The 71518-nt window shown below is 48.8% G+C and overlaps 1 protein-coding gene, 6 non-coding genes and 1 pseudogene across 7 annotated transcripts; 5 read left to right on the top strand and 3 right to left on the bottom strand.

Annotated features, from left to right (window-relative positions):
- Positions 1-12115: 12115 nt before the first annotated feature.
- LOC140390298 (zinc-binding protein A33-like) lies at positions 12116-24956 on the bottom strand. The gene is made up of 6 exons (XM_072475341.1): positions 24439-24956; positions 22026-22121; positions 21686-21919; positions 20045-20067; positions 19819-19934; positions 12116-13329 (listed from the first exon to the last, which is right to left on the bottom strand). Exons 1-6 carry the CDS (start codon positions 24850-24852, stop codon positions 12779-12781), a joined length of 1434 nt encoding a protein of 477 aa, XP_072331442.1. The 5' UTR covers positions 24853-24956; the 3' UTR covers positions 12116-12778.
- Positions 24957-28470: 3514 nt separating this feature from the next.
- On the bottom strand, positions 28471-28542 carry trnaa-ugc (transfer RNA alanine (anticodon UGC)). Its single transcript has one exon. It is a non-coding gene; the product is annotated as a tRNA-Ala (tRNA).
- Positions 28543-33031: 4489 nt separating this feature from the next.
- On the top strand, positions 33032-33191 carry LOC140390905 (U1 spliceosomal RNA). The gene has a single exon (XR_011934949.1). It is a non-coding gene; the product is annotated as a U1 spliceosomal RNA (small nuclear RNA).
- Positions 33192-34822: 1631 nt separating this feature from the next.
- LOC140390883 (U1 spliceosomal RNA) lies at positions 34823-34989 on the top strand. The gene has a single exon (XR_011934934.1). It is a non-coding gene; the product is annotated as a U1 spliceosomal RNA (small nuclear RNA).
- A 1703-nt stretch (positions 34990-36692) lies between these two features.
- On the top strand, positions 36693-36856 carry LOC140390890 (U1 spliceosomal RNA). The gene has a single exon (XR_011934941.1). It is a non-coding gene; the product is annotated as a U1 spliceosomal RNA (small nuclear RNA).
- A 1731-nt stretch (positions 36857-38587) lies between these two features.
- LOC140390909 (U1 spliceosomal RNA) lies at positions 38588-38718 on the top strand (annotated as a pseudogene).
- A 3156-nt stretch (positions 38719-41874) lies between these two features.
- Positions 41875-41946, top strand: trnaa-ugc (transfer RNA alanine (anticodon UGC)). The gene has a single exon. It is a non-coding gene; the product is annotated as a tRNA-Ala (tRNA).
- A 20355-nt stretch (positions 41947-62301) lies between these two features.
- LOC140390894 (U1 spliceosomal RNA) lies at positions 62302-62464 on the bottom strand. The gene has a single exon (XR_011934943.1). It is a non-coding gene; the product is annotated as a U1 spliceosomal RNA (small nuclear RNA).
- Positions 62465-71518: the final 9054 nt, after the last annotated feature.

Genomic DNA, 71518 nt, shown 5'->3' with positions numbered 1-71518 from the left:
TCCTTTTATCATCAATTGCCCATTGGAATTGTCACCATATGTGACTCCCTCATTTTTTTTTTAAACCAAATATTTTTGGGGACAAGACATCCGAAAAAGAAAATACTGTCACAGTGCGAGCAGTCTCGCAGCCTGTGTGGTTGATGCATGACAATTTCTCCATCCAGCAGCCAATTGTTTCACCCAAGTGGTTGAGGATGTAAATAGCATGTGGGGATAGCGACCTAAGGGTCGCTGGAAAGCAAAAAAACTTGTGGCAAAGAGCATTCTTTAAACCACATCCTAAGAAACAGTAAAAGGCTTTCGAACCAAAAGCGCCGGTGGGGCAAGAATGGGTGGAATCCCGGGTAGCGCGGTGACCAGTGCCGTAGGTGCACTATCCAAGCTTAGCTGACCAGATGGAGGTCCTCAGGCAGGGCGGGGACCAGTGCCGTTATTCCACTGCCTGGATGACCGGACAAAAACGGGAAGAATTTGTGTTCATCGTGGATAAACTGCCTCTTATGTTTGCCGTCGAATCAGAAGATTAGTTATGACTGTGTCAAGTGGTGTCTGTCGACAAACTTGTTCCTTTAACTGCCATGTAGCATTAAAAGAGTAGCCGTGACTGCATCAAAATTTGGTGTGGGCCATGAATAAACTGCATCAAAGGGTCATACACAATACAAACATTCAACATGTAACATATCAAACTAAAATAACAAAACGGGCAGGCTCCAACAGAAAGAAGGACACTGTAAATCTCAATCAGTTCCTTTTTTCCATCATTTGGACACCTCATTGTTCTACTGCAAAAAGAATCGCAAAGGGGCTAGCCTGATGGGAGTCCGACTCGGAGTCATCATCTTCTCCAGGTTGCCAAACTCGTGACTGGAGTAGGTCAAGGCGGCCTGGACCGACGTGGGGTCCATCTCATCGTTATGGATGAGTCTGTAGGAATTGCCGCAGTGCCAATGCTTAGTGTCTCGGGTGGAGGCGGAAGGGGGCAATCCATCGTCATCGGGCGATGGGTCCGGTTCAGGGGCTTTTACATAAGTGGTCTCGAAGGGTTCGAACGTATCCTGTTCGGAGTCGCTGGGAGTGGGGCCTGGTGCAGAATTTAAATCATGTGGTGGTTCCATGAGGTCTAATGTATCAGTGCTGTCGCTGTCGGTGCTGATCGAATAAAGGGAGGGGCGGAGTCGTGTGGTTGGGGGTGGAGTCGAAGTGGTGTCCGTGAACGGGCTGGACTGGTTGGGGGAGGGTAGGAATAGGCCGTCCATGGACGGGGCGTGTTCGTCTGCTGCTGCGAGTGAGATGTGGTGTGAATGGTTGCTTTGTGTGCCATAAACCTTAAGCTGGTTTATGTGAAACCATCCTGACTTGTCATTAGGATAAGTGATTTTATAAACGGAGGGGCTGACTTTATCTGAAATTGAGTAGGGTCCTGCGAATTTCGGGGAAAGGAATGAACTGGGGTTGTGCAGAGAGAGCATGACTTGCTGTCCTACTGAAAATTCTGTTGGGTGTACCGTTTTATCCAAACATGCTTAACTCTGTTTGTTCCGTGTTCCAAGCCTAACAGCTGCGGCGAGCTGGGCTGCTTTAACGTTTTCCAGGATTGGTTGTACTGCTTTCTCATGGGTGAGGGCGGTGACTGTGAGGCTGGCCCTAATAAATCAAGCCCTAAAAGGTATTCTGTCCCCTTCATGGGTCATCTGGTCATGAGGGTGTGGGGGGTGTATCCTGTCGAAGTTGATACCGTGTTCCTAATGAACATGAGTGCAAATGGGAAAACTGTGGCCCATGTCGTATTATGCTGCTGACCCATTTTCCTAAGGGTTGCTTTGAGGGTTTGATTCATGCGTTCTACAATTCCGCTTGATTGGGGGTGATAGGCTATATGAAATTTTTGTCGTATGCCGAAAATTGTGAGGACATTTTTCATGACGCGTCCTGTGAAATGTGAGCCTTAGTCTGACTCGATCCTACGGGGAAGGCCCCATCGTGTGAAAATTTGCTGTGTTAGAATCTTGGCTGTCATTTTAGCCGTGTTAGTCCTAGATGGAAAAGCTTCCACCCATTTCGTGAAGGTGTTGATCACTACCAACACATAATTAAAACCATTTTTGCAGGGGGTAGGGGACCCATATAATCTATCTGTAAGTTAGTCCAGGGCGGGTGTGACTGAGTTGACCTTTCCTCGCATACCTGTCTGGATTGTTCTGGGCACAAGTCAAACAATTCTCAATTTAATACGTCACATTGGATTTTAAATCGGACCACCAGCAGAGAGGTCTGAGGTGGGCAAGGGTTGCAGCTATCCCTTGGTGTCCATGGTCGTCATGGAATTGGCAGATAATCTGGTCTCTATCTTGGGCAGGGACCACATAAATACCGTCTTTTAAAATTATGCCATCGTGTGCTGTTAAAGCGTTTCTGTACTTATCATAGGGTGCTGGGAAGTTACCTTTTAAAACTTCCCTGAGCTTTTCGTCTTCCTTCTGTGCCTGGGCTAAATCTTGAATATTGGTCTGTGAGACCTGGACCGCATGTACTGGGGCACACTCGGGGGGATTCGAAAAGTGACCATGTCTGGAACCTGCTTTTGCTAGGGCGTCTGCCTTAACGTTACCGGGGGGGAGGAACGATGGTGGCTGCGAACCTTAACGATACCGTATTTACGGCCTTTTGCTGTCTTGACGATATGCTGGAGTAATGGGGCTGAGGGTAGGGGTTTTCCGACGGCGGACGCAAAACCTCTAGATTCCCACAGGGGAAAGAGCTCAGTTAAGCTGTTAAGCTATTGCAGACATATAGGCTGTCGGAGTATATGTCAGCTGGGGTTGGGAACGAGTCGGGGGGGCTGTACAATGTAGGCTATTGCTCCTAATTCGGCTGCCTGTGAACCTAGATGTCCAGGCAATTTCAGTGAGATTTCTTCTAACGCGCGTCCCTGCGCGTCCTCTACATAGATGCCACAACCTGTGATTCTTTTACCATTCAAAATTGTGGAGGAGCCATCCACATAAATCCTAAGAGCTGCGTCTGTGTCTGTGGGCTGGGGTCTCTTGGGTGTAGTACCTGGTTTCGGGGGAGCTGATTTGGGGACAAAGGGGCCTGTATTGTATTTGGTGGTAATGATCTCACACTCATGTGGAGTGCCTGCATAGTGTAAATTGTCTGCTAGAAACTTGTGTGTCTTCGTCCTTTTAACTGTAATGTCCCATCCTTGTAGGAGTAGGGTCCATCGTGCTGCGTGAATTTGGCTGACTGTGCCGTCCGTTAGTCTACCGTCTAGTAGAAGTTGGGTTGGGGTGTGCTCTGTCAAAATGGTTACGGGGTTGAGTCCTGTTATGTACGCAAAGTACTGAACAGCCCAAAAAACTGCGAGCAAGTGCCTTTCGCAGGCAGAAAATCCTTGCTCTACCGGATCGAGAACTCGTGAGGCGTAGGCTACGGGGCCTAAACGATCGTATCTTTCCTGTAGGAGCACTGCCGAAAGGGTTCGGTCGGTAGATGCTACTTCTATTGCATATGGGACAAGTGCATCTGGTACCTGTAATGCGGGAGCTGTGCTCAGGGCACATTTCAATGCATCCACGGCATCCGTGTGCTGTGGAAGCCAATTTCAGGGGGCTTGCTTTTTTAGGAGCTCGGAAAGAGGGGCTACCTTAGTGGCAAAACCATCTATGTGGTTCCTGCAGTAGCCAACCAGTCCTAGAAATGACCGGAGGGCTGTAACATTATGGGGCAAGGGTAATTTAACAATGGAGTCAATGCATTTCTGCTCGATCTCGCGTTTGCCATGGGTGATTACTGTGCCTAAATAAATGACCTTTTCCTGCAGAATCTGGGCCTTTTGGGGGTTAACTTTACATCCAATTTCGTGAACGAGTCCTAATAATTCAGAGAGAAGCGAAATGTGCTCTCCCTTAGTGTCCGTCTGTAGGAGTAAGTCATCTACATACTGGACGAGGCAATCGGGGCGGGAGAATTTAGCTAATCCATTTGACAGCTGTCAAAGGGGAGTTGTGGAAGCCTTGCATCCACGTGTATTGCTGTCCCTGGAAGGTGAAAGCAAATTTGTATTTGCACGCTTTATCCAATGGAATGGACCAAAAGCCATTGTTGATGTCCAAAACCGTGAAATGTTTCGACTGGGGTCTCTGTTCTAGCATTGTCTCGGAACTCGTGGCCACGGTGGGGGCTGCTAATGGGGTCACTTTGTTTAGTTCCCCATAATCGATGGTCAATCGCCATGAGCCATTGGGTTTTCTGACGGGCCAGATTGGGGCATTGTTAGTTGAGGTTACTGAATGAAGTACGTCTTGGTCAAGTAAACTTTGGATGACTTTTGCAATTTCTCCCTCTGCTTGTTGGGGGAAACCGTACTGCTTCTGGGGTTGAAGATCGGGTCCTGTGATGTTAACAAAACCAGCGATCCTGCCACAATCATGCTTGTGCTGGGCAAAAGCTGCTTTGTGTTTCTGTAAAACGTCTCTAACTTCTTTGTCTTGACTAACGGTTCATGGATCAAACCAGAAGTCTCCGACTGCGCTAATCCTGTGTGCGTAGTCTCCAACTGTGGGTGTGGCAGGGCCTTTGCCATTCCCCACACACACCTATTGATGGGGTCGAACGAAAGATTGTGGGAGCTCATGAAATCTATCCCCAAAATGTGTTCGGCTGTCTGGGGTAGATCGACTAGAACAACGGGGTGTTTTGTCTTAATGTTGCCTATCTGAATAGCCACAGGGGCTGTAATGTGTCCCTGCTGTAAGTGTCCTGTGAAGCCGCTAAGGGTAATGGTGTCTGTGGTGGGCCATGTATCCCGTTGGAACATTGTGGAGGAATTTAACGTGGTGCGGGACCCTCCTGTGTCCTAAAGAAATTCTACGGGGTGTCCCCGAACTATGCCTGCTACTACCGGCCTTCCGGACTTGTCCCAAAGGGTGTCGCAGACCCAAGTTAGGGAGTCCGAACACCATCAATCGGTGCCGTTCATGTCTGCATTCTCGGGACGGGCGCTAACACTGTGGATGGGCTTGGCTCTGTTCTTATTAAGGGCATTTGTCTGCTGGTTTCGCTGCTGTTTCTGGGGGGCATTGCACTCTCGGACGTAATGTCCTAACTGTCCACAATTGTAGCATTCTTGGGATTTAGGCTGCTGTGGGCTGTTTCTTCCCTCGTTTACCCATGCGGGGTTTTGATGTGTCCTGACTGGATGCATGTTAGCATCTGCCTGCTCTTCCTCTACTTTTCCGTGTTCTGATCTTCCCTGAAGGGACTGTTCCCAAGCTCAGGATAATCTCTTTAATACCCATTTCTCATTATGCGTGTCGTCTAAGGGGTCATAATTGGCGCAAGTTCTCTGTACTGCTTCGGTCGCATGGGAGACTAGGATACGAGGGCATTTGGCCATATTTTCTGGTGTCAAATGGGCGCGGACTAACTCTCCAAATACTGCAGTAAAGTGGGTCCAAAGGCGGCCAGCAAACGCTGTTGGGTGCTCGGTCTTTTTCTGTCTGCATTTATTGAGTCCTTCTACAGGATCTCCCTTATTGTAGCCGATCGCATCTAGGATCGCTGCATGCATTTCTTGGAGGGTGCCTCCTCCAACATTTTGTGGGTTGGGAAGGGCTGCCACGACTGAGGGGTCGAGGCTCAAAACTGTGAGCATAACTTGCTCTTTTTCGTCCAGGCCGTACATGGTCGACTGTTGCTTACCTTTCGCAAAATAATGGTGCGATCCGATGTGGGTTGGAACAGTGTGATTTTGTCACACGCCCCCCTTAATTGGGTGACGGCTAATGGGGTGGTGTACAGAAAATCGGGGTCTCCGTTTGTTGTCGCCCTGCGCTGTGCGGTGACAGGGTTCATGGGATTGTGCACTACCTGTGCAGTCGGGGGTGGGGGTGCTTTCCTTTTCTGGGTTTTATCTTGAGTACATGCTCCAGGCACATAGCGATGGGCAGTTTCATTTAACTCCTGCCAATCGGGCCCATTTTCCTGATCTAGCTGAGGTCTAAATGTATCTTGGAAACCATTTTGTACTGAGAGCAGGGATTGCAGGTCTGCATTTTGCTTTCGGCATTTCTGTGGTCCACCAAACTCTGCCTTTGTTCCGTGATGGAACTGTGGAGTGCTCATAGGGCTGCCTTTAAATCCTGACATTGTTTCTTTAATTGCTCGACTTGAAGTTCTGTCTCTTCTCTTACCAACACCACACGTTGCGTGTCTTGGTAGGCCTTGTCGTACTGGGACTGAAAGCTACTTAGGTGAGCGAGACAGGATTGGTGTGCCCGTTTGACATCAGCCATCTCCTTGTCCTTCGCTGCTAACTGCTCTCTGAGTTGCTTATTAACTTTCTCGCACTCGCTAACGTCTCCCTCACTATTCGTCTCTCTGTCTCGAATCTCCCTGCAGAGCGTCTTCATGACCTCCTCTGTGCCTCGCAATTGTGCCAAGCAGGACACGATTGCCATCGGCTTACGAACTTTTCCTGAACTCTTCTTATGAATCTCGGTCATGTCATCCCACCAAGTCTGTCCTATACATCCGGGACCTGTTTCCTCATTTGCGCAAAATTTGTTCCAAAGGGGCCCTCCTTTCCCTTTTAGATACTTCCGAATCTCCTCTTCCCATACGGGACACGGCTCTGCTCTATTGGTCGCTGCGACCTCGAATTCCTGGGGGTACATAAGGCATTCCATTGCCTTCATTGCCATCCCTACTGTAATCTCAGGGTTTCTACCGTCAATTTGGAACAGAGGGGAATAAAGCGGTGATGCAAACACGGGTACGGCTTAAGCTATTTTCCGGTCTACAAAACTCCCGACAGTTTTACGCAACAAAATCTATCGAGGTTACCTTATATCCCTTGTTAGTACGCATGCAAATTACACACTTCTGAATCTTGGAGGTTTGATCGATACTGGTCTTACGTTTGTGGTTTTTACTTTTTCCAATTGGGTTTCTAATTCAAAGTTGGGTTCTCTCGGAGTGACAAAGCCACTTCTAGGTCGAGTCCCACCAGAGTCGCCAGTAATGTTGCTATCTTTTAATGGCTATAAATATAGCAATTAATAAGGTCGCCTTTCTTAATCTTAATTATGAATATGCTTTCAGAGTTGCCAGGTATCTCTTGATACCGCCACAAAGTTCAACCAAATACCGATCAAAGAGCCAATCCACCAGTTAGTTAGTTCAAAGTCAATGATGCTTTATTTACACAAAGTATGATTTACTCATGCACAATAACACGACAGGCTAAATTATGTCTATCACTAACACCTATACTTAACTTTGGGTGCCCACTTAAGTCAGAGGAACAGTGACCGTTGTTCGGATCTGAGTCTGTTGAAGAAGTAGCAGGTGTGTAGCTATGGTCGTCCGCCTGGTAGCAAATGTTGAACTTGAACTTACTTGCTTCTGGTGGTGCAGGTGGAAGGGTCTCTCCAGTTGAGGGAGAGGGAACACATGGCGATGGTTCCTTCTTATACTTGGGGGGGCTTCGTGCGCTTTTAGGCAGGCCTTGAACTTGGTCCCAAACAATTGGGCAGCTTCTCGATCACCACCATCGATCTGAGCCAATAAAGGGGCGAGTGCCTTGATGGCTGGGCGTGTCCTAAGTGGCCATTGGCCTTGCTTTGTTTGTATCTTCTTGTTGAGGTAGTGGCGCCGGAATGTCTGGGACGGTATCCGCTACCTGAGCACGAGTCCTTTGTTTATCGGAGATGGGCCATCAATGTGCAAATCGACCCAGAGTTTCTGTTCTGTCTGCAGTCTGTCTTCTAAATACACATTCAGGCTCTGTGCCTGCTTGTTTACTTTGCATTGTCCATTTTTCCCTGTATGCTCTGCGAGTGTCCATTTTATGTTCTGGAAGTGGCCATCCAAGATGGCTACATGGGGGAAGAGAGAGACTGTGAGGGAGCGTTCGGGAGAGAGAGAGAGACATGCGGGGAGGGGTTGGTGGGGACAGAGTGTGCGGGGGGTGTTGGAGGGATAGAGAGAGTGTAAGTGGTGTTGGGGGGGCGTGAGAACGTGAGGGGGTGTTGGGGGACGTTGGAGAGTGTGAGGTGGTGTAGGAGAGAGAGAGTTTGTGAGGGAATGTGGGGGGGGGTAGAGAGTGTGAGAGAGTGGGGGGAGGGCGAGAGTGCAAAGGATGCGGGGGGGATCTTATTGAAACATATAAAATTATGAAGGAAATAGATAGGATAGATGCGGGCAGGTTGTTTCCACTGGTCGGGGAAAGCAGAACTAGGGGGCATAGCCTCAAAATAAGGGGAAGTAGATTTAGGACCGAGTTTAGGAGGAACCTCTTCACCCAAAGGGTTGTGAATCTATGGAATTCCTTGCCCAGTGAAGCAGTTGAGGCTCCTTCTTTAAACGTTTTTAAGAAAAAGATAGATACCTTTCTAAAGAATAAAGGGATTCGGGGATATGGTGTACGGGCTGGAAAGTGGAGCTGAGTCCACAAAAGATCAGCCATGATCTCATTAAATAGCGGAGCAGGCTCGAGGGGCCAGATGGCCTACTCCTGTTCCTAGTTCTTATGTTCTTATGTTCTTATGTATATTTGAATTCCGTATCTATCTACATTCCTAACTCTGGGAATGTTCCTTTTCCCAAAACAACACTCCATAAGGCTTAACTGTACCTGTCAAATCCAGAAAATAGTTACCACACAAAAGTTGAATCTTTGTTTTCGGAAGCCGTTCTTCTGGCTCAGTGTAGAATCTTTGAGGATTTCAAAACTGCAGCTTCTCAGGCTCGAAGCCTGTCTTCAGGAGAGTGCATGTTTCCAGCAGGATGTGACAATGCTCTTAATTGCTTATCAACTGTGCTTCTCTCTCTGCAGTACTGAACTAATCCTGTCACTGATACCTCGTTCATCCCTTTTGATCTTGACCTGTCCAAACAACTCATCTCAGAAGTCGCGATTTTGGCATGTAAGTGCAATGTGCAATCTTCTTTCTCCACTTTGAACTCCAGCCCTCTATAGTTTTAGCACTTACTATTCTATACTCCATTGTTCTCCACTTCACTTAAGTAAACATCTGTTTACCCTGCTGCTAAGCTAATTCGCATATCAAAAAATCCTCAGAGTAGCTGAACCCCTATCAATTCCCTCTCATCCAATTCTTTAAACTTTTATAAATAAATTTAGAGCACCCAATTCATTTTTCTCCAATTAAGGGGCAATTTAGCGTGCCCAATCAACTTACCCTGCACACCTTTGGGTTGTGGGGGTGAAACCCATGCAAACACGGGGAGAATGTGCAAACTCCATACAGAGGCACAATGGGGGAAAGGTCGCTGCCTAAGGCCCATCGGCTGTAGTGCACTGAGCCTTGCTGGATTTCTGCGCGAGTTGGGCAGAGGATGGCACCAAGGGATACCGCAAATTTCTTGGAAAGAAAAATCTGGGGCGGGATTCCCCGACCCCCCGCCGGATCGGAGAATCGCCGGGGGCTGGCGTGAATCCCGCCCCGCCGTGTCCCGAAGTCTCCGCCACCAGAGATTCGGCGGGGGCGGGAATCGCGCCGCACCGCTCGGCGGGCCCACCGCCGCCGATTCTTCATCCCGAAGTCCCGCTGCTGGAATGCCTGTCCCGCCAGCGTGGATTAAACCACCTTTTGAATGGCGGGACAAGGCAGCGCGGGCGTGCTTCGGGGTCCTGGGGGGGACGCGGGGTGATCTGGCCCCAGGGGGTGCCCCCACGGTGGCCTGACCCGTGACCGGGGCCCACCGATCGGTGGGCAGGCCTGCACCGTGGGGGCACTCTTTTTCTTCCGTCTTCGCCATGGTCTTCACTATGGCGGAGGCGGAAGAAACCCCTTCCCCTGCGCATGCGCGGGGATGACGTCAGCAGCGACTGGCGTGGCACCAAAGGCCTTCCCCGCCAGCCGGCGGAGCGGAAACCACTCCAGCGCAGGCCTAGCCCCTCAAGGTGAGGGCTTGGCCCCTAAAGGTGCGGAGACTTCTGCACCTTTGGGGCGGCCCGACGCCGGAGTGGTTCACGCCACTCCATTACGCCGGAGCCCCCCGCCCCGCCGGGTAGGGGAGAATCCCGCCCCTGATGTTCAATTCTCACTGCAGCTGAAAGTGTGCCGGCAAGACCATAAGAAATAGGAGCAGAATTAGGCCACTCGGCCCATCGAGTCTGCTCCGCCATTCAATCATGGCTGATAATTTTCTCATCCCCATTCTCCTGCCTTCTCCCCATATCCCCTGATCCCCTTATTGATCAAAAACCTTATCTATCTCTGTCTTTTTTTTTTTTTTAATTCATTAAGGTTTTCATAAAATATCAATAACAAAATGAAAAGGGAACCCAACAGGGTTAAGTACAAAACACAGTGTAGAAAAGCAACCCTCCATATCCCCCTCCCCCCTGTACATAAATAATAACTTAACATTAACATCCCGACTTAACACAACAGGTATTTGCACCCCCTCAGACCCTCCAGTGTAAATAAGAAAAACAAAAATAAAGTAAACCCCCCCCCCGAGTTGCTGCTGCCATTGACCAATGTCTACCGTTCTGCGAGGAAGTATAAGAACGATTGCCACCGCCTGAAGAACCCTCTCCAACTTAATAAACCCCGCCATATCGTTGATCCAGGATTCCACACTTGGGGGCCTCGCGTCCTTCCACTGAAGAAGAATCCTTCGCCGGGCTACCAGGGACGCAAAGGCCAGAATACCGGCCTCTTTCGCCTCCTGCACTCCCGGCTCCTCTGCCACCCCAAATATTGCGAGCCCCCAGGCCGGTTTGACCCTGGATCCTACCACCCTCGACACCGTTCTCGCTACGCCCTTCTAATATTCCTCCAGCGCTGGGCATGCTCAGAACATATAGGTGTGGTTTGCTGGGCTCCCTAAGCACCTAACACACCTGTCCTCACCCCAAAAAAACCGGCTCATCCTTGTCCCGGTCATGTGTGCCCTGTACAGCACCTTAAACTGAATGAGGCTGAGCCTCGCGCACGATGAGGAAGAGTTCACCCTCCCTGGGGCATCTGCCCACGTCCCTTCCTCAATCTCCTCTCCCAACTCCTCCTCCCACTTACCTTTCACCTCCACCACCGAGGCCTCCTCTTCCTCCTGCATCGCCTGGTAAGTTTCCGAAATCTTCCACACTCCCACCCACCACCCCCCCCGAGTGCACCCTGTCCTGTACTGTGTGTGGCACCCCAGAAACCCGCCACCTGTTCTCCCTGGGACAAACCGGTAGTTCCCCCATATTGGGGCCCACACCGAGGCCCCAACTTCCCCCCTGTGCCGCCTCCACTGCCCCCAGATTTTGAGGGGAGCCGCCACCACCGGGCTATCTATCTCTGTCTTAAAGACACACCGTGATGCTCCAAAAAATTCATTCCAATTCGAATTGAGTTCCATTCACAGTCCCCACAAACTAGATGTATTAGATCCCAGCTGACAAGAATGGGCATCACACCTGAGGGTGGCACTTTGGCACAGTGGTCATCAGTGCTGCTGCCTCACAGCGTCATGGGCCTGGGTTCAGCTTGAGCCTCGGGTGACCGTCTGTGCGGAGTTTGCACATTCCCCCCCGTGTCTGTGTGGGTTTCCTCCGGGGACTCTATTTTCCTCCCACAGTCCAAAGATGTGCAAGTTAGGTGGATGATAAATTGCCCTTTGGTGTCAAAAGCTTAGGTGGGGTTACAGGGTTGAGGGGGGTGGGCCTAGGGAGGGTACCTTTTCAGAGGGTTGGTGCAGATGGGATGGGCAGAATGGCCTTCTGCATTGTGGGGATTCGATGATTCATAGAATTCTATGACCCTACGCTTGATCTTAGGCAAAAAGCCGCTCCCCGACATGTCCCATCGCCGCAGACACCGCCGCGTTTCCTGAATGTGCCTCGCGGTACTGGTGAATAGTCGATGTATACAGCTCTGTGATTCACCTTTTCCATGTATCATCTGTGAATGCCAAATACCTGCTTTGTTTGCTCTTATTTATTGCCACACACAAGAATAAGATAAAAGATTGGGAGATTGCCAGAGAAAATGCAGTCAAACGGGAAGCGTCGCACCCAATGATGTACAGGGCACCCAGCATCATTCCGTCAAACGTAAACCCACAATACTGGGTGGCGAGTGAATCGTTATCTTTTCTTGCCTGCTTTATTTAGGTACGTTTCAACTCTTTGCAAGCAGTAACAAGTTGCCAACAGGCATTATAGCAACAAAAATACTTCAGATAACATCGCAAGCACGCACATAATTTTGCAGTGGTTCGCACCTTGAGCACAACATTATTCTCAAGCATACAGAGCCTGAATGAGTATACAGATAAATATGTTACAGCCATGGATACAAAACATTGGATACAAACAGCACAGTTTTGAAAGTAAAATGTAAAAGTTGCCAGAGTCCCAGATGACCATAAGCTGCTTTCCCCTTGAAGGAGAGAGCTGACTGGTGGTGATTTAATCTGCGGATCACAACACCTTCAGGCGAGGGACAGGAGGGGACGGGGGGGGGGGGGGGGGGGGGGGGGGGGGGCTTCATGAATAACGTCAGCCAGTACGGGAAATAATCCTGCGCTGTTGACATCGCTCTGCATCATGAACCAGCCAACTGAGCTAACCGGGATTAGAATAGATCGGTTCTGGATGGCTGGCACAGACATGATGGGCCGGAGGGCCTCTTTTTGTGCTATATCACTCTGTCACTCCGCTGTTCTGGGCATGACCTAAATTGATGTTTGGAGGAGTTTACAGCTGCAGTCAGGCAGGTGGGTAGTGTGGAATTATGGGATGGTCCAGTTAGTGGCCTTTGACCCCACAAATGTTGAGTGGAGCTGAGTTTTCCCCGTCTTCATTGGGACCCGGGCAGAAGAAGGGAAAGAGGGTCTCAGTGAAAGTGTGGGTGTACGTGTGGAGATGGGACATGTTGTCCGCGTTGTAGAAGGACACCTGCCCGGCCTCACAGTCCAGGAACACCCCGATCTTCCGGGGACCTGCACTCAGCGTGAGGGGGGTCAGTGAGGGGGAGGTGCGGGCAACATAGCCGCATTTGGGGAAGAGCCACACCGTCCAGTATCCAACCTCAGGTGTCGGGTCGATTTCCCCTTTCCTGACCACAGATTCCAGTGCCACTCCCAAGCCCCACCACGTCTTATTCCCCACCTCCACTTGCCAGTACCATTTCCCCGTTGCAAATCCCTCCGTACCCAGGAGGAAGGCCCCTCGATCAAACCTCTCTGGGGCATCGGGTAGCTCTTGCTGCTTGTCCCCGAGTCTCACACTGGTCCGGTCCTCCGACACCGTGAGCCAGGGATTGGCTGTGTTTGGATCCAGAGTTAGAGAGGCTGGAGCTGGGGGGAGGGGGGGGGGTAATAATCATAGTTAGTGATTTAGTTTGTTGAAGTGGCATCACCTCGCCGGTCCTTTGCCCAACTCTTGTCAAACATCTGCCCAACCCCTTGCCAGTCTCCTGCACACCACCTCACCAGTTCCTTACTCACCCCCTTGTCAGCCCCCAACCACCTGCCCCTTCATCATCCCCTTCTCACTCCCTTGCCAGCTCCCTTTGCCAGCCTCCTGCCCACCCCATCACCAGCCCCCTGCCCATCTCCACGCAAGTCCCCTGCTCACTCCTTGCCAAACATCTGCCCACCCTCTGCCAGTCCCCTGCCCATCACATCAGACCCCTGTACATCCTCAACAGTCCCCTGCCCACTCTCTCGCCAGCCCCCTGCCCACCCCATTGCCAGCCTCCTGCCCATTCCCTCACCAGACTTCTGCCCACCCCCCTCTCCTGATTTATGGCAATTCAGATAATAGTTTGCCTTCCCGTTTTTGCTACCAAAGTGGATAACCGCCTTTATTGAAATTATACTGCATTTGCCACTAATTTGCCCACTCACTGAACTTGTCCAAATCACACTGAAGGATCTTTGCATCCTCCTCACAGCTCACCCTCCCACCCAGTTTTGTGTCATCCACAAATTTGGAGATATTCAATTTTGTTCCCTCCCCTCAATCATTAACATATATTGCAAATAGCTGGGGTCCCAGCACCGATCCCTGCGGTACCCCACAAGTCATTGCCTGCCATTTGGAAAAAGACCCATTTATTCCTACTCTTTGTTTCCTGTCTGCCAACCAGTTTTCTATCCATCACAATACCTCTAATCCCAAGCGCTTTAATTTTACACGCTAATCTCTTCTGTGGGACTTTGTCGAAAGGCTTCTGAAAGTCCAAATAAACCACATCCACTGGCTCCCCCTCATCAACTCCACTAGTAACATCCTCGAAGAATTCCGGTAGATTTGTCAAGCAAGTTTTCCCTTTCGCAAATCCATGTTGACTCTGTCTGATTCTGCCTCTGTTTTCCGATCCTTGATAATGGATTCTAGAATTCTCCACATGACCGATGATCGAAAGCCCATCAACGACTCTACTTTCTCAGAAGACTAAGGAAATTTGGCATGTCAGCTACGACGCTCACCAACTTTTATAGATGCACCATAGAAAGCATTCTTTCTGGTTGTATCACAGCTTGGTATGGAGCCTGCTCTGCCCAAGACCGTAGGAATCTAGAATAGGTTGTGAATGTAGCCAATCCATCACGCAATCCAGCCTCCCACCCATGGACTCTGTCTGCAATTCCCGCTGCCTCGGAAAGGCAGACAGCATAATTAAGAACCCCATGCACCCCGGATATACTCTCTTCCACTTTCACCCCTCAGGAAAAGAATACAAAAGTTTGAGGTCACGTACCAACCGACTCAAGAACAGCTTCTTCCCTACTGCCATCAGACTTTTGAATGGACCTACCTCGTATTAAGTTGATCTTTTCTCTACACCTTAGCTATGACTGTAACATTCCATTCTTTAGTCTCTCCGTCCTTCCCTATGTACAGTATGCATTGTCTGTATAGCATGCAAGAAACAATACTTTTAATTGTACTAATACATGCCACCCAGGTTGAGAGGGTTGTTAAGAAGGCGTACGGTGTGTTAGCTTTTATTGGTAGAGGGATTGAGTTTCGGAGCCATGAGGTCATGTTGCAGCTGTACAAAACTCTGGTGCAGCCGCATTTGGAGTATTGCGTGCAGTTCTGGTCACCGCATTATAGGAAGGACGTGGAAGCATTGGAAAGGGTGCAGAGGAGATTTACCAGAATGTTGCCTGGTATGGAGGGAAGATCTTATGAGGAAAGGCTGAGGGATTTGAGGCTGTTTTCATTAGAGAGAAGAAGGTTAAGAGGTGACTTAATTGAGGCATACAAGATGATCAGAGGATTGGATAGGGTGGACAGTGAGAGCCTTTTTCCTCGGATGGTGATGTCCAGCACGAGGGAACATAGCTTTAAATTGAGGGGAGATAGATATAAGATAGATGTCAGAGGTAGGTTCTTTACTCAGAGAGTAGTTAGGGCGTGGAATGCCCTGCCTGCAACAGTAGTGGACTCGTCAACACTAAGGACATTCAAATGGTCATTGGATAGACATATGGACAATAAGGGAATAGTGTAGATGGGCTTTCGAGTGGTTTCACAGGTCGGCGCAACATCGAGGGCCGAAGGGCCTGTACTGCGCTGTAATGTTCTATCTTCTATGTTCTAATAATAAATCAAATCAAAATGTTAGGCTTACTGGTCTATGATTCTGTTTTCCCTCTATCTTTTTTTTAAATTTAGAGTACCCAATTCATTTTTTCCAATTAAGGGGCAACTTAGCGTGGCCAATCCACCTACCCTGCACATCTTTTGTATTGTGGTGGCGAAACCCACACAAGCACAGGGAGAATTTGCAAACTCCACACAGACAGTGACCCAGAACCGAGATTGAACCTGGGCCCTCGGCGCCGTGAGACCGCAGTGCTAACCACTGCGCCACCGTGCTGCCCTCTACCCTCCTTTTTAAATAGGGAGATACACACTCCTGGAGAAGGAGGCAGATCCAACCTAATAGAATTCGAACAACCAAAGAACAAGGTGAACACCATATTAATGCTTCAGTTCAGCGTCCACCTCTGAGGGAGCCCTGCACCAGAATAGAAACAGAAAACGCTGGAAAAACTCAGCAGGTCCAGCAGCATCTGTGGAGATAGAGAAACAGAGTTTTGAGTTCGGTATGACCCTCCTTCTCCTGAAGAAGAATCTGTTGAGTTTATCCCGCATTTTCTGTTTTTATTGCCGATTTCATAACATCTGCATTACTTTGACCAGTAATCGTCAGGCTAGCACCGCGCGTGATTTCTCAACTATTCCCCTCACGCCAAATGGGACAAACCCCCAGCAGATACCAGGAAACTAGGCCATAGAGCAGGAGCAATCCCAGAGCAAACTCGAGGCATTCATCTCCTACCAGAACCTGCAGAAGAAACACTCCAGTACAGAATACCTAAACAATAAGACCTAGGAGCAGAAGTAGTCCAGTCGGCCTATCGAGTCTGCCCTGTCATTCAATGAGATTGTGGCTGGATCAGTCTCGACCTCGAACACTCTCAACCGCTACGATGACCGTTTTCATCAACAGCCACGAGACGTCCTGCCTAATCGACTCTGGGAGCACAGAGAGCTTCATACACCCCGACATGGCACAGCGCTGTTCCCTCCTCATCCACCCTGTTAATCAAAAAATCTCACTGGCCTCCGGTTCCCACGCAGTGGAGATAAAGGGGTTTTGTGTAGCAAACCTCACAGTCCAGGGAAGGGAGTTCAAAAATTTCCGTCTCTTCGTCCTTCCCCACCTCTGCGCGGCTACACTCCTGGGTTTAGACGTCCAGTGTAACCTTCAAAGTCTAACCTTCCAATTCGGCGGCCCTATACCCACCTTACTGTCTGCGGCCTCGTGACTCTTAAGGTCGAACCTCCTTCCCTGTTTGCGAACCTCACCCTGGATTGCAAACCCGTCGCCACCAGGAGCAGACGCTACAGTGCCCAGGACCGGACCTTTATTAGATCAGAGGTCCAAAGGCTACTGAGGGAAGGGGTCATTGAAGCCAGTAACAGTCCCTGGAGAGCTCAAGTAGTGGTGGTAAAGACCAGGGAGAAGCATAGGATGGTCATCGACTACAGTCAGACCATCAACAGGTTTACGCAGCTGGACGCGTACCCCCTCCCCCGCATATCCGACCTGGTAAATAGGATCGCGCATTATAAGGTCTTCTCCACGGTGGATCTCACGTCCGCCTACCAGCATCTCCCCATCTGCACTAGTGACCGCAAATACACTGCCTTCGAGGCAGACGGGCGGCTCTATCACTTCTTAAGTGTTCCCTTTGGTGTCACTAACGGGGTCTCTGTCTTCCAACGCGAGATGGACCGAATGGTTGACCAGTACGGGCTATGGGCAACATTCCCATATCTCAATAATGTCACCATCTGCAGACACGACCAGCAGGACCACTTCACCAACCTCAGAATATTCCTCCAGATCGCAAAGATCCTTAACCTAACGTACAATAAGGATAAATGCGTTTTTAGCACCGACCGTCTAGCCATTCTCGGTTACGTAGTGCGAAATGGAGTTATAGCCCCCGACCCTGAACGCATGCACCCCCTTATGGAGTTCCCCCTCCCTCACTGCTCTAAGGCCCTGAAGCGCTGCCTAGGTTTTTTTAGCTACTACGCCCAGTGGGTCCCCAACTACGCAGACAAGACCCGTCCCCTGATCCAAACCACAGTTTTTCCCCTGTCGATAGAGGCCCGCCAGGCCTTCAGCCGCATCAAAGCAGGCATTGCAAAGGCCATGATGCACGCCATCGACGAGTCCCTCCCCTTCCAGGTCGAGAGCGACGCGTCTGACGTAGCTCTGGCGGCCACCCTCAACCAAACGGGCAGACCCTTGGCCTTCTTCTCCCGTACTCTCCATGCATCCAAAATCCGCCACTCCTCAGTCGAAAAGGAGGCCCAGGCCATAGTAGAAGCTGTGCGACATTGGAGGCATTACCTGGCCGGCAGGAGATTCACTCTCCTCACTGACCAACGGTCGGTGGCTTTCATGTTCGATAATGCACAGCAGGGCAAGATAAAAAACGACATGATCTTGAGGTGGAGGATCGAACTCTCCATCTACAACTACGTGATCTTGTATCGTCCCGGGAAGCTAAATGAGCCTCCTGACGCCCTGTCCCGCGGCACATGTGCCACCACACAAGTGGACCACCTCCGAGCCCTCTATGAGGACCTCTGCCACCCGGGGGTCACTCGCTTTTTCCATTTTGTCAAGACCTGCAAAATGCCCTACTCCATCGAGGAGGTCAGGACAGCCACCAGGGACTGCCAAATCTGCGCAGAGTGCAAACCGCATTTCTACCAGCCAGAGAAAGCGCACCTGATAAAGGCTTCCCGTCCCTTTAAATGCCTCAGCATGGACTTCAAAGGCCCCCTCCCCTCCACTGACGGCAACACGTACTTTCTGAACGTGATTGACGAGTACTCCCGGTTCCCATTCGCCATCCCCTGCCCCGACATGACCACCTCCACCATCATCAAGGCCCTCCATTGCACCTTTGCACTGTTCGGGTTCCCCACTTACATACACAGCGATAGGGGGTCCTCCTTTATGAGCGACAAACTGCGTCAATTCCTGCTCAGCAAGGGCATCGCCTTGAGCAGGACGACCAGTTACAACCCCCGGGGTAACAGACAGGTAGAGAGGAAGAACGGAATGGTCTGGAAGACCGTGCTACTGGCCCTATGGTCCAGGAATCTCCCAGTCTCCCGCTGGCAAGAAGTCCTCCCGGATGCCCTCCACTCCATCAGGTCACTACTTTGTACAAGCACCAGACACCTCACGAACGTCTCCTTGTCTTCTCCAGGAAGTCCTTCTCTGGGACCTCGCTCCCAACCCATCCTGCTCCGAAAACACGTGCAGGCGCACAAGTCTGCACACGTGCAGTACCGTACCCCGACGGCCGACAAGATACGGTCTCCCTACGGGACCTCCACGTACTCCACGTACATTCCAGCCACCAGTCCCGCCCTCCCCTCCACCGCAGCACCTTACAGGAGGATCGGTCCTTCCACCACCCCTGCCTAGGCCCCCCCACCCACCGATGCCCCCCGCAGGCGCTCCCTTCCCAGGTCAGCCGTTTTCCCCACCAGCGCCGTCTAGGGGTGACGAAGCTGCCATGGAAATTGAAGCCACGCTCCCGGAGTCACCGACGCCCGAGCCTCCACCGGAGTCACCACCGAGGTGCCGGCGATCACAGAGGACGACCAGGGCCCCCGATCGACTGATTGCTTCATTTTAACTGTAATCTGTAAATATAAAACACCGAACGTACATAGCTCCCAGACGTGTAAATAGTTACTAAACACTGTACGGGGGTATTACGGTACCTCCATAACTAATTATATGTTATGTTTTGTAGTTGCTGGCCATCATCCCCGCCGGACATTTTTTAACAGGGTGTGAATGTGGTATTATAAATATTACAGTATCTGAGAGTCTGAAGTACCATTGGTAGAACCTATATGCTTGTCATTGGCTAGAGTGCATAATAGCTCCGCCCTGATAGGCAGGGTATAAGAACCCGTGCCGTCCCAGCAGCCCTCATTCTGTACCTGAGCTGCTGGGGAAAACATCTATCTTATTAAAGCCTTCAGTTGTACTACAACCTCGTTTTAGTGGTCATTGATCGTGCATCAGGAGGAAACCGGAGCACCCAGAAGAAACCCACGCAGACACGGGGAGAACGTGCAGACTCCGCACACACAGTGACCCAGCGGGGAATCGAACCTGGAACACAGGCGCAGTGAAGCCACTGTGCTAGCCACTGTGCTACCGTGCTGCCCCAAGGTTTGGGACCTTTACAGATCAGCAAAAAGCAACATAAGAGTTTTACCAGGGGTGATGGTGTCCAGCATTTCTCTCCACGCTGTGTACTGTAAAGGGCCATTGAACATCCCGAGCAACAGCTTCTCATCTGATAATGCCAGTTTGTCATAGTCTTCACTGGTCCTGCAAATATATATATTTTTTTCAAAGTTGATTTTTATCAAATTGACCATAAACATTTTGCTGCGTTATTTCACTAAACTGTGCTGATTTCTGGAAAGATATTTTCCTACCTCCTCCTCTGCGATATTTCCTCCTGAAATGAATAAAACACAGGTCTGAGTTAACAGAAGCTGACCGTCTCTATCCAGAGAGCAGAAATTATCCCAACATTATCAACAAAAAAAGCGAAGAAGTAAACCGGACTCGCGTAGAAAACCAGTGCTCATTTTTAAAAATATATTTCATGGGATTTGGGTTCCGCTGGTTAGGGTATCATTTATTGCCCGTCCCTAATCACCCCTTGAGAAGGTGGCGGTGAGCTGCCTTCTTGAACCACTGCAGTCCCTGTGGTGTAGGCACACCCACAGTGCTGTTAGGGAGGGAGTTCCAGGATTTTGACCCAGCGACAGTGAAGGAACGGACGATATATTTCCAAGTCAAAGTGCAGAGTTGAACCAGGTGGAGTTTGCCATGGTCACAATTCTCGATTTTATTTTAAATTAGCTGCCGTGGGGGATTTGTACCAGGGTCCTCATTAATTAGTCTTTACCATAACCAACATTCCATCATCTTCCCCATATTGCATTGTAAGCATCTGGTAAAAGGACGTGGCAGAGATAAGTGATTTCCATTGTGGCACGGTAGCACAATGGTTAGCACTGCTGCCCTCACAGCGTCAGGGACAAAGTTCGATTCCGGCCTTGGGTGACTGTGTGTGTGGAGTTTGCACTTTCTCCCCGTGTCTGTGTGGGTTTACTCCGGGTGCTCCAGTTTCCTCCCTCAGTCCAAAGATGTGCAGATTAGGTGGATTGGCCATGTTAAATTGCCCCTTAGTGTCCAACAGGTTAGGTGTGGTTACAGGGTTATGGGTTTAGGGCAGTGAATGGGTCTAGGTAGGGTGCTCTTTCAGAGGGTTGGTGCGGACACAATGGGCCGAATGGTCTCCTTGTGCACCACAGGGATTCTATGATTCTAAGTTCTGGAGCCTGACATCCCTTGTTTTTCTCTCTCTCTCCCCCCACCCTCCGCCCCTCCCTCCCTCACACAGGTGCTTGCCAGACCTGGTGAGTTTATCCAGTATTTTCTGTTTCCAGCACTTAAAAAGTTAGGATTGAAGCACAGATCCCTCCCTCACACTAAGACGATGCATGAACATGGACCACAGGAAACGTGCGATGAACACAAACTGGGTTACAAGGCCGTGCCAGCCCCTTTCTGGGTTTCTGCAGACTATCTGAGGCTAGTTCAATCACAAAAGCAGATCTGCCCTAGAAAGTACAAAACAATCGGGTTTACATTGTTTGCAATCGGGCAGCACAGTAGCACAGTGGTTAGCACACTGGCTTCACAGCGCCAGGGTCCCAGGTTCGATTTCCCCGCTGGGTCACTGTCTGTGCGGAGTCTGCACGTTCTTCCCGTGTCTGCGTGGGTTTCCTCCGGGTGCTCCGGTTTCCTCCCACGGTCCAAAGTGGATTGGCCATGCTGAATTGCCCTTAGTGTTCAAAAAGGTTGGGAGGGATTATTGGGTTACAGGGATAGGTTGGACGTGAGGGCTTAAGTAGGTCGGTGCAGACTCGGTGGGCTGATTGGCCTCCTTCTGCACTGTATGCTCTATGTTCTACATCATTTTCAAGTGATTCCTCAAATTGCTCCATTTATTTCAATGGTTTGCCATTACTTACTTTGCAACTAACCTGCATTATAATCCTCACCTTCAGAAACTTCATTCTGTCCTGTTGCTCCATCTGTTTCTGCAACTTGGAAAGCTCCTCCTCAATGGAATTTAAATTCTCCTGAATTTTCTGCAGGTTTTTCTCCATTGTGTCCAGAATCCTCGCCTCCTCCCTCCTGAGATCTCTGAGTAAACGCTGCTCTTTCTCAGTGAGAATCTGCTGCATTTTGCTGAACTCGGATATGATGTGTGTCTGCAGACTGCTCGACTGCTCCTGGCCAATGAAATGTGGGGGAAAAAATAATAATAATGTCCTGCGATAGAGGGGAACAAAGCTCACCCAGATTCCAGAAAATGGGAGCAGTTACCCCCAAACTTACCCTAACTTCAGAAATCTTCCGTATCTGTTTCAGTTCCGTTTCCAGAAACATCGATTTCTTCTCTGAAAGAGATTCTAAAGCTGATTTCAGCTGATCCTGGGATAGGGAAAGGAGATACAGGATGAAAGAGTCAGACTATGATAACGTGATCAAATAATCTGGTGATAAAACATGTCATACAGTAGAAAATAGAAACAAGAGGAGGCCATTCGGCCCTTCAATCCTGCTCCGCCATTTATTATGATCATGGCTGATTACCAAGTTCAGGACCCTGATCCTGCCTTCCCCCCATACCGCTTGATCCCTTTAGCCCCGTGAACTACATCTAATTCTTTCTTGAAATTACACAACTTTTTGGACTCAACTCTTTTCGTGACAGTGAATTTCACAGATTCACCACTCTCTGGCTGAAGAAATTTCCACTCACCTCAGTCCTGAAAGTTTTACCTCAATGTCCCCTAGTTGTAGACTTCCCCACCATCGGGAACATTCATTCACGGCTGGATGTGGTAGGACTGCAGAGCTTAGATCTGATGCGTTCATTGTGGAATCACTCAGCTCTGTCTATTACTTGCTGCTTATGATGTTTGACACACAAGTAGTCCTGTGTTGTAGCTTCACCAGATCGACACCTCATTTTTCGGAATGCCTGATGTTGCTCCTGGCGTGCTCCCCTGCACTCTTCATAGAATCAGGGTTGATCCCTTGGTTTGGTGGTCATGGTTGAGTGGGTTGAGGTTGCGGTTTGTGGTTGAATACAATTCTGCTGCTGCTGATGGCCCACAGCACCTCATGGATGCCCAGTCTGGAGTTGCTCGATCAGTTTGCAGTCTGTCCCATTCAGCACGGTGGGAATGCCACACAACACGATGGAGGGTATCCTCAATGTGAAGACAAGACTTTGTCTCCACAAGGACTGTGCGATGGCCACTTCTACCGATACTGTCATGGACAGATGCATCTGCAGCAGGTTGGTGAGGATGAGGCCTAGTACGTTTTCCCTTTTGTCCATTCCCTCAACACCTGCTGCAGTCCCAGTCTAGCAGCTATGTTCTTTAGGACCCGGCCAATCCGTTTGTGGTGGTACTACCGAGACACTCTTGATGAAGTCCCCCTCCCAGAGCATATTCTGTGCCCTTGGCACACAGCAAGTGGTGTTCACCATGGAGGAGTACTGATTCATCACCTAATGGTGGCTGGTACGTGGTAACCAGCAGGAGGTTTCCTTGCCCATGTTTAACCTGAAGCCACGAGACTTAATGGGGTCCAGAGTCGATGTTGAGGATTCCCAGGGCAACTCCCTCCCGACTGGGGCAGCACGGTAGCATTGTGGATAGCACAATTGCTTCACAGCTCCAGGATCCCAGGTTCGATTCCGGCTTGGGTCACTGTCTGTGCAGAGTCTGCTCATCCTCCCCGTGTGTGCGTGGGTTTCCTCCGGGTGCTCCGGTTTCCTCCCACAGTCCAAAGATGTGCAGGTCAGATGAATTGATAATTTGCCCTTAGTGTCCAAAATTGCCCTTAGTGTTGGGTGGGGTTACTGGGTTATGGGGATCGGGTGGAGGTGTTGACCTTGGGTAGGGTGCTCTTTCCAAGAGCTGGTGCAGTCTCGATGGGCCGAATGGCACTGTAAATTCTATGTTAAAACTATGTATACCACTGTGCCGCTGCCTCTGCTGGTATCCGCAGTAATGGTGACAGTGGTGTCTTGGACATTTTCTGTAAGGTATGATTCTGTGACCTTGACTATGTGAGGCTGTTGCTTAACTAGTCTGTGAGATAGCTCGCCCAACTTTGGCACATGCCCCCAGATATTAATAAGGAGGACAAGGTCACCAGGGATGGGTTATGGATTTGCTGTTGTCAGTGCCTGGTTCAATGCCAGGTGGTCCGTCCGATTTCGTTGTGTTTTCATAGCAGTTGAAAACAACTGAGTGGCTTGCTAGGACATTTCAGAGGGCATTTTACAGTCAACCATATTGTTGTGGGTCAGGAGTCACATGATTTCCTTCACTGAAGGGGAACCAGATGGGTTTCTTCCAGATGTTTTACTGAGTTTAAAATTCCATCACCTGCCGCAATGGAATTTGAACCCAAGTCCCCAGATCATTATCCTGGGTTTCTGGACTACTAGACCAGCAACAATACCAGCATGCCACCACCCCTCTCTGATGCAGGAGTACGCCAAGATCTGGCGGAGTATCCACCTCTCTCAATTTACACCCATTCAAATAATAATCTGCCTTCCTATTTTTGCTACTTAGTGGATAACCTCACATTTGTCTACATTATGCTGCATCTGCCATGCATATGCCCATTGACTCAGCCTGCCCAAATCCCACTGAAGCACATCTGCATCCTCCTCACAGCTCACCCTCCCACCCAACGTTGTATCATCTGTCCCCCAAGTTACCTTGTAGATTTCGACAGCTTCTTTAATGGGCATGAAGTTGTGAGATTTGTGTTCCCGCGAATCCCTGCAAATCAAACAGATTAATTTCTTGTCGGTTTCACAGAACAGTTTCAGTTCTTCCTGATGGTCCTCGCAGTGAAGTTTACTGCCCCCCTCTTCCGGATTCAGGTTCAATTTCCGAACTTTCTTCGCCAGACTGGCTAAATTCCTGTTGACGGTCAGCTTTCTGTCGGGAAACTCCTGCCTGCACTCCGGGCAGAGATTCCTCTGCCCCTGTTCCCAGCAGCCTGTGATACAGGAGCGGCAGAAGTTGTGTCCACACTCCAGTGAAACGGGATCGGTGAAGTCCTCCAGACAGATGGGACAATTTATCTCCTGGGTCCAGCTCTGGGGCGGCTGCTGCCTGGAAGCCATGTTCACACAACACAACACAACACACCCAGACACTTCCTGACTTTAACCCCGCTTTCGATTTCGGTTTCTTCCTCTACACCGGGCTCAATGAAGCCCTGATCAATTTCACTCGCCTTCAAGGCATCAATTTCTATCTTTAAATTGGCGCTGCTGCTTCCTGGGGGGAGGGACAATATTTCTGCCCAGGGTCTCTGGAGACAGCCCCCCCCCCCCTCCCCCGCCAGCGAATACATTCTGAAGGTGCGGGGATAATTCCTCCCAGCTTAAACGTTCTGCTGTCAGCGATAATTACCCTGCACAATTATACATTTACTGGACTACTAATCTTGGTCCATCCACCAATTCATCGAATCCGTGCAGTGCAGGAGGAGGCCATTCGGCCCATCGAGTCTGCACCCACCCTCCCAAAAAGGAACTCCACCTTGGCTCGCCCTCCGCCCCCCCCCCCCCCCCCCTCACCCCGTCCCCATAACCCCCACGCCCTGATCATGGCCGATCCACCTACCCTGCACATCTTTGGACTTGTGGTAGTGTTGCCTTTTCTGTGGCTCTACTGTAACTATGGCAATCAGTGAGTCCACCTATCGACTAAGGCAACCTGTACTTAACTTCAGGCACCCGGCTTAGATCAGAAAACAGTGGCCGCTGTTCAATTCTGGATCTCTCGGGTTCGAAGGAGTAACTGCTGCTCAGCTAGGCTCATCCCTCTGGTAGCGGGCGTTGAACTTGGACTTGCCTCTGGTGCGATTGGAGATGGACGTTGCCGGGGCGACAGGTCCAAAAGAGGGCGACCACATGGTGGACTCTCTTCTTATGCTTGGGGGTTTTCGCACTCTTTTGGGTGGTCCTTCAGTTTGGACCCCACTAATTGGGTGATCTCTGATCACTATGTTCGATTTTGAATCAATAAATGGGCGAGTGCCTGGATGGCTGGGCGTGTCCCAAGCGGTCACTGACCCCGTTGTTTACACTTCCCTAGTACAGGGGGTGGCGCCAAAATGTCTGGGACTGTACCGGTCGCTCAAGTACCAGTCCTTTGTCTTGGTGGAGATGGGCCATCAAATGCTAATCGGTCCATCAAAATGCTAATTGGTCGGAGTTTCGATACCGTCTGGATTCCTCACTCACAAATATACATTGCATGCTCTGAGCCTGCCTGAATCTTGCTTTGTCCATTTTACCCACCATGCTTTGCGAGCTTCTCTGTTCCTGGTTGTAAGTGGCCATCCCAGATGGCCACAGGAGGAAACCGCACCTGGAGGAAATCCATGCCGACACGGGGAGAACATGCAGACTCCGCACAGACAGTGACCCAAAGTCAGAATTGAACCCGGGTCCCTGATGCCCTGAGGCAGCAGTGCTGACCACTGTGCCGAGCTTTTTATTGACAGTTCATGAATTCATTGTGACATTTTACAAGTGGGCATGCCTGTCTAATTATTCAACAAGACTCCTGTTTTGTTTTAGGGTTGTGGGGACATGAGGGACATAGATAGGGAAGAGAGGAAGAAACTTCTCCCCTTCGGAGAAGGGCCATATCCAGAGGCCATTTAAGGTCAGGGGCAAAAGATTTAGAGGGGATTTGAGGAAAAATATTTTTCACCCAGAGGGCGGTGGGAATCTGGAACTCTGCCTGAAAGGGTGGGAGAGGCGGGAACCCTCACAACATTTAAAATATTTAGAAGAGTACTTAAAATACCACAGCACACAAGGCTATGGACTGAGTGCTGGGAAATAGAATTAAAATAGACAGGAGCTTGGTGGCTGGTGCAGACACGATGGTCTGAATGGCCTCTTTCTGTACTTCAATTCGCGCCACACAAGTGTCAGGCAATGACCATCTCCGACAAGAGAGGATCTAACCATCGCCCATTGATATTCAATGGCATTAACATCGCTGAATCCCCCATAATCAACATCCTGGGGTTACCATTGATCAGAAACTCAACTGGACTCGCCACATTAATTCTGTCGCTAGCTGGGCAGGTCAAAGGCCTGGAATTCTACCGTGAGTAACTCACCTCCTGACCCCAAAGCCTGTCCACCATCTACAAGGCACAAGTCAGGAGTGTAATGGAATACTCTCCACTGCCTCGATGAGTGCAGCTCAAACAGCACTCAAGAAGCCCGACACCAGCCAGGACAAAGCAGCCCGCTTGATTGCTCCTCCTTTCACAATCATTCAAACCCTCCATCACGACGAACAGTGGCAGCCTTGCGTACCATCGACAAGATGCACTGCAGTAACTCACCAAGGTTCCTTAGACAGCAGCTTCCAAACCCACGACCACGGCCATCTAGAAGGACAAGAGCAGCAGATACCTGGGAACCCCACCACCTAGAAGTTCCCCTCCAAGTCACTCACCAGCCTGACTTGGAAATATATCACCGTTCCTTCGCTGCCGCTGGGGGAAATCCTGGAACTCCCTCCCTAACAGCACAGTGGGTATACCTACACCTCAAGGACTGCAGCGGTTCAAGAAGGCAACTCACCACCACCTTCTGAAGGGCAACTCGGGATGGACAATAAATACCTAACCAGTGATGGCCACATCCCGTAAATGAATTTTTAAAAAACCCTAGGACTCTATGATTCCGATAGTGTCTTTCAGATTTCAGCAAAAGTATGTAGGGAGATATTTCTTCTTCTTTTCCCTCTGTTTGACCAATCATTTTAGATCTATTAAATCTGGTGACCAACGCACTTGCCAGATGTAACATATTCTTCCTATTTTGCATGTCTATTATCTCTCTGCTTAACCGCCTCAATGTAACTGAAGTCCTGAATCCCTTGGTATTATTCTGGTCACCCCGGATATTATGCTGATATATCATAATATCCCTGGTTCCAGACTCCCCGAGGGAAACATCTTCCCTGCCTCTACCCTCTCTATTCCTTAAAGCATTGTGTAGGTTTCAATGAGATCACCTCATTCTCCAGAGAGAATACAGGTCCAGTTTACCCAATCTCTCTTCATAGATAGTCCCGCCATCCCCAAATTAGTCTGTTGAATCTTCGTTGCGCTCCTTCTGTGACAATAATATCCTTACTGGGGTAAGGGGACCAAAACTGTACACAGTGCACCAGGTGAGGTCCAACCAAACTCCAATACAATTGAAGCAACACCTCACTGCCCATGTACTTAAATGCTCTTGCAATAAAGGCTACCACCCCATTAGCCTACCCAATAGCTTGCTGAACCTGCCTGTTAGCCTTCAGTGACTTCTGGACAAGGACACCCAGGTCCCTTTGTAATTTATAATTTCTTACAACTGAGGAAACACTCTGCATATCTGTTGCTGCTGCTACCGGAGTGGATTACCTCACATTTTCCCAGTGTGCAACCTGGCCTCCCTATGGCTTTGTCTATCCCTGGCTAGCAAAAAAAAAACACACATCGATCTCAGATTTATTAATATGACTTCCGCTGCTTTTTATTTATTGCACAAGTCCCTTCCACCTTTTGGCTTAAGCAGCGCCACCGGAGCTCTGTCCCGAATCACCTCCGGCAATGGTCAATATAAACCCACCGCCTCCTGCTGGCTCAAACGCGTGAAGGGTTTTATTTCCGCCCACCACGCACTAATTTGCAGCGTTTGCAGACCGCTCCGCAAAAGTGGAGATGCCGGGGATTGAACCCGGGGCCTCATACATGCAAAGCATGCGCTCTACCACTGAGCTACATCCCCGCCACGGAATTCAGTGCTGCTTTCCAGCCTGACCAAATCACCCAGGCTGAGGGGGACCCAGCCATTTCATTGACCACCTCTTCTCACGATCTCACTATTTGGTATCCTGATTCTAGTTTGGTGAATTTGAGCTGCACTCCTTCCCACAACAATGTCTCCTTCCTGAGCTATGAGGCACAGACAAGTCACTCCAGAAGTGGTCTAACCAGCTGCAGAGGAAATAAAAAGGTGCACCTCCCACACAAGAAATGGGAATATACTAAGAAGGGTAGATGAAGTGAGAGATCTTGGTGTGCAGATACAGGGGTCGCGAAAGGCAGCAGTTCAAGTAGACAAGGTTGTGAGGGAAGCATATGGAAGGCTCTCCTTCATTGGCAGAGATATAGAATTTTAAGGTAAGGATATAATGTTAGAATTGTATAAAACACTGGCGAGGTCACAACTGGAATATTATTTGCAGTTCTGGTCGCCACATTGCAGGAAGGATGTTGTTGCTTTGGAGAGAGTGCAGGGGAGGTTTACAGGAATGTTGCCAGAGTTCGAAAAGTATGGCTAGGAGGACAGATCGGCTGGGTTGGGGTTATTTTCTGTGGAACAAAGGATGTTGAGGAGTGACTTAATTGAGGTGTACAGAATTATGAGGGTGGACAGGATAAAATTGTTTCCGTTGGTGGAGAATTCTACAACCAGGGGACATAGATTAAAGATAAGTAGTAAAAGGTGTGGAGGGGACGTGAGAGAAAACGTTTTTACACAGAGAGTAGAGTCTGTAATTCGCTGCCCGAGTTGATGGTGGAGGCAGAAACCGACACTCTTTTAAAGGTATCTGGATCTGCACATAGAGTGCTCTAAGCTACAGGGCTATGGAATGGGTGCAGGAAAATGGGATTAGAAACGGCACCTGGGTGTCCTCAGGCTGGCATGGGCAAGTGGGCCGAATGGCCGCCTTCTGTGCTGTAACTTTTCTATGATTCTTGAAATCCTAGTTCTTCAGATAGAAAGGCCTACATTCCAATTGCCTATCTGGGTCTGTGTGTTTTCCCCCCTGGCTTATATTACAGGTGCTCCCTGCAGTTGGTTCTGCAAGGCCACCTATATCAACCTGCAGATGTGAGTGGTTGCTTCTGAAAGATGGCACAGAGTTTTACAGCACAGAAAGCGGCCCTTCGGCCCATCATGTCTGCACCAACAATCATGTAACCATCTTTTGCAATCCCCTTTTCCAGCACTTGTTCCGTAGCCTTGTATGCTGTGGGGTTTCGAATGCTTATCGAAATGCTTCTTAAATGATGTGAGGGTTCCCACCTCTACCACACCTTCAGGCAGAGTTCCAGATTCCCAGCACCCTCTGGGTGAACAAGAATTTTCCTCAAATCCCTCTAAATCTCCTGGCCTTGACCTTAAATCGATGGGCCCTGGTTATTGACCCTCCTCCAAAGGGGAAACGTTTCTTCCTATCCATGTCCCTCATAATTTTGATGTGGAGATGCCGGCGTTGGACTGGGGTGAGCACAGTACGAAGTCTTACAACACCAAGTTAAAGTCCAACAGGTTTGTTTCGATGTCACTATCGTTTCAGGCAATGGGACCTTGTGTGAGAACCTCTCTGGCTACATCGAGGGCATCTTGAAACCCATCGTACAAGGTACACCCAGCTTCTGTCGCGACACGACGGACTTCCTACAGAAACTCAGCACCCATGGACCAGTTGAACTAGGAACATTCCTCGTCACAATGGACGTCTCGGCACTCTACACCAGCATCCCCCATGACGACGGCATTGCTGCAACAGCCTCAGTACTCAACACCGACAACTGCCAATCTCCAGACGCAATTCTGCAACTCCTCCGCTTCATTCTGGATCACAACGTCTTCACCTTCGACAACAAGTTCTTCATCCAGACGCACGGAACAGCCATGGGGACCAAATTCGCACCCCAATACGCCAACATCTTCATGCACAAGTTTGAACAGGACCTACTCACCGCACAGGACCTTCAACCGATGTTATACACCAGATACATCGATGACATTTTTTTCCTTTGGACCCACGGCGAAGAATCACTGAAACGACTACACGATGACATTAATAAGTTCCATCCAACCATCAGACTCACCATGGACTACTCTCCAAAATCAGTTGCATTCTTGGACACACTCGTCTCCATCAAAGACGGTCACCTCAGCACTTCGCTTTACCGCAAACCCACGGATAACCTCATGATGCTCCACTTCTCCAGCTTCCACCCTAAACACATTAAAGAAGCCATCCCCTATGGACAAGCGCTCCGTATACACAGGATCTGCTCAGACGAGGAGGAGCGTAACAGACATCTACAGACGTTGAAAGATGCCCTCGTACGAACGGGATATGGCACTCGACTCATCGATCGACAGTTCCAACGCGCCACAGCGAAAAACCGGACCGACCTCCTCAGAAGACAAACATGGGACACAACCGACAGAATACCCTTCGTCGTCCAGTACTTCCCCGGAGCGGAGAAACTACGTCATCTTCTTCACAGCCTTCAACACGTCATTGATGACGATGAACATCTTGCCAAGGTCATCCCCACACCCCCACTACTTGCCTTCAAACAACCGCGCAACCCCAAACGAACCATTGTGTGCAGCAAATTACCCAGTCTTCAGAACAGTGACCACGACACCACACAACCCTGTCATGGCAATCTCTGCAAGACGTGCCAGATCATCGACATGGATACCACTATTACACGTGAGAACACCACCCACCAGGTACGCGGTACATACTCGTGCGACTCGGCCAACGTTGTCTACCTCATATGCTGCAGGAAAGGATGTCCCGAAGCGTGGTACATTGGCGAGACCATGCAGACGCTGCGACAACGAATGAACGGACATCGCGCAACAATCACCAGGCAGGAATGTTCCCTTCCAGTCGGGGAACACTTCAGCAGTCAAGGGCATTCAGCCTCTGATCTCCGGGTAAGCGTTCTCCAAGGCGGCCTTCAGGACCCGCGACAACGCACAATCGCCGAGCAGAAACTTATAGCCAAGTTCCGCACACATGAGTGCGGCCTCAACCGGGACCTGGGATTCATGTCACATTACATTCATCCCCCACCATCTGGCCTGCGAAATCCAACCAACTGTCCTGGCTTGACACAATTCACACCTCTTTAACCTGGGGTTACCCCATCTCTGGATCTGTAAAGATTTAATCACCTGCTAATGCTCGCATTCCTAGCATTGTTTGGCATCTTTGAATTTGTCTATATATGTGTTTCTGGAACAGACCTCTTCATTCACCTGAGGAAGGAGCAGCGCTCCGAAAGCTAGTGACATCGAAACAAACCTGTTGGACTTTAACCTGGTGTTGTAAGACTTCGTACTGTCCTCATAATTTTGTCCACCTTGATCAGGTCCCCCCTCAGCCTTCTCTGCTCTAAGGAGAACAGCCCCAGCCTAACCAGCCTCTCTTCATAGCTGAAACACTCCAGCCCAGAAAACATCCTGACGAATTTCCTCTGCACCCTCTCCAGTGCAATCACATCCTTCCTGTAATATGGTGTCCTGAACTGCACACAGCACTCCAGCTGTGTCCTAACCAGTGTCCTTGACAGCTCCATCATTACCTTCCTGCTCTTATACTATATGCCTTGCTCGTAAAAACAAGCATTCCTTTTTAACCCCCTATCTACCTACCCTACTGCCTTTCAATGATTTGCACCCTCTGCACATCCTAGCGTCCCACTGTTTATTGTGTGGTCTCTTGTCTTGTTAACCCTCCCAAAATGCATCACCTCACACATTTGGAATGCTAACTGCAAGCTCTCCATTCAGAGGAGGGGTGGGGAATCTCACCCAAGAAGAACAAAACAACAGCTTCAAATGTTCAGTTCCCAGTGCAAATCATGAATACTGGCAGCAGGGATACTCGAGTTCCGTTTTAAGGTACCCAAGACCAACTCGCACAGGGTGTTATTGGTATCCTGGGTTTCCAAGTTTTGCTGTGATTTTCCCCGTCTGGGGGGGCAGGACCAGAGGCGGGGTTGGGGGGGGGGGGGGGGGGGGGGTCCGGTCTGTTTGTGCTTCTTCATCCCGCCCGCGGTGATTTTTGAAAAAACAAACTATCAGGTTCAAAGCAAGGAAGTCTTGGCAGATGTCTTGTCAGTGGAGTGAGTCAGCTTGACAGCTAAGGTAACAGCCCCACTGGCTGGCGATTATCCGTATTGCAGACAATTTTTCAGGAGGGCGGGTCATTTCCTTTCAATGATGTGATTTCCTTTAAAGGGCAATATGTAAATATCAACAGAGACCCTCTCAAACAACAGCTTTCGTCCCTTAGCTAGAAGGATGTGCAAGTGTGTAGTGGTGAGAAGAATGATGCCCTATAGAATGGAAATACATTCTGAACAGAGCGAGGTTCTGAGTTTGAAAACTGAGTTAGTGTGACTGTGAAAGGTAGTAGCTGATGTGGGATGGGAGGCTGTGAGAGTTTTCCGGCATACTTACCTGGCAGGGTTAAAACCATGATCTCGAATGTGGTTCGCCCAGGACGAGGCTAGCTTAGTGCACCGCACTTCGGGTGTGCTGGCGCCTGCGATGTCCCCAAATGCGGGATACTCGACTGCAAAATTTGTGGTGGTTCGCGCTTAATTGCCGACGGCTGAGTATTGAACCATGTTTCTTCTTGTTCTGCATTGTCCACGACATTGTTCACGTCAGTACTTCTCGTCTCCGTACGCACGTCGTGTTTCCTCTCGCCAAATATATGCTACCCGTTATTGTCCTCCCGTTGTCAATGGACAAATATTCTTTCTCTGCACGCTTTATTAAATTGCCTGCAAATTACCCCACACCTTCCGCAACTACATTTCGCCCCCAACAATCCGCAGTAAAAGTGTACCCTCATCCCACCCAATTCTCTCCCTGACATTTTATTTTGATATCCGCAAATCCCAGAAACCATCTTTCCTCCCGCAATTTGCGCGCTCCCCACACTCCTTGTAGCACCCCTGTATCACACTGGAAAAATACAAATTCACATCATCAATTAGCTCTTAACTAATTTAACAGTTAGCAACACCAGCCAGCCGACAAATCACCCATCAACCTGGTGAAGCTACAACAAACGATTAGTTAGTTGAAAGTCAAACAACATAAGCAGCAACTGCTAGACTGAGCTCAGCGATTCCACAACCAACCGGTCACATCAAAGCTTTGCAGTCCTGCCACATCCAGCCGTCAATCGTTGTGGACAATTAAGCAACTCACTGGGGGCTCAGAGCAGCCTTCTCTTATATCCCAGAAAACATCCTGACGAATTTCCTCTGCACCCTCTCCAGTGCAATCACATCCTTCCTGTAATATGGTGCCCGGAACTGCACAATTCCAGCTGTGGCCTAACCAGTGTTCTTTACAGCTCCATCATAACCTTCCTGCTCTTATATTATATGCCTTGCTAGTAAAAACAAGCATTCCTTTTTAACCTCCTATCTACCAACCCTACTGCCTTCAATGATTTGCACCCACAAGTTCCCTCTGCACATCCTAGCGTCCCACTGTTTATTGTGTGGTCTCTTGTCTTGTTAACCCTCCCAAAATGCATCACCTCACACATTTGGAATGCTAACTGCAAGCTCTCCATTCAGAGGAGGGGTGGGGAATCTCACCCAAGAAGAACAAAACAACAGCTCCAAATGTTGAGTTCCCAGTGCAAATCATGAATACTGGCAGCAGGGATACTCGAGTTCCGTTTAAGGTACCCAAGACCAACTCGCACAGGCTGTTATTGGTACCCTGGGTTTCTAAGTTTTGCTGTGATTTTTCCCGTCTGGGGGGCAGGACCAGAACGGGGTTGGGGGGGGGGGGGGATCCGGTTTGTTTGTGCTTCTTCATCCCGCTCGCGGTGATTTTTTTAAAAAACCATCAGGTTCAGAGCAAGAAAGTCTTGGCAGATGCATCGCCCCGTTGTCTTGTCAGTGGACTGAGTCAGCTTGACAGCTAAGGTAACAGCCCCACTGACTGGCGATTATCCGTATTGCAGACAATTTTTCAGGAGGGCGGGTCATTTCCTTTTAAGGGCAATATGTAAATACTAACAGAGACTCTCTCAAACAAACAGCCTTCGTTCCTTAGCTAGAAGGATGTGCAAGTGTGTAGTGGTAAGAAGAATGATGCCCTATAGAATGCAAATACATTCTGAACAGAGCGAGGTTCTGAGTTTGAAAACTGAGTTAGTGTGACTGTGAAAGGTAGTAGCTGATGTGACGGGAGGCTGTGAGAGTTTTGAGGTATACTTACCTGGCAGGTGTGAAACCATCATCTAGAAGGTGGTTCGCCCAGAACGAGGTGGTTCGCCCATTGCACGTCGGGTGTGCTGACGCCTGCGAAGTCCCCAAATGCGGGGTAGTCGACTGCCAAATTTGTGGTAGTGGGGGACTGCGTTCGCGCTCTCCCCTGATTTATAAATCAATAATACAATTGCCGATAACTGAATATCGAACATGTTTCTTCTTGTTCTGCATTGTCCACGCCAGTACTTCTCGTCTACGTACGCACGTTGTGTTTCCTCTCACCAAATATATGCTACCCGTTATTGTCCTCTCGTTGTCAATGGACAAATATTCTTTCTCTGCACGCCTTATTAAACTGCCTGCAAATTACCCCACACCTTCCGCAACTACATTTCGCCCCCAACAATCCGCAGTAAAAGTGTACCCTCATCCCACCCAATTCTCTCCCTGACATTTTATTTTGATATCCGCAAATCCCAGAAACCATCTTTCCTCCCGCAATTTGCGCGCTCCCCACACTCCTTGTAGCACCCCTGTATCACACTGGAAAAATACAAATTCACATAATCAATTAGCTCTTAACTAATTTAACAGTTAGCAACACCAGCCAGCCGACAAATCACCCATCAACCTGGTGAAGCTACAACAAACGATTAGTTAATTGAAAGTCAAACAACATAAGCAGCAAGTGCTAGACTGAGCTCAGCGATCCCACAGCCAACCGATCACATCAAAGCTTTGCAGTCCTGCCACATCCAGCCGTCAATGGTTGTGGACAATTAAGCAACTCACAGGGGGCTTAGAGCTGCCTTCTCTGCTCTAAGGAGAACAGCCCCAGCCTAACCAGCCTCCCTTCATAGCTGAAACACTCCATCCCAGAAAACATCCTGACGAATTTCCTCTGCACCCTCTCCAGTGCAATCACATCCTTCCTGTAATATGGTGTCCTGAACTGCACACAGCACTCCAGCTGTGTCCTAACCAGTGTCTTTTACAGCTCCATCATAACCTTCCTGCTCTTATATTATATGCCTTGCTCGTAAAAACAAGCATTCCTTTTTAACCCCCTATCCACCTAACCTACTGCCTTCAATGATTTGCACCCACAAGTTCCCTCTGCACATCCTAGCGTCCCACTGTTTATTGTGTGGTCTCTTGTCTTGTTAACCCTCCCAAAATGCATCACCTCACACATTTGGAATGCTAACTGCAAGCTCTCCATTCAGAGGAGGGGTGGGGAATCTCACCCAAGAAGAACAAAACAACAGCTCCAAATGTTCAGTTCCCAGTGCAAATCATGAATACTGGCAGCAGGGATACTCGAGTTCCGTTTAAGGTACCCAAGACCAACTCGCACAGGGTGTTATTGGTACCCTGGGTTTCTAAGTTTTGCTGTGATTTTTCCCGTCTGGGGGGCAGGACCAGAGCGGGGTTGGGGGGGGGGGGGATCCGGTTTGTTTGTGCTTTTTCATCCCGCCCGCGGTGATTTTTTTAAAAAACCATCAGGTTCAGAGCAAGAAAGTCTTGGCAGATGCATCGCCCCGTTGTCTTGTCAGTGGAGTGAGTCACCTTGACAGCTAAGGTAACAGCACCACTGACTGGCGATTATCCGTATTGCAGACAATTTTTCAGGCGGGCGGGTCATTTCCTTTTAAGGGCAATATGCAAATACTAACAGAGACTCTCTCAAACAAACAGCCTTCGTTCCTTAGCTAGAAGGATGTGCAAGTGTGTAGTGGTAAGAAGAATGATGCCCTATAGAATGGAAATACATTCTGAACAGGGCGAGGTTCTGAGTTTGAAAACTGAGTTAGTGTGACTGTGAAAGGTAGTAGCTGATGTGACGGGAGGCTGTGAGAGTTGCGAGGTATACTTACCTGGCAGGTGTGAAACCATCATCTAGAAGGTGGTTCGCCCAGAACGAGGTTAGCCCATTGCACTTCCGATGTGCTGACGGCTGCGCAGTCCCCAAATGCGGGGTAGTCGACTGCAAAATTTGTGGTGGTGGGGGCCTGCGTTCGCGCTCTCCCCTGATTTATAAATCACTAATACAGTTGCCGATAACTGAATATCGAACATGTTTCTTCTTGTTCTGCATTGGCCACGACAGTACTTCTCGTCTACGTACGCACGTTGTGTTTCCTCTCACCAAATATATGCTACCCGTTATTGTCCTCTCGTTGTCAATGGACAAATATTCTTTCTCTGCACGCCTTATTAAACTGCCTGCAAATTACCCCACACCTTCCGCAACTACATTTCGCCCCCAACAATCCGCAGTAAAAGTGTACCCTCATCCCACCCAATTCTCTCCCTGACATTTTATTTTGACATCCGCAAATCCCACCAACCATCTTTCCTCCCGCAATTTGCGCGCTCCCCACACTCCTTGTAGCACCCCTGTATCACACTGGAAAAATACAAATTCACATAATCAATTAGCTCTTAACTAATTTAACAGTTAGCAACACCAGCAAGACGACAAATCACCCATCAACCTGGTGAAGCTACAACAAACGATTAGCTAATTGAAAGTCAAACAACATAAGCAGCAAGTGCTAGACTGAGCTCAGCGATCCCACAGCCAACCGATCACATCAAAGCTTTGCAGCCCTGCCACATCCAGCCGTCAATGGTTGTGGACAATTAAGCAACTCACAGGGGGCTTAGAGCAGCCTTCTCTGCTCTAAGGAGAACAGCCCCAGCCTAACCAGCCTCCCTTCATAGCTGAAACACTCCAGCCCAGAAAACATCCTGACGAATTTCCTCTGCACCCTCTCCAGTGCAATCACATCCTTCCTGTAATATGGTGTCCTGAACTGCACACAGCACTCCAGCTGTGTCCTAACCAGTGTCTTTTACAGCTCCATCATAACCTTCCTGCTCTTATATTATATGCCTTGCTCGTAAAAACAAGCATTCCTTTTTAACCCCCTATCCACCTAACCTACTGCCTTCAATGATTTGCACCCACAAGTTCCCTCTGCACATCCTAGCGTCCCACTGTTTATTGTGTGGTCTCTTGTCTTGTTAACCCTCCCAAAATGCATCACCTCACACATTTGGAATGCTAACTGCAAGCTTTCCATTCAGAGGAGGGGTGGGGAATCTCACCCAAGAAGAACAAAACAACAGCTCCAAATGTTGAGTTCCCAGTGCAAATCATGAATACTGGCAGCAGGGATACTCGAGTTCCGTTTAAGGTACACAAGACCAACTCGCACAGGGTGTTATTGGTACCCTGGGTTTCTAAGTTTTGCTGTGATTTTTCCCGTCTGGGGGGCAGGACCAGAGCGGGGTTGGCGGGGGGGACGGGACGGGGGGGGGGGGACGGTGTGGATCCGGTTTGTTTGTGCTTCTTCATCCCGCCCGCGGTGATTTAAAAAAAAAACCCATCAGGTTCAGAGCAAGAAAGTCTTGGCAGATGCATCGCCCCGTTGTCTTGTCAGTGGAGTGAGTCACCTTGACAGCGAAGGTAACAGCACCACTGTCTGACGATTATCCGTATTGCAGACAAGTTTTCAGGAGGGCGGGTCATTTCCTTTTCAGGGCAATATGTAAATATGAACAAAGACTCTCTCAAACAAACAGCTTTCGTTCCTTAGCTAGAAGGATGTGCAAGTGTGTAGTGGTAAGAAGAATGATGCCCTATAGAATGGAAATACATTCTGAACAGGGCGAGGTTCTGAGTTTGAAAACTGAGTTAGTGTGATTGTGAAAGGTAGTAGCTGATGTGGGACGGGAGGCTGTGAGAGTTTTGAGGTATACTTACCTGGCAGGGGTGTAACCATCATCTAGAAAGTGGGTTGTTCAGGACGAGACTAGCCCATTGCACTTCGGGTGTGCTGACGCCTGCGATGTCCCCAAATGCGGGATACTCGACTGCAAGATTCACCTGAGGAGGGAGCAGCGCTACTGACGTCGAAATAAACCTGTTGGACTTTGACCTGGTGTTGTAAGACTTCGTACTGTGCAAAATTTATGGTAGTGGGGGTCTGTGTTCGTGCTCTGCCCTGGTTTCTAAATCAGTGATGTGGAAATGCCGGCGTTGGACTGGGGTGAGCACAGTACGAAGTCTTACAACACCAGGTTATAGTCCAACAGGTTTGTTTCGATGTCACTAGATTTCGGAGCGCTGCTCCATCCTCAGGTGAATGAAGAGGTCTGTTCCAGAAACTCATATATAGACAAATTCAAAGATGCCAAACAATGCTTGGAATGCGAGCATCAGCAGGTGATTAAATCTTTACAGATCCAGAGATGGGGTGACCCCAGGTTAAAGAGGTGTGAATTGTGTCAAGCCAGGACAGTTGGTAGGATTTCGCAGGCCAGATGGTGGGGGATGAATGTAATGTGACATGAATCCCAGGTCCCGGTTGAGGCCGCACTCATGTGTGCGGAACTTGGCTATAAGTTTTTGCTCGGCGATTCTGCGTTGTCGCGGGTCCTGAAGGCCGCCTTGGAGAACGCTTACCCGGAGATCAGAGGCTGAATGCCCTTGACTGCTGAAGTGTTCCCCGACTGGAAGGGAACATTCCTGCCTGGTGATTGTTGCGCGATGTCCGTTCATTCGTTGTCGCAGCGTCTGCATGGTCTCGCCAATGTACCACGCTTCGGGACATCCTTTCCTGCAGCGTATGAGGTAGACAACGTTGGCCGAGTCGCACAAGTATGTACAGCATACCTGGTGGGTGGTGTTCTCACGTGTAATAGTGGTATCCATGTCGATGATCTGGCACGTCTTGCAGAGATTGCCATGACAGGGTTGTGTGGTGTCGTGGTCACTGTTCTGAAGACTGGGTAGTTTGCTGCAAACAATGGTTTGTTTGAGCTTGCGCGGTTGTTTGAAGGCAAGTAGTGGGGGTGTGGGGATGACCTTGGCAAGATGTTCATCGTCATCAATGACGTGTTGAAGGCTGTGAAGAAGATGACGTAGTTTCTCCGCTCCGGGGAAGTACTGGACGACGAAGGGTATTCTGTCGGTTGTGTCCCATGTTTGTCTTCTGAGGAGGTCGGTCCGGTTTTTCGCTGTGGCGCGTTGGAACTGTCGATCGATGAGTCGAGTGCCATATCCCGTTCGTACGAGGGCAACTTTCAACGTCTACAGAACTTTCTGCCTAGCTCCCTGAACTCCTGCTGCAGGACCTCGTGCCCCTTCCTGCCTATGTCGTTAGTACCAATATGTACAACGACCTCTGCCTGTTTGCCCACCCACTTCAGGATTCCCTATACCCTTTCGGAGACACCAGGGAGGCAACATACCATCCTGGAGTCTCTTTCATGTCCACAGAAGCGCCTATCTGTGCCCCTGACTATAGAGTCCCCTATGACTATTCCTCTTCTGCGCTTTGACCCTCCCTTCTGAACATCAGAGCCAGCCGTGGTGCCACTGTTCTGGCTGCTGCTGTTTTCCCCTGATAGGCTATCCCCCCCCGACAGTATCCAAAGGAGTATACCTGTTCGAGAGGGGGACAACCACAGGGGATTCCTGCACTGACTGGTTGCCCTTTCTGGTGGTCACCCATTTCTCTGCCTGTACCTTGGGTGTGACCACATTTATATAACTGCTATCTATGACGTTTTCCGCCACCTGCATGCTTCTAAGTGCATCCAACTGCGGCTCCAACCGAACCATGCAGTTTGTGAGGCGCTCCAGGTGAGTGTACGTTCTGCAGATGAAGCCATCCGAGACGCTGGATGCCTCCCGGACCTGCCACATCTCACAGACAGAGCACTGCGCCCCTCTAGCTGACATTGCATCAATTAATTAGTAAAGTAAAGTTAAAAGTTTTTTTAAAAGTTACTGTTAACTATATCTTTCCTAGCACTAGATTTCTACTATAAATGTGAAAGCTAAATGCAGTACTCTCCGATTTCTGGCTTAGATACCCCTCTAAATTATAATTAAGTAATTATGTTTAATTAGTTTACCAATGCTTAATTTTTTAAATTTAGTGTAGATTCCCAATCAGCCAATCAGGTCACACCTTTTCTGTGATGTCACTTCAGTTTCCCCCTCCGCACCCCGCCCCCCCTCCGCACACGCAAACACACACACACACACACACACACACAATTTGAAAAGATAATAAAAGTAAAAATGAGTAAAAATCACTTACTTACCGTCTGAGGGTCTCAGATGCCCTCAGGTTCTCTCCCTGCTGATTAACAGTTACAGTCCAGAAGAAAGAGAGAGAACAAAGCAGTAGGGAAAAATCACCTTCTCCCACTCTGCACCGAATTACCTCACTGCACCAAATTACCAAGTTCCAAATTCTCACTCTGGATGTGTCTCACTCACTCAGACTGTGTCTCTTTGACCTGCACAATGCTTACTGAGTGCGCTTTCTGTCTGTCTTTTATACAGACTTCAGGATGACTCACACTACTTAAGCTTCAAAGAGAAGAATACAATGTGTACCTTTGTGCCCCTAAACAGGCCTCAGGTGACTGCCAGATAACTGCCTCTCAGCAATTAGGGTGGGGTCAGCTTGAGCCAATCAGACACTAATCTACACTGCACTTTTAACTGAAAAACAGCAGAATTAGATTTACCACTTACCTTTCCTGGTTACCTCACTGCACCAAATTACCAAGTTTCAAATTCCCACTCTGGATGTGTCTCACTCACTCAGACTGTATCTCTTTGACCTGCACAACGCTTACTGACTGCGCTTTCTGTCTGTCATTTATACAGACTTCAGGATGACTCACACTACTTAAACTTCAAAGAGAAGAATACAATGTGTATCTCTGTGCCCCTAAACAGGCCTCAGGTGACTCTTTTTAGTGTATTCCCATTTCTTGTGTGGGAGGTGCACCTTATTGTTTCCTCTGCAGCTGGTTAGACCACTTCTGGAGTGACTTGTCTGTGCCTCATAGCTCAGGAAGGAGACATTGTTGTGGGAAGGAGTGCAGCTCAAATTCACCAAACTAGAATCAGGACACCAAATAATGAGATCGTGAGAAGAGATGATGGCAATGAAATGGCTGGTTCCCCCTCAGCCTGGGTGATTTGGTCAAGCTGGAAAGCAACAGCCAATTCCGTGGCGGGGATGTAGCTCAGTGGTAGAGCGCATGTTTTGCATATATGAGGCCGCGGATTCAATCCCCGGCATCTCCACTTTTGCGGTGCGGGCTGCAAACCCTCCAAATTAGTGTGTGGTGGGCGGAAATAAAACCCTTCACGCGTTTGAGCCAGCAGGAGGCGGTGGGTTTATATTGATCATTGCCGGAGGTGATTCGGGACAGGAGCTCCGGTGGCGCCGCTTCAGCCAAAAGGTGGAAGGCAGTGTACAATAAATAAAAAGCAGCGGAAGTCATATTAATAAATCTAAGATCGATGTGGGTTTTTTTGCTAGCCAGCGATAGACAAAGCCATAGGGAGGCCAGGTTGCACACTGGGAAAATATGAGGCACACTGGGACCTGGGTGTCCTTGTCCAGAAGTCACTGAAGGCTAACACTCAGGTTGAAAAAGCTATTGGCTAGGCTAATGGGGTGGTTGCCTTTATTGCAAGGGCATTTAAGTACATGGGCAGTGAGGTGTTGCTTCAATTGTATTGGAGTTTGGTTGGACCTAACCTGGTGCACTGCGTACAGTTTTGGTCCCCTTACCCCAGTAAGGATATTATTGTCACGGAAGGAGCGCAGCGAAGATTCACCAGACTAGTTTGGGGATGGCGGGACTATCTATGAAGTGAGATTGGGCAAATTGGGCCTGTATTCTCTCTGGAGAATGAAGTGATCTCATTGAAACCTACACAACGCTTTAAGGAATAGAGAGGGTAGAGGCAGGGAAGATGTTTCCCTCGGGGAGTCTGGTACCAGAGGGCACAATTTCAAAATAAGGGGGGGGGGTGCCAGTTAGGACCGAGATGACGAGAAATGTCCTTTCACAGAGGGATGTGAGTCTTTGGAATTCTCCACCCCAGAGGGCTGTGGATGTTCAGTCATTGAGAATGTCCAAGGCAGTGATTGAGAGGCTTTCGATCAACAATAACCTGAACGGGACCTGAAGATCCTGTGTATACGGAGAGCTTGTCCATAGGGGGTGGCTTCTTTAATGTGTTTAGGGTGGAAGCTGGAGAAGTGAAGCATCGTGAGGTTATCCATGGGGTTGCGGTAAAGCGAAGTGCGGAGGTGACCGTCCTTGATGGAGACGAGTGTGTCCAAGAATGCAACTGATTTGGCGAGTAGTCCATGGTGAGTCTGATGGTTGGATGGAACTTATTGATGTCATCGAGTAGTCGTTTCAGTGATTCTTCACCGTGGGTCCAAAGGAAAACAATGTCATCGATGTATCTGGTGTATAGTGTCGGAGAGTAGGTCTTGTGCATGAAGATGTTGGCATATTGGGGTCCGAATCTGGTCCCCATGGCTGTTCTGTGCGTCTGGATGAAGAACTTGTTGTCGAAGGTGAAGACGTTGTGATCCAGAATGAAGCAGATGAGTTGCAGAATTGCGTCTGGAGATTGGCAGTTGTCGGTGTTGAGTACTCATTCTGGGTCATTTTTTGCAGAGTAGTGTTGCCATCTGGGTTGGCCAAAACCCGATTTAAAATGGAGGACAGCAAAGCCTGAAGGGAAATTCAGCCAAAACAGGCAGAAACTAGCAGGTGCAAGACTGTGTATTAAACTCTGCAAAAGCCCAGACAGCATAGATACAAGCAGCCATCTGCATAATGATGTAACAGTCATCTACATACTAATGAGCGATCCCTGGGAACAATCGAAACATTTGGGATAAACAAGGCCAAGTCAGACTCCCTGGCGCCAGCAGGAGCCAGCACAAAAGAGGTTAACGGACACCTCAAGACCGCCCATCGATCAGGGAACTGCTCCAGTATTGGAGAAATCGAACCAAGCGATTGGAACGAAGTCCAACCACTTGGAACCAGGTACAGGGTCCGCCCCGAAAGGCAGGAAGCCCATGGCGACTATGAAGTTAAGCCCCCAAGTTTAAATCGTTCTTCTTGACCGGGTCACTCAGCAACGCGAACAACCCTTGACCTTGACCGGTGCAGCTGCCGCCGATATCCAGTGAGTCTTAAGTCAACACTCGCTACGAGATAGGCGCTCCTAGCTACCAATCCGTACCAACTTCGAATCCCGCAGACTTAGAACCCGAACGAAAGGTCATTTGTTCCCCTGACCTGGTGGGCTAGCCCGAAGCTAAGTGTAGGCCTGTTAGTTTTAGAAGTAGAATTTGTGCATGAGTAGCGATTACTGTGTATAATAAAGGTGCTTTGATTTAAATCTTACTGATTGCTGTATTGAGTTATTGATCATTACTTGAACTTGAACCGCGTGGTGGTATCATAAAGATACCTGGCGACTCTAGAGCAAAGGTTATAAAACAGAACCAATTGAACCAACGAAAAGTTATCAACAGTAACAACTCAATCTATGGTGCACCTTGTATTTACATGAAGAGTCCCTTCTTATTTACAGAGATTTTTTACATGTGTTTCCTCCGTCCGCCCACGCCCCTCACCACCACCCCCCCCCCCCCCCCCCCCCGCCGTTGGTAGTCTGTTTTTTCCCCTAGTACCGACCTCTGCCCTGGGTGTCACACAGTGTGTTCTGCTCCTTTCTGCTGCAACTTTAATTGTTGGCCTTGCGGGGGTCGGGGGGGGGCGTTCCTGGCCCCTCCCCTCATCACTCCCTTGTTTCACTCTGTGGCTCCCTTGGGTTTCCTCCCTTCCTCCTCTTCCCTTTCGACCTATGCCCCTCATTGAATGTGGTCTGATTTGTTTCCCTCCATCCCCCCTTCCCCGCCCCTCCCGCATTTTTCCCCTGGTCGTTACGATCCCACAACCAACCGATCACATCTGAGCTCTGCAGTCCTGACACATCCAGTCCTCAATGGTGGTGGACAATTAAACAGCGACTGGCGGAGCAGGCCCCAGAAATAACCCCAGCCTCAAAGGTGGTGGAGTCCAGCACATCTGTGCAAAAGGTGACGCTCAAGTATTGGCAATAAGCTTCAGCCAGAAGTGAATAATGGATGATGATTTTCGGTCTTCGTCAGAGGTCAATATTCCTCCAATAGTGCTACAGACCTCTGCTCTCAAACTTGTTGTGCCACCAGCCGCGCCGTTTCTGTACAGTACAATACTGTCATCTACCTGGCAATGTGGAAATTTCCCCAGGTGTATCCTGGACACAAGAAACAGGAAATCTCCAACCCAGCCAGTAACTGGCCTATAAATCTACCCTCCATCATCAGCAAAGTGATAGGAAGAGTCATGTGCAACGCTATGAAGCGGCACTTACTCGGCAATAACCTGCTCACGGATGCACAATTTGGTTCCGCCGGGGACAACGACCACGAGAAGGACAATGGCAGCAGATACATGGGAACACCACCACCTGGAATCAGCAACGTCATGGCAGATGCATCGTGACGCCGCCTTGTCTTGTCAGTGGAGTGAGTCAGCTTGAGAGCTAAGGGAATAGCACCGCCAGCTGGCCATTATCCGAATTGCGGACAACACTGCAGGAGGGAGGGTCATTGGCTTTTAAGGGTAACATGCAGATTGCAACAGATACTCTTTGAAGCAAACAACTTTTGGTCTTTAGCTAGAGGAGATATTTAAGTATGTAGTGTAATACATGAGAAGTAACGATCTGTAGACTGGAAATAGACTCTGAAAAAGGCGAAGTTCTGAGTTTGACAACTGAGTGAGTGTGACTGTAAAAGTTAGTAGCTGATGTGGGATGGCAGCCTGTGAGCATCGAGGTATATTTACTTGACACGGGTGAAACTATAATCCAGGAGGTGGTTTCTTCAGGATGAGGCTGGCTCATTGCACTTCAGTAAAATGATGGGAAGAATCATCAACAGTGCTATCAAGCGGCACTTACCCGGTAGTAACCTGCTCATGGATGCGCAGTTCGGTTGCGCCATGGTCAGTCAGCTCCTGATCTCACTGCAGCCTTATTTTAAACATGAAGGAAAGTGCGGAATGCCAAAGGTGAGGTGCGAGTGACATCAAGGCAGCATTTGACCGCATACGACATCAAGGAGCCCTCGCTAAACTGTAGGCAAAGGGAATCAGGGGGGAAACTCTCCACTGGTTGGAGTCACACCTGGCAGGAAGGAAGATGGCTGGACTGGTTGGAGGTCAATTATCACATTTGCAGGACATCATTGCTTCCTCAGGGCAATGTCCCAGGCCCAACCATCTTCAGCTGCTTCATCAATGAGCTGCCTTCCATCGTAAGGTCAGAAGTGGGGATGTTTGCGGATGAATGCACAATGTTCAGCACCATTCACCACTCCTCAGAGAATAAAGCAATCAGTGTCCAAATGCAGCAAACCTGGACAATATCCAGGCTTGGGCTGACAAGTGGCAAGTTACATTTGCGCCGCACAAGTGTCAAGCAATGACCATCTCCTATAGGAGAGGATCTAACCATCGCCCCATGACATTCAATTTCATTATATTTGCTTACTCGCCAACAATCAACATCCTGGGGGTTATCTTTGATCATAAACTAACCTGGGCTAGCCATATTAGTTCGGTGGCTATCTGGGCAGGTCAAATCCTAGGGATACTAGTGTGCAGCTCCAACAACACTCAAGAATCCCGACACCATCCAGGACAAAGCAGTCCGCTTTATTGCTCTCCTTCCACAAACATTCAAACCCTCCACCGCCGACGAACAGTGGCAGCCTTGCATACCATCTACAAGATGCACTGCAGTAACTCACCAAGGTTCCTTCGACAGTACCTTACAAATCCACGACCACAACCATCTAGAAGGACAAGAGCATGAGATACCTGGGAACCCCACCACCTGGAGATTCCCCTCCAAGTCACTCACCAGCCTGGCTCGGAAGTATATTGTCGTTCCTTCGCTGTTGCGTGGAAAAGAATCCTGGAACCCACCCTAACAGCACAGTGGGTATACCTACATCTCAAGGATTGCAGCGGTTCAAGAAGGCAACTCAGCACCACCTTCTGAAAGGCAACTAGGGGTGGGCAATAAACCTGGCCTAACCCGCGTTGCCCACAACTCGTAAACTTATAATTAAAAAAGCACCCCCTTCCTCCACTGATCCGCAGCAGCACCAGCGTGTGTCATCGACAAAATGCACTTCTGGAACTCCCCACATCTGCTTGGGCATCACTTCCTGAACCCACGACCAGGACCACTAGAAGGACAAAGGCAGCGGATACGTGGGAACACCACCACCTTGAAATTCCCCTCCAAGTCACCTCCCATCCTTACTTGGAAATATAACCTTCACTGTCGCTGCGTCTAATTCCTGGAATCCCCTCCCAAACCGCACTGTGGGAGCAACTGCGCCACATGATCTGCATGGTTCACGATAGCTGCTCGACGGGCTATTTAGGGTTGAGCAATAAATGCTGGCCTCGCCAGCCAAGCCCACAACTCCCATGAACGGATTTTTGAAAAATCAGCAAAGTTTTGGCAGATGCATCGTGACGCCGCCTTGTCTTATCAGTAGAGTGAGTCGGCTTGAGAGCTAAGGGAACAGCCCCACCAGCTGGCCATTATCCGAATTGCGGACAACATTCCAGGAAGCCGGGTCATTTACTTTTAAGGGTAATATGCAGATTAGACCAGAGACTCTGAAGCAGATAATCTTTCTTCTTTAGATAGAGGGATATTTAAGTGTGTGGTGTAATACATGACAATTTACGACCGATAGACTGGAAATCGATTGTGAACAAAGCGAAGTTCTGAGTTTGAAAACTGAGTGAGTGTGACTGTGAAAGGAAGGAACTGATGCGGGATGGCAGCCTGTGACCGTTTTCACGCATATTTACCTGGCAGGTGTGAAAACCATGATCAAGAAGCTGGCTCGTCCGCGCCGAGGCTCGCCCATTCACTTTGTGTGACTACAACATTTGTGCTAGTGGGGGAACGCTCTGGTCGCTAAATGAGAAATAGTCTGTATTTTTCCTCCGCAGCTCCATACTGCACGATGTGTTCTTGTTACGCATTCTCCAACTTAGTGTTTCGAGTTTATGCACTCAGGTCGTTTTTCCTCCCACCCAATATATCCTCCCCATTATTGTCCACCATTCCGTTCTCAATGGAAACTGCATGAAAATTGCCCCACACCTTCCATAACTACATTTTCCGGCAGCAAACCGCAGTAAAAGTGTACCCTCACCCCACACAATTCTCACCCTCACATTTTATTTTGCGCTCTGTCAATCTCACGAACCATCTTTCCTCCCACAGTTATCCACACCCCGGACTCCTCGCAACACCCCGTTACCATGCTGGAAAAATACAAATTCACATCATCAGTCAGCTCTTAACTAATTTAACAGTTAGCACCGCCAGCCAACGGACAAATCACGAATCAACCTGGTGAAGCTACAACAAACGATTAGTTAGTTGCCGGTCAAACAACAGAAGCAGCAAGTGTTAGACTGAGCTCAGCGATCCCACAGCCAACCGATCACATCAAAGCTTTGCAGTCCTGCCACATCCAGTCCTCAATGGCGGTGGACAATTAAACAGCTCACTGTCGGAGCAGGCTCCAGAAATAACCCCAGCCTCAAAGATGGTGGAGTCCAGCACATCTGTGCAAAAGATAACGCTGAAGTATTGGCAATAAGCTTCAGCCAGAAGTGAATAATGGATGATGATTCTCGGTCTTCTTCAGTGGTCAATATTCCTCCAGTAGTACTGCAGACCCCTGCTCTCAAACTTGTTGTGCCACCAGCCGCGCCGTTTCAGTACAGTACAAATACTGTCATCTACCTGGCAATGTGGAAATTTCCCCAGGTGTATTCTGGACACAAGAAACAGGAAATCTCCAGCACAGCCAATAACTGGCCTATAAATCTACCGTCCATCATCAGCAAATTGATAGGAGGAGTCATGAGCAATGCTATGAAGCGGCACTTACTCGGCAATAACCTGCTCACGGATGCACATTTTGGTTCCGCCGGGGACAACGACCACGAGAAGGACAATGGCAGCAGATACATGGGAACACCACCACCTGGAATCAGCAACGTCATGGCAGATGCATCGTGACGCCGCCTTGTCTTGTCAGTGGAGTGAGTCAGCTTGAGAGCTAAGGGAATAGCACCCCCAGCTGGCCATTATCCGAATTGCGGACAACACTGCAGGAGGGAGGGTCATTAGCCTTTAAGGGTAATATGCAGATTGCAACAGAGACTCTTTGAAGTAAACAAGTTTTGGTCTTTAGCTAGAGGAGATATTTAAGTATGTAGTGTAATACATGGGAAGTAACGACCTGTAGACCGGAAATAGACTCTGAAAAAGGCGAAGTTCTGAGTTTGACAACTGAGTGAGTGTGACTGTAAAGGTTAGTAGCTGATGTGGGATGGCAGCCTGTGAGCATCGAGGCATATTTACCTAACACGGGTGAAACCATAATCTAGGAGGTGGTTTGTGCAGGACGAGGCTGGCTCGTTGCCCTTCAGCAAAATGATGGGCAGAGTCGCCAACTGTGCTATCCAGCGGCACTTACCCGGTAGTAACCTGCTCATGGATGCGCAGTTCGGTTGCGCCCTGGCCAGTCAGCTCCTGATCTCACTGCAGCCTTATTTTAAACATGAAGGAAAGTGCGGAATGCCAAAGGTGAGGTGCGAGTGACATCAAGGCAGCATTTGACCGCATACGACATCAAGGATGTCAGCAAAAAAAAAAGTAAAGTCTTGGCAGATGCATCGTGACGCCGCCTTGTCTTGTCAGTAGAGTGAGTCGACTTGAGAGCTAAGGGAACAGCCCCACCAGCTGGCCATTATCCGAATTGCGGACAACATTCCAGGAAGCCGGGTCATTTCCTTTTAAGGGTCATATGCAGATTAGACCAGAGACTCTGAAGCAAACAACCTTTCTTCTGTAGATAGAGGGATATTTAAGTGTGTGGGGTAATACATGACAATTTACGACCGGTAGACTGGAAATCGATTGTGAACAAAACGAAGTTCTGAGTTTCAAAACTGAGTTAGTGTGACTGTGAAAGGAAGTAGCTGATGTGGGATGGCAGCCTGTGACCGTTTTCACGTAAATTGACCTCGCAGGTGTGAGAACCATGATCAAGAATCTGGCTCGTCCGCGCCGAGTTTCGCCCATTCACTTTGTGTGTGCTGAAACCTGCAATGTCCTTGCATGCGGGATACCCGACTACAAAATTTGTGGTAGTGGAGGACTCTCTGGTCGCTAAATGAGAAATAGGATACATTTTTCCTCCGCAGCTCAATACTGCACGATGTCTTCTTCCTACGCATTCTCCAACACAGTACTTCGAGTTTATGCACTCAGGTTGTCTTTCCTCCCACCCAATATATCCTCCCCATTATTGTCCACCATTCCGTTCTCAATGGAAACTGCATGAAAATTGCCCCACACCTTCCACAACTACATTTTCCGGCAGCAAACCGCAGTAAAAGTGTACCCTCACCCCACACAATTCTCACCCTCACATTTTATTTTGCGCTCTGTCATTCTCACGAACCATCTTTCCTCCCACAGTTATCCACACCCCGGACTCCTCGCAACACCCCGTTACCATGCTGGAAAAATACAAATTTACATCATCAGTCAGCTCTTAACTAATTTAACAGTTAGCACCGCCAGCCAACGGACAAATCACGAATCAACCTGGTGAAGCTACAACAAACGATTAGTTAGTTGCAAGTCAAACAACATAAGCAGCAAGTGTTAGACTGAGCTCAGCGATCCCACAGCCAACCAATCACATCAAAGCTTTGCAGTCCTGCCACATCCAGTCCTCAATGGTGGTGGACAATTAAACAGCTCACTGGCGGAGCAGGCTCCAGAAATAATCCCAGCCTCAAAGGTGGTGCAGTTCAGCGCATCTGTGCAAAAGATAACGCTGAGGTATTGGCAATAAGCCTCAGCCAGACGTGACTAATGGATGATGATTCTCGGTCTTCTTAAGAGGTCAATATTCCTACAATAGTACTGCAGACCTCTGCTCTCAAACTTGTTGTGCCACCAGCCGCGCCGTTTCTGTACAGTACAAATACTGTCATCTACCCGGCAATGTGGCAATTTCCCCAGATGTATCCTGGACACAGGAAACCTCCAACCCAGCCAATAACTGGCCTATAAATCTACCCTCCATCATCAGCAAAGTGATAGGAAGAGCCATGAGCAATGCTGTCAAGCGGCGCTTACTCGGCAACATGCTTACGGATGCACATTTTGGTTCCGCCGGGGTCACTTGATGCCATAGTCGGTCGAATGTTGCCTTGATGTCAACGGCAGTCACTCTGCAGCCACCTGGGCTGGCCACTTGCCGACTTAAAATGGGGATCCACAAAGACTGCAGGGAAATTCAGCCAACACAGGCAAAAACTAGCAGGTGCAAATGTTCTTGTGTATTAGAACTTACAGAAACCCAGACATCAGTGAAACCAACAGCCATCTGCATACTAATGAGCGATCCCCGGGAACAATTGAAACATTTAAGGTGAATAAGGCCAAGCCAGATTCCTCGGCGCCAGCAGGAGCCAAGACAAAGGAAGGCCAATGGACACTCAGAGACCACCCAGTGATCAGGGAACAGCTCCAGTATTGGAGAAATCGATCCAAGTGATCGGAACGTAGTCCAATCACTTGGATCCAGGTACGGGGTCCGCCCAAAGGGGCGGGAAGCCCCTGGGGACTATAAAATAGAGTCCCCAAGTTCAATTCGTCCTTCGTGGCTAGGTCACTCAGCAACGCGAACCAACCTTTGACAGTGAACTGCCTAGCTGCCGCATCAACCAAGTAAGTGTTCAGCCAACGCTCGCTACGAGATAGGCGCTCCCAGCTACCAGTCAATACCAGCTTTTGAATCCTGCAGACTCAGAATCGAACGAAAGGCCATTTGTTCCCCTGACCTCGTGTGCCAGTTCCGAAGCTAAGTATAGACTTTTTAGTGTTAGAGATAGTCTAGTAAGTAGAGGTTTATGCATGAGTAGTGATTTACTGTGTATAATAAATGTGTTTTCATTTGAATCTTACAAATTGGTGTGTTGAGGTATTGATCAGTACTTGAACTTGAACCTCGTGGAGGTATCATAAAGATACCTGGCGACTCTAGAGCAAAGGTTATAGAAACAGAACAAATTAAATAAAGACCCAACGGTCAATGAATTAAGAGCCAACCAAAGTTAGCAACATTTACTGGCAACTCTGGAGGGACCTGACTTAGAAGTGACCTAACCACTCCGGGAGAACCCAAAATTTGAATTAGAATCCAATTTGGAACAGAAAAACCACAATTGTTCAAGCAGTTCTGATCAATCCTCATAATTCGGAAGTGTGTTAATGCATGCGTAACTAAGAGGGCTATAAGGTAAAACTGATAGATTTTTGTTGCGCAAAATTGTCGGGGGTTTGTATTCCGGAAAATAGCGAAAGCCGTACCAGTGTTTACAGCACTGCCTTCGTACCCCTCATTCCAAATTTTCAAAGAGCATTCCGATAGGAAAAATGACAATGAAGGCAATGGAATGCCTTATGAACTTCCAGGAATTCGAGGTCGCAACGACCAGCAGCAGAGTAGGACAGTGTCCCGTTTGGGAAGAAGAGATCAGGAAATATCTCAAAGGGAAAGGATGGCCCCTTTGAAATGAATTCTGTGATAATGAGGAAACAGGACCCGGGAGAATAGGACATACTTGTTGGGAGAACCTGTTAGAGATCCATAAGAAGAGCTTAGGGAAAGCTCGCAAGCCGATGGCAATCGTGTCCTGTCTGGCACAATTGCGAGGCACAGAGGAGGTCGTTCGGATACTCCGCAAAGAGATAGAAGAGAGACATCGAATGAGCAAGGTCGATGTTAGTGAGATCGAGAGGGAGAATATAGATCTAAGAAGGAAGTTGGCAGCAAAGGACGGAGAGGTGGATGATGCCAAGTAGGCACACCAGTCTTGTCTAGCGCATCTGAGCAGCTTCCAAACCCAGTACGATAAGGCCTATCAGGACACGCAATGTGCAGTCCTGGTAAGAGAAGAGACAGAGAAACAGGTAGAGGCATTGCAAAGGCAGAGCAGCGCTCTAAAAACAGCGTTAAGAGCACTCCATGCTGCCACCACGGAGCACAGACAAAGCTCATTAGATCACGCGAAATGCCGGAAGCAGATTGCAGAACTGGAGTCTTTGCTTTCAGTGCAAAATGGGTTTCAAAGCACCTTTGGATCCCATTTCAATGAGGAAGACGACCCTGATTGGCAAGAATTAAACGAAACCACGCATAGATATGATCACGGACCATGCGCGCAAGGATAGCCCCAAAGGAAAAAAGCACCCCAACCCCCCACAGAGCAGATAGATCAGGCACCCATCAATCCAGTAACTACCCACCACCCAGTCACATTGGAAGGAGACGCGGAATTCCTTTACACCACCCCCTTAACCGTGACCCAATTACGGGACACGTGCAAAAAGATGACACCGTTCCTCCCCACCTCAGACCCCCACCACTTCTTTGCTAGAGCGAAGCAGCAGGCGACCATGTACGGCCTGGATGAGCGTGAGCAAGTGAAGCTCACAGTTTTAAGTTTCGACCCTTCAGTTGTAGCAGCCCTTCCCAACCCACAGAATGTAGGAGGAGGCACCCTTGCAGAGATGCACACGGCGATCCTAGACGCGATCGGTTATAACAGAGGTGACCCAGTAGGAGGCCTGAATAAGTGCAGGCAGAAGAAGACAGAACACCCCACAGCGTTTGCTGGACGCCTGTGGATCCATTTTACAGCCGTTTTTGGAAACTTAGACCGCGCCCAGCATTCCCAAGCCAACATGGCCAAATGGACCCGCACCCTTATCTCCCATGCCACAGAGGCAGGACAAAAAGCTTGTACCAATTATGACCCCTCGGAAGAAGCGCACAACCAAAAGTGGGGTTTAAAAAGGTTGTCACGCGCCTGGGAGCAATCTTTCCAAAACAAACCTGCGATTAGGAAACCTGACGAACAGCAGACAGAGGCAGATATCCAAGCAGTTAAAGCGCACCAGAACCCCGTATGGGTGAACGAAGGCAGGAACAGCCCCTCCCACAGAAACCCCAGGAGGGTTACAACTGTGGACAATTAGGTCACTTTGCACGAGAGTGCAATGCCCCACGAAAGCCACAGAAAGCCCTGCAGGCAGGCACTCTGAATAATAACAGGACAAAGCCCATACATAGTGTGAGCGCCCGTTCAGACCAGACAGACCTGAACAGGAACTGACTGATGGTGTTCGGGCTCGCCCCAGTTGGGTCTGCGACACCTTTTGGGATAGGTCCGGCCGACCAGTCGTTGCAGCGAAAATACGGGATCAGCCCATCGAATTTCTCTGGGACACAGGAGGGTCCCGCACCACAATTAATTCCTCCACCATGTTCCAAAAAGACACGTGGCCCACGACAGCCACAAACACCCTCAGCGGCTTCACAGGCCACTCACAACAGGGACACATCAGAGCCCCTGTACCCATTCAAATTGGCAACATCACAACAAAACACCCCATAGTTTTGGTCGATCTGGACCACACAGCAGAACACATTTTGGGCATTGATTTCATGAACTCCCACAACCTTTCATTTGACCCAGTAAATCAATGTGTCTGGAAAATGACAGTCAGCAAGAGCCCCCGCAACGCTCACAGTAGGTGAGTATGCAAACAAGATTAGTGCAGTCGACGAATTTTGGTTTGATCCGAACACGATTAGTACAGACAAACAGGTTAGGGCAGTCCTTTAGAAGAACAGGACCACATTTGCAAGTCATAAACATGACTGCGGCAGAATGGCTGGTTCGGTTCAAATAATAGGACCTGACCCTAGACCCCAGAAGTAATACGGGTTTCCCCAAGAGGCAGAGGGAGAAACCGCAAAGGTTATTGACAGCTTATTAGAACAAGGAGTACTGAGATCGGTAGCCTCTACTAATAATGCCCCAATTTGGCCAGTGAGAAAGCCTGATGGATCAAGGCGACTGACCATCGATTACCGGGAACTCAACAAAGTCACCCCCGCAGCAGCCCCCACGGTAGCCACAAGTCCCGAGACCATGCTCAAGCAGGGACTCAACTCACGATATTTTACGGTTTTGGACATCAGTAACGGATTCTGGTCCATTCCATTGGCAAAAGCGTGCCAGTATAAATTTGCCTTCACCTTTAAAGGTCAGCAGTACACGTGGACATGCCTTCCACAAGGATTCCACAACTCCCCCTTCATTTTCCACCGACAGCTGGCAAATGGCTTATCAAAATTTTCTCGCCCCGAATGTCTGCTCCAGTATGTGGACGATCTATTACTGCAGACAGACACCAAGGCAGAGCACATCGAGCTTCTGGCCGAACTCGTGGAACTCCTACAGCAGATTGGATGCAAAGTGAACCCGAAAATGGCTCTACATTTGGAAAACAAAGTGGTATATTTGGGAACTATTATCACGCATGGTAAACGCGAGATCGAGCATAAAAGAATTGACTCGATTGTCAAATTGCCCCTTCCTCAGAATGTTTCAGCCCTCCGGTCGTTTTTAGGACTGGTTGGCTACTGCCTAAACCCTATTGACGGTTTCGCCACCAAAGCAGCACCCCTCTCGGAACGCCTAAAGAAAGCAGCCCCTTGGGAATGGCTTCTGCAGCACACGGATGCTGTAGATGCCTTAAAAGGTGCACTCATTGCAGCCCCCACACTACAGGTTCCAGACCCGCTTTCCCCCTATGCAATAGAGATAGCCAGCACAGTCCGCACCCTTTCGGCCATGCTCCTCCAGGAACGGCATGAACAGTTAAGACCCGTGGCTTATGCCTCCAGAGTTTGAGATCCTGTGGAGCAGGGATTTTCGGCCTGTGAAAGGCACCCGCTCGCAGTTTTCTGGGCAGTCCAATATTTTTCATACATCACCGGACTAAAGCCCATCACAAACCTCACGGAACACACCCCCACCCAACGTTTACTAGACGGACGACTTAAGGACGGTACAGTTAGTCAGATTAGAGCAGCCAGATGGACCCTTCTTTTGCAGGGATGGGACCTCACTGTTAAAAGGACCAAGACCCACACTTTCCTAGCCGACAACCTTCAGTACCCAGGCACCCCCCCCACGAATGTGAAATCATCTCACCGCACCACAACACAGGCCCCTTTTTCGCAAAAACACCCCCCAGAAATATAGGTAGTTCACCCCAGAGCCCCCAGGACACAGACACGTTCGCCCCTTTGAGAATATGTGTGGATGGTTTTTCCACTGTGTTAAGCGGGAAATGCATTACAGGATGCGGCATCTATGTCGAGGACGCGCAGGGACGCGCCCTAGAAGAAATCTCCTTAAAACTACCAGGACACTTAGGCACGCAGGCGTCAGAACTAGCAGCCATTGCATACATCATAGTTCACCCAGATTCCTTCCCCAGCCCAGCAGACATATACTCGGACAGCCTCTATGGTTGTAACAGCATCACAGAATTCCTACCCCTGTGGAAAGCAAGAGGATTTGTTTCCACGGACGAAAAACCCCTCCCTTCAGCCCCATTGCTCCGGCACATTTTGAACAAAGCACAGGACAGGATTTTTGGCATTATTAAAGTCCGAGGTCACCATCGTTCCTCCCCACCTTGAAATGTAAAAGCCGATGCACTGGCTAAAGCAGGTTCCAGACATGGGCATTTTTGGAACCCCCCCCCCCCCCCCCCCCCCCCCACCGAATGCGCCCCAATGAATGCAGTTCAGGTCTCATAGACTAATATCGAGGATTTAGTGCAGGCCCAGAAGCAATACAGTCATCTCAGGGAGATTTTAAAAGGAAGCTTTCCAGCCCCATACCAAAGGTTTAAAAATGCACTGACCACACATGACGGTGTGATCCTAAAAGACACCCTTTATGTGGTTCCTGAACAGGACAGGAATCAGCTAATTTGTTTGTTCCATGATAGTCATGACCCGACTACAGCCCACCTCAGGCAGCTCTGTTGGTGGCCGAATTTAAAGGACGACGTCACGCACTACGTTGAAAATTGCCTTATCTGTGCCCAAAACAATCCGGACAGATATGCAAAGAAAGCTCAGCTTAGCCACACCCCTGGCCCCTGGACCAACCTCCAGATTGATTTTATAGGACCATTGCCCCCTAGCAGGAATGGTCACAAGTACGTGTTAGTTGTCATAGACACGTTTACAAAATGGGTAGAAGCATTCTCATCTAGGACAAATACGGCAAAGACTACCGCTAAGATTTTAACCCACCACATCTTTACGAGATGGGGACTCCCCGCAGCATTGAATCCGACCAAGGTTCCCATTTTACGGGATGTGTCATGAAGAACGTCCTCACGATATTTGGCATTACCCAAAAATTCCACATTGCATACCACCCCCAGCCAAGTGGTGTCGTGGAGCGAATGAATCGGACCCTAAAAGCAACCCTCAGGAAAATGGTCCAACAAAATAGCAGCACTTGGGATTCAGTCCTCCCTTTTGCATTAAAGTTTTTACGTAACACTGTATCGACATCTACAGGTTACACCCCACACACTCTCATGACCGGACGCCCCATGAAAGGCACAGAATTGTTATTAGGACTTGACTTGACCAGCCCCAAAGTAACGGCCCTCACACACGAGAACGCCATCAAACAATTAGTGGACAATGTAAAAACGGCTCAGCTAGCAGCCGCAGTAAAATTAGACACCAGGAAGCAACAGAACAAGGCCTGTTTCGACAAGACAGGGCACGCGGCTGACTTTGATTAGGTCAGCAGTTCATGCTCTCCATTTACAACTCCAGCACGTTCCTGTCACCCAAGTATTCGGGTCCATACTCCGTTGCGGACAAAGTAAGCCCCTCCGTGTATAAAATTAAGTATCCCAACGGGAAGGCAGCGTGGTTCCATATTAACCAGCTCAAGGCATATGGCTCGCAGTCTAACCACACACACCACGTCATGCTCGACGCAGCAGACCGCGCGCGCCCCGCCCACTGCCCACATATCCCCACCCTCCCCCAACACACCCACCCCATCCACGGACTCGACCTCGACTCCACCCCCGAACTCTCGACTCCGCCCTGGAACGCCCACAGACAGCAGCAGCAGCGACAGAGACTGTGACACAGGCAACAGGCACAGCACGCCTCCCTACTATCCCCATGCAACAGGACCCACACCCAGCGAATCTGAATACGAGTCGAGTGATCCTTTCCTGATCAAATTCCTCAACAAGCCTCACCAAAGACCACCGCCCTACGACGATGACCCCGACTCCGTCCCCACAGAATTAGATACAACTTTTTGGCAGCGTGACTATTCGCACAGGCTCGTCCAAAACGACGAGATGGACTCAAAGTCACACCATGCAGCTTTATCAACCCTCATCCATTCCAGAGTATGGCATCTGGGAGAAGAGGATGATTTTGAGTCTGACTCCCAAAACGAGAACCCTTTTGCGACCCTGTTCGCAACTGTTAACTGAGGTGTCCAGATGATGTTTTAAAAGGAACCGCTTGGGAGAAATGGTGTCCTTTCTGATGGAACCTGCACGATATTCGTTGCATGTTTGTTTGTTTATGTTTGCCTAATGTTTCTTGTTTCAGTTTAAACCGCTTCCACAGCCACATGCCATATTTGTCGGCAGAAACCTGTGAAAACTTGCCAGCACGCTTATCGGCAGAAACCGCTAAGAGCTTGCCAGACCCCCGTTCATAACTGCTCTTCAGGTTCGAAGGTAGAACCTTTCCAGCAGCCCCCACGACGACCATGTTTGTACCCGTTCTTGCCGGTTGCTCAGGTAGTGGAGAAACGGCATTGGTCTCCGCCCTGCCTGAGGACTCCCCCCTCTGGTCAACTACGCTCGGGTAGAGCACATACGGCATTGATCACCGTCCTACCCGGGGATTGCATCCATCTCATACCCGCCCATACGCACCCCATTTTTGCTCATTATGTTCAAAATTATTTTGCTTGGTTTTGGCAACCTATGGTTGCTTCCCTCTGCTATTTACATCCTCAAACACTAGGACGGTAAATCACACAGGCTGCGAGACTGCTCGCAGTACGGCAGTATTTTCTTAGTTGTCTGGTCCAAATTTTCGGTTTAAAAAAAAATGAGGGAGTCACACATGGTGACCAATTATAAAGGGAGATTGGCACTAAAAGACAGACATGCTAATATTCAAGATATTAAACAAGATAGTAACAAAAACTATGCTTGATTTACAGAATTCCAGAAGCTCCAGGAAGAGAGAAGAGACAAAAAGGAAGAGAAGAAAGGAAAACAAGAAGACAACAATGAAGACATCATACCTGTTTTTCGTCGTTATTGTAATTTGTACCCGGTTCCGCGCGAATGCGACCCCCCCCCCCCCCCCCAACCCCTTCCGGCCGTCAATGATTCACTTCCCCATAGCACCCAGAGCCCAGTGACAATTAACAACACACCATCATGGTGTGATACGTTTATAACCTGGTATTCACTATCATACGTAATTGAATCCCTTTTAGTATTGGCGATACTCCGCAGCATCGTGCAGACTATCCACATGAGGAAATGGCGAAGGAGAGCCTACCACTCTCGCACCCCGGTACAGAGGATGAGATCCCCTATTTTCGGTTTTCACCAGGCCCCCGAACCCCTTGATCTACAATAAAGGACATTCGTTCGTCATCATTTTGTGAATAAAGACAACTGGGAGAATGTAAACATCTGTGCTTGCCTGCCAAGCCAGAGAAACTTGTGTTGCTGCTATTTATACATGTAAAGTGTTGTATATTATTTTTGATTGTTTGAGTAAGGATAGTTTATTGAGGATAGTTAGAGGTACCGTATTTTTATGTTGTAATGCATGTCCCTGTTGTGACATAGCGCCACTTCGGTTAATATTCCGAATATTAATGAAATTTTTTTTGCATAGTTATGGTCAGTGTAGAGGCCATGGAACAGTGCTCGCTGGGTCAGGGAGTGAAGACAACGCAGTTATATGATCCTTCACGCTTCACGTTAGGGATCACAAGGAGGGTGTGTAGCCACCTGTGTTGGCCACTTCCCGACTTAAAATGGAGATCCGCAAAGAATGCAGGGAAATTTAGTCAAGCCAGGAAAAACTAGCAGGTGCAAAGTTTCCTGTGTATTAGAACTTACAGAAACGCAGACAGCACTGAAACCAACAGCCACCTGCATACTAATGAGCGATCCCCGGGAAAAATCGAAACATTTAAGGTGAATAAGGCCAAGACAGACTCCTAGGCGCCAGCAGGAGCCAAGACAAACGAAGGCCAATGGACACTTAGGAACCGACCAGCGATCAGGGAACGGCTCCAGTATTGGAGAAATCGATCCAAGTGATCGGAACGTAGTCCAATCACTTGGAACCAGGTACGGGGTCCGCCCACAGGGACGGGAAGCCCCTGGACACTATAAAATAGAGTCCCCAAGTTCCATTCGTCATTCTTGGCAGGGCCACTCAGCAACGCGAACCAACCCTTGACAGTGAACTGCCCAGCCGCCGCACCAACCAAGTAAGTCTCCAGTGAACGCACGCTACGAGATAGGCGCTCCTAGCTACCAGTCCATACCAGCTTTTGAATCCTGCAGACTCAGAATCGAACGAAAGGCCATTTGTTCCCCTGACCTGGTGGGCCACTTCCGAAGCTAAGTATAGGCCTTTTAGTGTTAGAGATAGTCTAGTAAGTACAGTTTTATGCATGAGTAGTGATTTACTGTGTATAATAAATGTGTTTTGATTTGAATCTTACTGATTGGTGTGTTGAGTTATTGATCAGTACTTGAACTTGAACCTCGTGGCGGTATCATAAAGATACCCGGCAAAGGTTATAGAAACAGAGCAAATTAAATAAAAACCCAACGGGCAACGAATTAAGAGCCAACCAAAGTTAGCAACAACTCTACCTCACCTCTGGCATTCAGCGCTTTTGTCCTTGTTTAAAATAAGGCTGGAATGAGATCAAGAGCCGAGTGACCCTGGCGGAACCAAGCTGTGCCTCCCTGAGCAGGTTATCGCCAAGTAAGTGCCGCTTGATAGCACTGCTGATGATTCCTCCTATCACTTTGCTGATGGTGGACGGTAGATTCATCGGTCAGTTATTGGCTGGGTTGGAGGTTTCCTGTTTCTTGTCTCCAGAGTATACTTGGCAAATTTCCACATTGCCAGGTACATGACGGTATTGTACTGTACTGGAACGGCTTGGCTAGTGGCACAGCACGTTCCAGAGAAGAGGTCTGCAGTACTATTGGAGAAATATTGACCTCTGAAGAAGACCAAGATACATTATCCATCAGCCACTTCTGACTGACGCTTATTGACAATACACCAGCGTTATCTTTTGCACAGATGTGCTGGTCTCCACCATCTTTGAGGCTGGGAATATCTCTGGAGCCTTCTCCGCCAGTGAGCTGTTTAATTGTCCACCACCATTGAGGACTTGATGTGGTAGGAGTGCAGAACATTGATGTGACCGGTTGGTTGTGGAATCGCTGAGCTCAGTCTAACACTTGCTGCTTATGTTGTTTGACTTGCAACTAACTAATCGTTTGTTGTAGCTTCACCAGGTTGCTAGGTGATTTGTCGGGTGGCTGGTGTTGCTAACTGTTAAATTAGTTAATAGCTGACTGATGATGTAAATTTGTATTTTTGCAACGTGGTACCGGGGTGCTGCAAGAAGTCCGGTGAGTGGGCAACTTGTGGGAGGAAAGATTTGTGGGATTTACTTGTGGGATTTACAGAGCACAAAACAAAATGTGAGGGTGAGAATTGTGTGGGGTGGGGGGTACACGTTTACTGCGGATTGTTGGGGGCAAATATAGTTGTGGAAGGCGTGGGGTAATTTTCAGGCAGCTTATTAAAGCGTGCAGAGAAAGAATATTTGTCCATTTGACGAATGTGATATAAAATAGTTACTTTAGAGTTACTAGTTAATGTAATGTAGAAATAAGCCACTTTGATTCTGGCAGTTAGGGACAAAGGGGCTTTAGACTGCATGCAAAAAGCAGGAAGAGGTGTGTCTATGAGAGTGATGCTGCATTGATAGGGGCCAGAGAAAGGGATTGGAAGTGAGTCAATCAGAATAGATCGAACAGGTCAGGAGGGACATAGGCTGACCTATGTCCGTGAGTATGTGAAACTTGATACCATTTGAATTGATTTTGCAGAGATCCCTTTGTGTTTTAGTTCAGTCGTTTTCTGGGGTGTAAGAGGCTGGATGACTCTTACGTTTCTGTAAGATGATTCAAGCTTGCAAGCTAAATAAATAACTTCTTTTTACGTGCGAATCCATCTCAACTTTTATTGAGGCCAGACTGACAGAGAAAGAAATTTGGGGATCAACACATTGAGAACGAAAGGGTGAACAATAATGGGTAGGTTATATTTGGTGGGAGGAAGGACGACTTGAGTACATAATCTAGAAGTACTGTCTTGGACAATGCATTGGAAGAAAAAACATTATGCAACATGCAGCTGTCCAACAAACATTATTTTATTTTTGATTTATAAATCAGGGGAGATCGTGAACGCAGTCCCCAACTACCACAAATTTTGCAGTCGAGTATCCCGCATTTGGGAACATCGCAAGCGTCAGTACACCCGAAGTACAATGGGCTAGCCTCGTCCTGGTCGAACCACTTCTCGATCATGGTTTCACCGCTGCTAGGTATATATGCCTGAAAATCCTCACAGGCTGCCATCCCACATCAGCGACTACCTTTCACAGTCACTCTCACTCAGTTTTCAAACTCAGAACTTCGCCTTGTTCACAATCGATTTCCAGTTCACAGGTCGTTATATATCATGTATTACACAACAGACTTAAATATACCTCCAGCTAAAGAACAAAGGTTGTTTGCTTCAGGGAGTCTCTGTTATAGCCTACATATTACCCTAAAAATGCAATGACCCACCCTCCTGCAGTGTTGTCCGCAATTCGGATAATCGCAAGCTGGTGGGGCTGTTTCCTTCACTCTCAAGCTGACTCACTCCACTGACGAGACAAGGCGAGAGTGATTGCCCTTGGCATCAAGGCAGCACTTGACCGAGTATGGCATCAAGGAGCCCTGTAGCCATCTGGGATGGCCACTTCCCGATTACAAAATGGACACTTTGCAAAGATTGTAGGGAAAATGGACAATGCTGAGAAAACAAGCAGGTTCAGAGCTTGCCTGTATATTGGAGCCGCAGTTCCCAGACTAGACCAAAACTGTAGGCCCATTAGCATACTAATGGCCCATAAACGGGAACACAAGAGTAACATTTGAGTAACCGGATACTAAGGCAGACACCCCGGCGCCAGAGGAGACCGAAACAAAGCAGGCCAACGGCCACCTAGGACATGCCCAGCCTTCAGGGCACCCACCCCTTTATTGGACGAAATCAATAGGAATGATCAAGAAACGGCCCAATTGATTGGGGCCAAGTTCAAGGCCCGCCCAAAAGAGCGGGAAACCCATTTGGGTATAAGAAGGAGCCCCCAAGAGAGAATCGTTCTCTTGGACCCGGCTCTCACCGAGGAGAGACCTGTCCACCAGCTGCACCAGAAGCAAGTAAGTCCAAGGTCAACACACGCTACCAGACAGACGACCTTAGCTGTTTCCCCTTCACCACTTCGACCCCAGCAGCCTCAGAACTGAACAACGGCCATTGTTCCTCTGACTGAGTGGGCGCCCGAAGATAAGTATAGGCTTTAGCAGTAGTGATAGTTTAGTTTGTAGAGTTTCGTGCATGAGTATATTTAACTGTGTGTATAAATAAATAAGCATTGACTTTGAACTAAGTAACTGGTGTATCGAGTCTTTGATCAGTATTCAGTTTTGAACCTTGTGGCGGTATCGAAAGATACCTGGCGATTCTCGAGCAAATGTAATTAGAATTAAGGAAGGCGACCATATTGACCGCCATATTCAGAGACAACGAAAGAGAGCAACAGCCCTAGCTAAACTGCAGTCAATGGGAATCAGGGGGAAATCCCTCCACTAGTTGGAGTAACACCTGGCAGAAAGGAAGATGGTTATGGTGGTTGGAGTTCAATCATCTAATCTCCAGGACATCACTGCAGGAGTTCCACCGGGCAGTGCCCCAGGCCCAACCATCTTCAGCTGCTTCATCAATGAGCTGCCTTCCATCAAAAGGGCAGAAGTATGGCTGTTTGCGGATGGCTGCACAATGTTCAGGGCCATTCGCCACTCCTCAGATAATAAAGCAGTCTGTGTCCAAATGCAGCAAATCTGGACAATATCCAGGCTTGGACTGACAAGTGGCAAGTTATATTCGCGCAACACAACTGTCAGGCAATGAGCATCTCCTACAAGAGAGGATCTACCCATCGCCCATGACATCCAATGTCATTACTATCGCTGAATCACCTACAGTCAAATCCTGGGGTTTATCATTGATCATAAACTGACCTGGCCTAGCCACATTAATTTGGTAACTATCTGGGCAGGTCAAAGGCTAGGTATACTAGTATGCAGCTCCAAAAGCACTCAAGAATCCCGACCCCATCCAGGACAAAGCAGCCCGCTTGATTGCTCCTCCTTCCAAAAACATTCAAACCCCCCACCACCGACGAACAGTGGCAGCCTTGCGTACCATCTACACGTTACACTGCAGTAACTCACCATTGTTCCTTCGATAGCACCTTCCAAACCCACGACCACTACCACTTAGAAGGACAAGAGCATCAGATACCTGGGAACCCCATACCTGGAAATTTCCCTCCAAGTCACTCACCAGCCGGACTTGGAAATATATCGTCGTTCCTTTGCTGTCGCTGGGACAAAATCCTGGAACTCCCTCCCTAACAGCACAGTGGGTATACCGACACCTCAAGGACTGCAGCGGTTCAAGAAGGCAACTCACCACCACAATCTGTAGGGCAACTAGGGCTGGGCAATAAATGCTCGCCGACCTCCCGATGCCCACATCCCGTAAAATAATAATAAAGGTATACCTCCTGCCTCCACTGTTGTGCAGCAGCATCAGTGTGTGCTATCTACAAGGTGCACTTCTGGAGCTCACCACATCTGCTTGGCCAGCACTTCCTAAACCGACGACCAGGACCACTAGAAGGACAATGGCAGCAGATACATGGGAACACCACCACCTGGAAATTCCCCTCCAAGTCACCTACCATCCTTACTTGGAAACAAATTCATGAAACAAACCTGTTGGACTTTAATCTGGTGTTGTAAGACTTCTCACTGTGCTCACCCCAGTCCAACACCGGCATCTCCACATTATGATCAAGTAGGTGGTTCGGCTCGGGTGGGGCTCAGCCCATTGTACTTTGGGTATACTGATGTCACCAAATGCGGTATGCTCCACTGCAAAAATTTGTGGTAGTGGGGGACTGCGTTCGCACTCCCTCTGTGCAACTTAGTGCTTCTAATCTATGGACTCTGGTCGTCTTTCCTCCCAACAAATGTATCCCAGCCATTACTGCCCACCGTTCCCTTCTCAATGGACAAATATTCTTTCTCTGCACGCTTAATTAAACTGCATGAAAATTACCCCATACCTTCCACAACTACATTTTCCCCTAACAATCCGCAGAGATTGGTGTACCCTCACCACCCAATTCTCACCATCACATGTTATTTTGTGCTCTGTAAATCCCACAAACCATCATTCCTCCCATAATTTGCCCACTCTCCAGACTCCTTGCAGCACCCCGGTACCACGCTGGAAAAATACAAATTCACATAATCGGTCAGCTGTTAACGAATTTAACAGTTAGCACCACCAGCCAACGGACAATTCACGAATCAACCTGGTGAAGCTACAACAAAGGATTAGTTAGTTGCAAGTCAAACAACATAAGCAGCAAGTGTTAGACTGACCTCAGCGATCCCACAACCAACCGATCACATCTGAGCTCTGCAGTCCTGCCACTTCCAGTCATCGACGGTGGTGGACAATTAAACAGCTCACTGGCGCAGGACTCTCCCGTGATATTCCCAGTCTCAAACGTAGAACATGCAGTGCAGAAGGAGGCCATTCGGCCCATCGAGTCTGCAACGACCCACGTAAGCCCTCGCTTCCACCCTATCTGCATAACCCAAGAACACCTCCTACCCTTTTAGGACACTGAGGGCAATTTAGCATGGCCAATCCACCTAACCTGCATGTCTTTGGACTGTGGGAGGAAACCGGCACACCCCTCCACCCGTTGCTTTGCCTGATGATGCGGTGCGGTCCGCCTGGTGAATTGAGAAGCCTTGAGGTTGTATGGCACAGTCCGGTGACTGTCCATCTAGATGGTAGTGGTCTAGGGTTTGGAAGGTGCTGTCGAAGGAACCTTGGTGAGTTACTGCAGTGCACTTTGCAGAATGAAATCAAGAGCTGAGTGACCCTGGCAGAACCATAGAAAGCATCCTACCTGGCTGCATCACAGCCTGGTATGGCAACTGCTCGGCCCAGGGCCGCAAGAAACTTCAGAGAGACGTGAACACAGCCCAGTCCATCACACGAACCTGCCTCCTATCCATTGACTCCATCTACACCTCCCGCTGCCTGGGGAAACCACGCAGCATAATCAAAGACTCCTCCCGGCTTACTCACTCTTCCAACTTCTTCCATCGGGCAGGAAATACAGAAGTCTGAGAACACGCACGAACAGACTCAAAAACTGCTTCTCCCCCCCGCTGTTACCAGACTCCTAAATGACCCTCTTATGGACTGACCTCATTAACAGTACACCCTGTATGCCTCATCCGGTGCCGGAGCTTATGTAGTTACATTGTATATCTGGTGTTGCCCTATTATATATTTTATTTTCTTCACTTTTTTTCCTATGTAGTTAATGACCTGCTGAGTTGCTCGCAGAAAAATACTTTTCACTGTATCTCGGTAGACGTGACAATAAACAAATCCAATCCAAAAGCATAAGGTGCCAGGAAACCCCAACATCTGGAGGTTCCCCTCCAATTCACTCACCAGCTTGATGTGGAATTATATTCTTCACTGTCGCTGGGTCAAAATCCTGGAATTTCCTCCCGAACAGCGCTGTGGGAGCAACTGCACCTCATCCAGTAGAGGGCAGCAGCAGAGCGGAGCCGTTGATTGGCTGTTGCGGGGAACATTTGCATCAGTGCATTGTGGTCACTCTATCCAGAAGGTGTACCTGAGCAAGCCACCCTTCGTGTTCAAGTGGAGGTAAGTAGCCATCAGAGAGCTGCAGAGTGGAGCCGCGGGTTGGCTGTTGCGAGGACAATTTGTGTCAGTGTGTTGCGGTTACTGTTGTCAAATGAGTGATTTTTTCTTTTCCATGAGGTGTGTTGATAAGGTAGGGTTTTTCTATTTCTATTTTTTTTAAATGCTGTGATTGGTAACAATTTTTATTTTGTTTTTCCTTTTTCATTTATCTATTATTTGATATTATAGTTGGACTAAGTTAAGCTTAAAAATGGCAGGAGGTCTCAGGCCCATGTTATGCTCCTTTTGCTCAATGTGGGTGTTCAGGGACGTGGCTGATGTCCCTGGCTCCTTGACGTGCGGGGTGAGTCCAGCTGCAGCTCTTCTTCGACCGCATGACGGCTCTGGAGCTGCGGATGGACTCACCTTCGAGCATCCACGATGCTGAGGAGGTCGTAGATAGCACGTTTAGCGAATTGGTCACACCACAGATTAGGATTGCTGAGGGAGAAAGGGAATGGGTGACCAAAAGGCAGAGAAAAAGCAGGAAGGCAGTACAGGTGTTCCCTGCGGTCATCTTCCTCCAAAATAGGTATACCGTTTTGGATACTGTTGGGGGAGATGGCTCACCAGTGGAAGGCAGCAGTAGCCAGGTTCATGGCACCGTGGCTGGCTCTGCTGTACAGAAGGGCGGGAAAAAGAGTGGAAGGGCTATGGTCATAGGGGAATCAATTGTAAGGGGAGTAGATAGGCGGTTCTGTGGTCGAAAACGAGACTCCCGAATGGTATGTTGCCTCCCAGGTGCACGGGTCAGGGATGTCTCAGTTCGGCTGCAGAACATTCTGAATGGGGAGGGTGAACAGCCAGTTGTCATGGTGCACATAGGCACCAATGATATAGGTACAAAACGGGATGAGGTCCTTCAAGCAGAATTTAGGGAGTTAGGAGCCAAGATAAAAAGTCGGACCACAGAGGTAGTAATCTCAGGATTGCTACCAGTGCCACATGGTAGTCAGAGTAGAATTGAAAGAATAGGCAGGATGAATGCGTGGCTTGAGAGATGGTGCAGGAGGGAGGGGTTCAGATTTTTGGGACATTGGGACCGGTTCTGGTGGAGGTGGGACTACTACAAATTGGACGGACTGGAACCAATGTCCTTGGGGGACCTTTTGCTAATGCTGTTGGGGAGATTTAAACTAATGTGGCAGGGGGTGGGAACCAAATGAGGAGGTTAGTGGACACTAAGGAGGTAGTAACTAAAGCCTGTAAGGAACTAGATCATGAAGTTAGTGTGACTAAGGGGAAGAGTAGGCAGGGAGCAGATGATGAACGCAAAGGGACTGGTGGTCTGAGGTGCATTTGTTTTAATGCAAGAAGTGCAGTAGGTTAGGCAGATGAACGTAGGGCTTGGATTAGTACCTGGGAGTATGATGTTATTGCTATTACTGATACTTGGTTGAGGGAAGGGCATGATTGACAACTAAATATCCCAGGATATCGATGCTTCAGGCGGGATAGAGAGGGAGCTAAAAGGGGTGGAGGAGTTGCATTACTGGTCAGAGAGGATATCACAGCTGTGCTGAAGGAGGGCACTATGGAGGACTCGAGCAGTGAGGCGATATGGGCAGAGCTCAGAAATAGGAAGGGTGCGGTAACAATGTTGGGGCTGTACTACAGACCTCCCAACAGCGAGAGTGAGATCGAGGTACAAATATGTAAACAGATTATGGAACGATGTAGGAGCAACAGGGTGGTGGTGATAGGAGATTTTAATTTTCCCAACATTGACTGGGATACACTTCGTGTCAGAGGTCTAGATGGCGCAGAATTTGTAAGGAGCATCCAGGAGGGTTTTCTAGAGCAGTATGTAAATAGTCCAACTTGGGAAGGGGCTATACTGGACCTGGTGTTGGGGAATGAGCCCGGCTAGGTGGTTGAAGTTTCAGTCGGTGATTACTTTGGGAATAGTGATCACAATTCCGTAAGTTTTAGAATACTCATGGACAAAGACGAGAGTGGTCCTAAAGGAAGAGTGCTAAATTGGGGGATGGCTAACTATACCAAAATTCGGCAGGAGCTGGGGAATGTGGGTTGAGAGCAGCTGTTTGAAGGTAAATCCACATTTGATATGTGGGAGGCTTTTAAAGAGAGGTTGATTAGAGTGCTGGGACATCGATATCCTGGGACAGGCATGTCCCTGTGAAAATGAGGGATAGAAATGGCAGGTTTAGGGAACCATGGATGACAGGTGAAATTGTGAGACTAGCTAAGAAGAAAAAGGAAACTTACATAAGGTCTAGGCGACTGAAGACAGAAGAAGCTTTGGAAGAATATCGGGAATGTAGGACCAATCTGAAACGAGGAATCAAGAGGGCTAAAAGGGGTTATGAAATATCTTTAGCAAACAGGGTTACGGAAAATCCCAAAGCCTTTTATTCATATATAAGGAGCAATAGGGTAACTGGAGAAAGGGTTAGCCCACTCAAGGACAAAGGAGGAAAGTTATGCGTGGAGTCAGAGAAAATGGGTGAGATTCTTACGCGTACTTTGCATTGGTATTCACTGAGGAGAGGGACATGACGGATGTTGAGGTTAGGGACAGATGTTTGATTACTGTAGGTCAAGTCGGCATAAGGGAGGATGTGTTGGGTATTCTAAAAGGCATTAAGGTGGACAAGTCCCCAGGTCCGGATGGGATCTATTCCAGGTTACTGAGGGAAGTGAGAAAGGAAATAGCTGGGCCTTAACAGCTATCTTTGCAGCATTCTTGAACACGGGTGAAGTACCGGAGGACTGGAGAATTGCTATGTTGTCCCCTTGTTTAAGAAGGGTAGCAGGGATAATCCAGGTAATTATAGACCGGTGAGCCTGACGTCAGTGGTAAGGAAGCTGCTGGAGAAGATACTGAGGGATAGGATCTATTCCCATTTGGAAGAAAATGGGCTTATCAGTGATAGGCAACATGGTATTGTGCAGTGAAGGTCAAGTCTTACCAACTTAATAGAATTATTTGAGGAAGTGACAAAGTTTATTGATGAGGGAAGGGCAGTAGATGTCATGTACATGGACTTCAGTAAGGCATTTGATAAGGTTCCCCATGGTAGGCTGATGGAGAAAGTGAAGCCTCATGGGGTCCAGGGTGTACTACCTAGATGGATAAAGAACTGGCTGGGCAACAGGAGACAGAGAGTAATAGTGGAAGGGAGTTTCTCAAAATGGAGAACTGTGACTGGTGGTGTTCCACAGTGATCCGTGCTGGGACGACTGTTGTTTGTGATATACATAAATGATCTGGAGGAAGGTATAAGTGGTCTGATTAGCAAGTTTGAAGATTACATTAAGATTGGTGGAGTAGCAGATAGTGAAGGGGACTGTCAGAGAATACAGCAGAATATAGATAGATTGGAGAGTTGGGCGGAGAAATGGCAGATGGAGATCAATCCAGGAAAATGCGAGGTGACTCATTTTGGAAGATTCAATTCAAGAGCGAACTATACAGTAAACGAAAAAGCCCTGGGGAAAATTGATGTACAGAGATATCTGGGGGTTCAGGCTCATTGTACCCTGAAGGTGGCTGCGTAGGTCAATAGAGTGGTCAAGAAGGCATACAGCATGCTTGCCTTCATCGGAAGGGGTATTGAGTACAAGAGTTGGCAGATCATGTTCCAGTTGTATAAGACTTTGGCTCGGCCCCATTTGGAATACTGCGTACAGTTCTGGTCGCCACATTACCAAAAGGATGTGGATGATTTTGAGAAGGTGCAGAGGAGGTTCACCAGGATGTTGCCTGGTATAGAGGGCGCTAGCTATGAAGAGAGGTTGAGTAGATTGGGATTATTTTCGTTAGAAAGATGGAGGTTGAGGGGGGACCTCATTGAGGTCTACAAAATCATGACAGGTATAGACAGGGTGGATAGCAAGAAGCTTTTTCCCGGAGTGGGGGACTCAATTACTAGGGGTCACGAGTTCAAGGTGAGAGGGGAAAGGTTTAAGGGAGATATGCGTGGAAAGTTCTTTACGCAGAGGGTGGTGGGTGCCTGGAATGCATTGCCGGCGGAGGTGGTAGAGGCGGGCACGAATGCGTCATTTAAGAGGTATCAAGACAGATACATGAATGGGCAGGGGGCAGAGGGATACAGATCCTTAGAAAATAGGCAACAGTTTTAGATAGAGGATCTGGATCGGCACAGGCTTGGAGGGCCTGTGCTGTAATTTTTCTTTGTTCTTTATGGACTGCATGGTTCAAGAGGGCTGCTCGGCGGGATATTTAGGGATGAGCAATAAATGTTGGCCTCGCCAGCCAAGCGCACACATCCCATGAACGGAATTTTTTAAAATCAACAAAGTCTTGGCAGATGCATCGTGACGCCACCTTGTCTTGTCAGTGGAGTGAGTCAGCTTGAGTGCTAAGGGAACAACCCCACCAGCTGGCCATTATCGAATTGTGGACAGCATTACAGGAATCCGGGTCACTGCCTTTTATGGGTAATATGCATTTTAGAACAGACCCTCTCTGAAGCAAACAACTTTTCTTCTTTAGACCGAAGGATATTTAAGTGTGTCGCGTAATACATGAGAAATAACGAC

This window comes from Scyliorhinus torazame, chromosome 14, assembly GCF_047496885.1.
Source record: "Scyliorhinus torazame isolate Kashiwa2021f chromosome 14, sScyTor2.1, whole genome shotgun sequence".
NCBI lineage: Eukaryota > Metazoa > Chordata > Chondrichthyes > Carcharhiniformes > Scyliorhinidae > Scyliorhinus > Scyliorhinus torazame.
The sequence above is the reverse complement of the archived record's forward strand: the minus strand, read 5'-3'. Positions and strand labels throughout refer to the sequence as shown.

Coding starts and splice junctions, on each gene's coding strand:
- LOC140390298 (XM_072475341.1), bottom strand. CDS start 24,852: ATGGCTTCCAGGCAGCAGCCGCCCCAGAGCTGGACCCAGGAGATAAAT. Junction 22,122..24,438: donor AAGCTGTCGAAATCTACAAG/GTAACTTGGGGG, acceptor TCCCTATCCCAG/GATCAGCTGAAATCAGCTTT. Junction 20,068..21,685: donor ACAGAATGAAGTTTCTGAAG/GTGAGGATTATA, acceptor TATTCATTTCAG/GAGGAAATATCGCAGAGGAG.